Genomic DNA, 65,023 nt, shown 5'->3' with positions numbered 1-65,023 from the left:
TAGGCAAAATGTCTGGCCCTATACAACTTGACCTCATTTTCCAGGGCAGTCTTCAAATTTCACGTCCTTCACCCGGTCGACCAAAATATATTTGTTAATTCCATTTCGGTCTGAATATGCAAGAAATGTTCGTCATTGAACGTTAAGCAAACAAAAGCAGGGTTGAATCGGTATAACATTTTCTTTTCTTGGAAAAATATTTCCTGGTGATATCTATCATAAATAGTTAAGTTTCTGAGTAAGACTGACATTAATTGATTATAAAATGTATTTACCCGTACCTCTGTAAGTTCAAAGGGTATTGTTATATACATCTGTAAAACGCTTAAATTGACATTGAGAGAGACTAATGATTTGATAGGTAGGATACGAGTCGCAAAAGCTAACCTTATCTTTGATTTTGTTTTTCTTAAACATTTTACAACACTGGCCTTGACTTTACTTCTAATTCTTTTATTTTTTTCGTTCTTTTAATGTTTCCTATTATTTTACCCTTTTGTTGATCTCCAAGATACATTTTAATTAAAGGAAGAAATGAAGGGGTTATAACATTTACTTTTCATGAAAGTTATTGACTATTTTCGACAAGGTTTACCTAAAATATATGCTTTAATCTTTATTTTTGACGAAAATTTACTGATATATCCTTGTGATTTTGAATTTTCGATATTAAGATTCAATTTGATATGTTGTAGCTGCATGCAAAATTTCATTAAAATCTATTACGTATACCTTACCTTAACTATTCAAAACGATCCATGTATATTTTTCTATTTTTTTTTCTCAATATTTACCAACTCCAGTTTCTATTTCATTTGATTTATACGTTACACAAAATAACAAAAAAACATAATCTCTTTTAATGCTGTTAACCACGAACCTAAGAATAAATCCCATTTTGTACCTTTGAAGTTGCAAAAAATTATGGTTTCAAGTATTTTTCCCTCTGCTTGATATTTCATGTAATTCATCCCATACAATTTCGATACCATTCTTTTCATCAAAATTCTTGAGAAAAGAACCCAGTGGTGGTCGACGTATGATAAAAGCTATGTAAATCTGACATTAATTAAATGATGTTATTGACTTTTATTTTTTGGAATTTTAAAGTATAAATCGACTCAAATTGATCAACGGGGACATGTATTGAATATTAAATCGTTATATGTTTTCAAACTTCAAATGTACATAAGTAATTTTATATGTTGATTTTCTTTTTCTCACGTGACTTGCGAGTCTGGATGGGGGGTCCTTCAATTCTGTATTCTTTATATTTTAAGCATTTTTTTCTCTATTCTACATCGTCCTGAATATGTTTGCCACTGGACGTTAAGCAACCAACAATCAATCAATCTCTATTCTTTATACATTTTGCTCATTATTTTCTATTCTTTACTTTTTTTTTGCCTATTTTTCTCTATCAATTATTTTTTTTTTGCCCTTTATTCTGAACATTTTGTCCATTATTCTCTATTCTGTAAACCCCGGGACATCCAGACCCTCTTACTTGATAACCCGGGTTTAGGAACTATACATTGTTTAGTCTAGATAAATAAAATAGTTAATAATACCGACCAAAGTTCAATGCAACTAAACAATTTGTGCATTTAACTGCGGACGTAATTTTGAGGGACATCATTTATTTGACCCTTGACCTTTCAGATTTACGTTTATTGTGAAATGGACCCCAGCGTTGTTAAAATCTCAACAACTGGAGGGATCAAAACATTCACCCTGTCATAACTATCATTGTGAAATTCACTACATGAGAGTATATTTGATATAGGATCGTTAAATGATTACCTGGATAAAGATAAAGATATTTGACATTGTAGATAAAAAGTAGTATACCAACAAAAAGGTACGGACATTTTTAAATTCAACTCTTCAAATTTCTTAAGTTAACTTTAGAACGATTTAATTCAAGTTTATATTGTAATTGATACTGTTTATTTTTGTACTCGTAGAGTTTTGTGTTAAAAGAAATTCAATTTTTACGTCTCTTTTTTTTTTTAAGTCTACCTGTGAAATCGTAGGAATATTATGTCTGTTTGTTTAAAAAATCTTGGTCAAGTATTCTAAAGCTTCGTCTAATATACAATTGTACTTCGGTATACGATAATAAATATATAAACAATGTATTATATCTAATTTAACAAACAATAACTATTTCAAATGCATTCATGCAGATTAAACAAAGATTTGTGTCACTGCATTGTAAGGACAACACTAACTTATGGTCTGTGCTAAAACTAAGCCTATTATACTAAAGATAAATCTCAAAGATGAATTAAAAGATATTGCTGCTCCTTGTTTTATATCTATCTTAGAATGTTCTTCTTTTCCATGTTTACTGGATTTTTAATGAAAATTTTATACAGTAGTATGGCGAATTAAGTGATTATCAGACTTCAGATATACTGCGATAAAAAAGACCATGTTCTAAAAGTGAGCGTTTATGTCTTTATCCACCTGTTTGAACGTATTTCTACTGAACGCAATTGTTCGGTAGATAATGCACGTGCTCGGTTTCATCTAGAAATTTGTTCGTAAAAAAGATTGATGATAGACAATGTACCTCATGCACTTTTACTCTTAGAACGAACGACCAATAGCAAGGACGTATAACTAACATATATACGTCCTTGCCACTAGAGCATTTGCATTATTCACGTATTTGCTGGCGTATCCGTATCGACGTATCGTATAACACGTATATGAGGAAAGGACAAATTAAGTCAAGTTGGTCCCGATGAATTAGATATTTTATAATGCATAACATACAATAACAAGAATTAATCGTATATTTAAAAAAGTCACATACATATAATACTAATAAACCCAATGTTAGATTAAAAATCAAGCTGGTTCTTCGGGCTGCAAGAGCTGCACACAAACAAACAACCCTACTTAAAGTAATTCTATGATGTCTTTGCAAAGTTCCAACATTTGGTGCATATTTTACCTCTGTTTAGTTTTAATTGAGGTCGGGCCTAAATCATATTTTATACAAATCTGCCCGATAGGTATACGTCGATCCGTGCACGTATCCAGATACGTGAATAATGCAAATGATCTAGTGGTAATTTCGATCAGGTTTAACATTTCAAACACGGTTACAAGGAAGACAAAAAAGAAGAAGCTGTGTGAACTCTAAAACGAAGTGATACAACGGACATTGAAGTATCTTCCGTTTGGATGCGATTCAATCATCGGCAAGATAAACACGAAGATGAAAACTGGAAATTACATACAGATTTATTCAAGGTGCGGCGACAGTTTTTTAAGCATCGTCTTCTGTGCATGAATCATCAGAGTGCTTATTTAGGGAGCAACCATTTAACTCAAAGGGGGGGGGGGGATGTGTCTGAGTCAGAAAGTTTTTTTCGCGCAAAACGCGAACACTTTTTCACTTTTTTTTTAGTTTTTCGACGCTATCAATCAAATTATTTTTTTTAGCCTGACCACAATATTTTGTTCATCAAATTGGGGATCAGAATATATTTTTTAGGAAAAAACCATAACCCACCCCCCCCCCCCCACCCACCCCCCCCCCCCCCACCCCCACCCCCACCCCACCCCCCTCTTGAAGTTAAATGGTTGTCCATTAGTTTTGTAATGGAAAGGACCAGGTTATCTAGAAAAACCTTTATATTCTTTATAAGGCAATATTAAGATTTGTCTAGTGAATTAAGACAACGAGCAGTCAAACATATCAACTATGGTTATAGGGAGAGCTGCTTGATTTACACCTCTTTGAAGAGATTATACTTGGTATAGTATCAACTGATATACGCAAACACTAATGACTAGAGCAGACGATTTTCTTCTAAATTAGGAATTTCTCGTTAGAAAGAGATGTTAACCATAGCAAAACAGAAATTATTGCTTCTGTCATATTTTGGTCATCCGATTCAATTGCTAATTTTTGTAGGAACATCTGACACTTAATATTCAACTATTTCGATCCTTATACATCCGTGGCTTCAAATATTTGGCTTTCAGCGTTCCTGATGAAGGTAAATCCAGAAAAGTGCTTCGCACGCATGAAATTTATAACGTGTTGTTTTCACTTAAAGGAGGAAGAAAGATATGACATATTTTTTCACCTACAATTTAAATCAGAAAGTGTTGTTCATCTTTCTATTACCATCCTTCAGATGTCCAGAAGACATAAGACCGTTAGATTCAATATTTATATTTATGAATTTGTTTTACATATTTGCTTAAGGACCTAAATTTTTTTCTTCATTTCGAGTCTTATCAGTCATAATTGATTATGACCCACAGCTAAGGAAGTAATTTGTGTTTGTGTCCATTTTGATAGGATACAAGGAATTTCTTTATAGTTCGTAAAAATTGCTATATTGTATTTAAAATGAAAAATTAATAACTTTTGGTAAGCTTTAAAGAAGAAGAGAACATTTATTATTTAAGGTTTGACATAATAACAAAATTAACCAAAAAGAGTATAGCTTAGAGCCACAGAAGCTAGTTGTTTCTGAACACCGGGTATCGACAGGTTTTGTCTTCTGCATTTCTATTTTCTGTCGATTTACCGTGTAACCCAGTCACGTCGTATATATTTTTAAAATGACATATTTTTTCTATGTTGCTTTTTTTTCTTTATTCAGTATAGTAATTGCCAACAATTTTACAGTTCAAAGTTTAATGTACGTCCAATTTCTCAAATCAATTTTATTACAATCATGAAGTAATTTGTGCCCATGTGAATGTGACCCTTAACATTAGGGTTGACATTTATCACCAATATTTGGTACACTTAAAACTATCTACAACGTTGTAAACTCCCGAGAAGATCGGGTTACTTTAAATTTACATAGGATATACATTTTATTTTCATTTAAGTGGTTGACTTCATATATTATTGTAAAATTTGAAATAAGTGCTTTATTATAGTTTGTATTACCTAATATACTAACGACATTTCAGGTAAGTCTCTATACATATTTGTATATGCATGTACATATGTAGAAGGTATGACAGATTATTTGTTTGTTTGGTAGTTTAGTTTTATCTAGATATGACCAGAAGGACATTTTTTACATTGATTAAATTAACACTGGAGTCTTTAAATACATAAGTATGTATGGAATTAATGAACAAAATCAGCACATTAAAAACGATGTTTTATAAACATCAGAATTAATCACGAAAAACGTCTACGTCTATAAAGCTTCAAGTTGTTCTATAAAACTTTTTAGTGCATTTTTTGTCTAAAATAAATGAAATCCAGATTTAATTTTTAATTGTTAATTAAGCTTACACCAAATTCTCCTAGATTTCTTCCATTCGGCAGCATATCCTATGCTAAGGAGGGGTGTCCGTAAGATTTATAAATACGCAGCAATATCTGGTCAGAGGGAGTGTGAAAACCGTGCCTCGTGTCTGGGGAGTGCCACGTTCTCTGCACATTAAATAACCGTTCCAACCAACAATTCGAGGGGCTTTCAGGTGGCTGTTGCAGACAAAAATCTTTGCCCTTATCCAACGTACTCTCATTTTCAGTAGCATTCCAAATTAATACCGGTCGACACATTACGCAGACCTTATCTACGATGTCAGATTTATTCGTATTTTGTTCTAGTCGTGACTATGCCTCAAATACGTGCAATTAGATTTTAGCAATCAACAAACAAAGGCAGTCTGACCTTTTTTTTTAATGATAAAGTCATTGCTCATCCTTTCAAATGTTGAAATTTAAAAAAAACATTCTTTTACATAACTTATTTATAAATTGCATGTCATTACCTTTTTTATTTTCAATGTTTTTATGAAAAAAGTTAAAACATTAAAATTTGGCCTTCTCGCACACTATATGGTTCCTAAAATCTAATAATGATCACAGAAAGAAAAACAAAACCGATGCGACTTGTCAACAAACGCACGTTTCCCGAGGTCAGGAGAAAATATTGCCCTTTTGTTTTTAACCACAATTTTATTTAATTCAATCGGCACAATGACGATATCGCGTATATCACAGAAACAACAAAGATTTTGTAGTTCAGAAGAAAGTTTTTGTTTAATGTCTCTCAGATTTATATTAAGTCAGTGTAGTTGTTGACGTACTATCATATTTGGTTTAAACCACTTCAAATTGTATTGAATAGCTAGTAAAACAACGAGTACTGTCTGTTAGTTTACAGCCTTAAAATCTTAATTTTTTACGCCGGACAAAAAAATGCTTTTTTAATCTTATCTATTAATTGGGGGGGGGGGTTGAGATTCGCTTAAAGATACTGTTAATCATGCATTTTTTTCTGGGTCGACTAGTAATTTGAAATTTGTAAGAAAAGAAATTCATGTGAAAATGTAAATTTGACTATTCGTTTCTCAAGTATAGACTAGCCACATTATGGGATAATACAAATGATGAATATATTTCCAGTATTACAATTTTAATATATATTACAAATATTTTATACATTTTAAAGACATCAAACAATACTGAATAGAATAATGTGAAACTATATGTCTTTCGAAGTTGCAACAGTTGTAGTCCTAGGTATAAAATTGAGAATGGAAATGGGGAATGTGTCATAGAGACAACAACCGGACGAAAGAGCAGAAAACGGCCCAAGGCCACCACTGGGTCTTCAACACAGCGAGAAAATCCCGCACCCGGAGGCGCGAAAATGTGTACTAGTTCAGTGAAAATGGACGTCACACTAAACTCCGAAACATATAAATGAACTAAAAATACATTCAAGACTAACAAAGGCCAGAGGCTCCTGACTTGGGACAGGCGCAAAAATAGGGCGGGATTAAACATGTTGTGTGAGATCTAAACCCTCCCCTATACCTCTAGCTAGTGTAGAATGAACAAACACACAGCAATGCGCACAGTAAAACTCAGTTTAAAAGAAGTCTGAGAGGACACTTGAATTGTGATGTTCATTTCATCTAAATTCAAGTGTCTTCGGAGCCAATGGTGGCCGAATGGTCTAAGTAATTCTTCTACATTGATCACTAGCCTGTCAGCCCTGATGTTGCGAGTTTGAACCCCTATCGTTTCAAGGCGTGTTAAACTCCGATCTTAATTGTCTATATGGCTAGTTTTCCTGCCCATGGTCGGTGGTTCTCTCCGGGTACTTCGGCTTCCTCCACCAATTAAACTGGCCACGATGTTGTAGCAAAGTGTGCTGAAAGAGACGTTAGACACCACCAATCAATCAAAATAACTCAACTGAATTGTACACCACTCATAATTTTAAAGTAGTTAATTTCATCGTCGAAATTGAGTCTTTAAATTTAGGGTATTTCTCGAGACCGTGAAATATTTTAGATATCTATTTTATGAATTCAATGAGATTTTGGGTGAAAGACGATAAGACAACAACCAAACAACATCAGCAAACAAAAAGAAAGACACTTCAAGTTAAATATTCGGACTTCAACGATGTGCAAGCCTCCACCCAAATGATAAGCCCAATGTAGACAAGTATAACACCGCGTTTAAAAGTCCCATTGAAAATGTATTAAGGATGTACTTAGGTGAAATTAAAAAAATCTAGAATTTAAAATTGATACTTTAAGTCAGAAGAGCATTTAGGAACAAAATAAGCTAAAAATATTGATAGGCTGACTCGGCCTTTTACCTTATATTTGCATTGGTGTTATTTGCGACTGTCATAAAGTGGGAGGTTTAGCTAGCTATAAAACCAGGTTTAATCCACCATTTTCTACATGAGGAAATGTCTGTACCAAGTCAGGAATATGACAGTTGTTTTCCATTCGTTTGATGTGTTTGAGCTTTTGATTTTGTCTTCGATAAGGGACTTTTTAACCGTTTTGAATTTTCCTTGGAGTTGGGTATTTGTGTTATTTTACTTTTTAAACGATTGAAGATCAGTGCTGTTATTATACTTTTCGCTACTTTTTCTCAAAGTAAGTTAAAACTTGTTTTAATAATTAAATATAGCTGAACGTAGTTTTCATTTGTCTCAATTTCACGTAAAATATCTGTTTTTGACGTTTCAAACGCACGTAATCTTTAGTTTCCTTGAAAACCAATGGTAAATTTTGAATCGAAAAATGAAATTAAAATTTTATTTTTATACACGGTTTGAGTATATCCAACATTGAACACCATATAATCTGGCACCAAAACCACAATTCCTAAATGGACAAGAAACTATGTCAACCATCGAAACAATTGCTGACTGCGGTCTGTAACATTGGCGTGTGAGGTAAGGGGGTTTTAAAGCTAACCTGTGTCCACGCTCCTATTACTTCGATTATTATATAATCGACATAAGCATACTCGCACTTGGTCAACAACTTGACAGTGATGGCATTTAACGTGTGACCCTTTTTGAATCTGTCAGACACATACTTTGTGCATGTTTACCGATAAATTGAATTACAAGTGGGAGTATGCTTAAGACGTCAATGCGTGCATTCTTGTTGGAAGTATCAGAGATACACAGAAAACTAATTCCTAACAAGAAACAGGACATGAAAAAAACGTCTATGTTGACGGACTGTATATCTTAAAACTGTAAACATATTTGTCAATGACTGACAAAGGATCCCATGAACGTCAAGGCATGATTAATATGAATGAGGGGGATAATCTGGTACAACAATACGGGTTTTGATCTTTGTTACAAAGGTGTGAAATTGTAATTATTTCATTTCATTTTAAATCTTGATAAATGATATGAAAATCCTTGCTAAGCAGATATATGTCTCTATTTCGTCTTCCAGATATTTCAAGTCGTAAAATGTCTTTAACATATTTAACCTGAACCAAAGTATTTTAGATTTTAGACGTTTCAACAATTATAAGTAAAGAAAAATGTAACAGAGCTTCGATCTATTTTTTGGTAGGGATTAGCCGCTATGACACCAGGTAGAGAAGTCTTTTTTTATATCCTGTCAAAATAAAATTTTAGATTTTTCATTACGTATTTAATTTATTATGTGAATTTTTAATTTATTATGTCAATATTTAATTTATTATGTAAATTTTTATTTCGTATATACATATTTAAATTCGCTATTGATAAACCTATTACATCTGAATTAACAGCAAATGTGAACATCATAAGACTTAGAGCTATAAATTAGACCCTGGAATTTCCAGAAATGTTGACATTCTTCAATGCTATCAAACTTACATCAATTTTATAAGTAAATGAAATGTTACATTGTTGGCATTTCGTGCAAAAAGTCTGTGATATCAAAATTTACACATTGGACATGGAATGGTCTATTTATAAAGTCTTTTTTCAATCTGATCAAATATGATGGTGATGATGGAGGGCTGCTTAACGTCCAGCGGCAAATTAATATGAACATTCAGGACGAAAACATGTTAATGTAATATTAATATTAACCCTGCTTTGTACTAGACCGACACGCTGAGCCGGATTTTAACGTGGTAGTTCACAAGGTAACAATCCACAGGAAGACATGTCACCTTACTAGGACACATAATTCTGACTCCGAGTAAAACCAATCTTTGCTCTTTGTTTTTGTTGATAATTTATTTGCTCATATCTAAATATAATGACAAGATCTAAAAAGCCTGTTTGAAATTATAAGGGAAACCCATTAAATGTCGCTTTAAATTATAATGGACTTATATTCATTAGTAAAAAGAATAAAAAGTAAGGAAAGAAAAAGCTGTCAGTTTTATTTTTGGTGTACAACATTTTAAACAACAAAAGTTTTTTTTGGTCTGACTTGAATATTATCATTCCTTCTTTGTTTATTTAATATATTGAGACGGAAGATGTTTGTCAGCAGTAAATATTTCTGTGGTATCAACGATTGTCGTATGTTAAGACAGAAGATGTTTGTCAGCAGTAAATATTTCTGTGGTATCAACGATTGTTGTATGTGGACATGTACTTTGTGATATTGGAAGGTGTTCCTGGTCAATTATCCACCCACACTTATTCTACTAGATATAAAAATAAGAGATATTGAAGAATATTTATCAATGAGACAACAATCCACCAAATAGCACAAGAAATAAAAGGAAGAGGATGTAAACAACTAAAAGTCGGTCACCGTCAACAATGAGCAAATCTCATACCGCATAGTAAGCTATGAAAGGGCCGCATGACAAAATGTGAAACCATTCAAAATAGAATATTTATATTACAGCAAAATTTCTTGGTGTTAGCAAATGTTTTCGGTATCTCTTTTTTATACTCATCTGCTAGAAAGTCCTAGGCAGATTTTATTTTTAGTTGGCGTCTGTGCATATCGATCCTGTTCTATATGGCGTTCTTATAATTAGGTCATGCATAACGAAATTGGAATTTGGAACATTTGATTTGTCTAAGTGAATGTTTTTGTGTTCGGTCACGTGGTCCTTTGGCGAACTCGGATTCTGGGATTGTACTGTTTTCACTTTCTCAGTGTTTGTGTCAAGATTGGTAAAGATGGTCGATGCCTAACAAAAAGCTGATTCTATTACAGAAACAAAAAAAGAATCATGACTGAAAATGGTACACTAAATGGATTATCAAATGGGATAAACAACGTTAGTGAGCCATCGCAAGAGTCTCCATTATCTGAACAGGAACTGGCAGCCATAACCGAGACGTGGGACTTGCTTTGGAGCGACAAGAAGAAAAATGGAATAGACCTTTTCATTAAGTAAGAAAGTTGTGCCGTTCTTTCAAATGAAGTATAGTTCTTGACACGAATTTCTTTGCTCAAAAGATACGAGCAAATTTATGCACATTTAAATGTGCCACCACCCTTTGATTAAAAGGTGATGTTGGGTAAAAGTCCATGAATAAATAAAGGCAACAGTAGTATACCGCTGTTCGAAATTCATAAATCGATTGAGAAAAAAACAAATCCGGGTTCCAAACTAAAACTGAGGGAAACACATCAAATATAAGAGGAGAGAACTACGACTCAACAGAAACACAACATTAAAATGTAACACACACAGAAACGAACTTTAATATAACAATGGCCATTTTCCTGACTTGGTACAGGACATTTTAAGAAAAAAATGGTGGGGTTGAACCTGGTTTTGTGGCTAGCCAAACCTCCCGCTTTTATGGCAATGTTAAATATAACATTAAAATGACAACATTACATGACAGGACTACAACACAAATAAATGGGAGAACATATAGGACAGAGAAACATACGAATAATAGCTAACAAAAGGTACCAGGTTTAAAATTTAATACGCATGAGACAGCAACCAATTGAAAAAAATATAAACTAAACTAAATCGTCTCTAAACCATGCATATATAATGTAAGGTAAAACCTCTCGGAATTTTGGATCGCCAATGCTCTTCAACTTCGTAGTTTATTTTGTCTATTAACTTCTTTATCGAACGTGACTGATGAGACTTTTGTATACGAAACGCAAGTCTGGCGTACAAAATTATAAGTCTGGTATCTTTAATATTTTTTTACATGTAAAATCATCGTGAAAACAAAACATGAAAGCGTGAGATCGAGGAAATTTCGGGAAATTCTGCTACAGCCTCAGCGTAAGACAACGTGGGGTTAAAAACATTAATGAATTCACTTTTTCATAACTTAATTTGAAAGTAATAAAATTTTCATAGTTTCATTAATTAAGTATAATAAGCCCAGGCTTGACTTCTACCGAAATAGTACTAGGCTAGTTGCATGTCAAACAAAGATTAACAACATGATCTCTGAAAACAAGATGCAAGTCCTAATGCATAACTTGACATTATGTGACCATTTTTGTCGGCAAACTTAGGAAGCAGCATGTGATCAATATGTGCTGGTCATATTAACGTAATTATGACCAACATTTCCAATACCTCAAACTACTCAGTCCCAAGCATATATTTTAGGGGCAGTAAACAATTATAAAATGCCCTTTATGAAACATGGCAAAACCAGGCATATACCAATTATTATTTATATTTTAGATTATTTACACATTTTCCCGAATCACAGGACTTCTTTAGAGACTTCAAAGGATTACCTATTGAACAAGTGAAAGAACATAAAAAATTACGTGCTCATGCACTATCAGTTATGTATGCTTTGAAATCTTTCATCGACAATCTAGATGACGAAGAAACATTAGATGCATTAGTCAGAAAAAATGCTAAAAATCATGCAGAAAGAGGCGTAGGCGAGAGAGAAATTGAGGTACAAATTTAGGTGTTAACGCGATATCTTGAAATTATATGTTTACTTTTTATAATACAAGAGAAAAATTTCAAGAAGAACATATGAAGCATGCTGTTTCATATTTTGATCTTGGTAATTCATCGCATATTTAAAATTCGGTATAGTCGACATTTAAAACATTATATAGATAACCCATAGCTGAAAGGGTGATAGAGCAGATTGTTACCCCTAGAAAACATTGTCAACTGAGGCCAAGGTTGACAATGTCTTTTCGAGGGGTAACAATCTGCTCTATCCCCCTCTCAGATATGTGTTATTTAATTTATTATAATGAATGTTCTGTTATTACTGTTTGTTAAATTTCCAATTCAGAGTAATAAACTACGACGTCTTGTGCAAAACAATCATCCGTATTCACCTAAGCGCACACTTGATCAAGCGTCTCCGTGAAGGGTAAAAGAGTATTTGACATTGGATAGAGTAAATTATCTCCCTCATATTAACCAATAAAAATCTGGCATTTTGTCATGAAGTATAATAAAACAATTTAATTCTATAACTATTTAAAAGTTCAAAAAGTGTTATTTCCCAATATTGTGTTTGAAATGCTGTTCTCAAACGTATATCCCCACTAATCTATATGAAGTGTATAGTCTACAGGATATAAATAGCCTGTGCATGGCAAATGCTTGAAGAGACATCAATTGTCTAGATGCACATCTAGTGTAATAAAAAATGGTACCGTAATGTTATTGATAGTTTTGGGCTATTTAGAATTTGATATACGGTGTATATCGATACAAACGTCATTATAGGAGATTTAAAGCAGGCTGATAATCCTTCGAGTACTGAATTGTGTGTACATATATGATATTTGACGGACATCCTTCATGACATTCATTATCTTAACTCCTATACATTCCAGGAATATGATTTGTTAAAGCGAACGCGTGGAGACCGTGTATATTTCATATGGGGTTAGTAGACGTGGTCTATTTCAATACACGGTTAGTAGTGGTGTTACGTCCCTTTGTACAAACAACACGGTGTTGAGGAAAAATCTGAAAGGTTTCAACAGATGAAGAAATTGATGATGAACGATTCTATTTCCAAAGTTTTTTTCGAAGTAGAATGAGCAATTCGAACTGGATAAATATCAATAAATAAGAATTTCGAAAAGAGTAATTGATTGATTGATTGATTGATTGATTTATTTATTGTTTTGCTGAACATCCAGTTTCAGGACGACACAAGCGAAAATAATCTCGAGCTAGCTGAGAAAAATTGAAAATAGTCCAGAGCAACTAAATAAATTTTAGAATCTCCGAAACTGATAATTAAAACTGGAGATAAAATACAGTAAACTGAAAATTATAAAACCATTCGTGAATAGAAACCAATTTAATGAAGAAGATGGACATAAAACTAATGGATAATTAAAGAGATAATTGTCTACTGACACGAGGAATATTACTGTCGGTTAGTAATAGAATTGCCTAATATTTATTAGATTTCATATCTACATTCTTGAAGATAAATGAAAAGACATTCAGATACAAGCAATGATTAGTAAAATCAAAATAACTCACTTTTTACGATAGAAAACAGAATAAGAAAAGTGAAGTTATAACCACCACCCTTATTGCTGTCCTTTTAACAACAGCAAAAATTAAAATCACTTTCTCTCAACATTATAGCAGAAATTATTATCGCCGTCACACCTTCTGGCGCCTACACTCTTTTTCATCCATCTCCTCAGATTCCAAAGAAACGCTAGATTGAAAAAAAATATGATCATCTTACTAGACGTGCTAGTACGATAGAAGCACCGAAAGCGACTATCAAATATAAATCATTAAAACAGAGCACAAATCAAGACAGGGAAACGCACAACACAAAAACGACATTTAAAATAAAAAAACAACGGAAAAATCCATTCAGATCCTTCCAGAGTATTCCTTGTATATAGCAATTCAATCCAAGATATTCCATAGCAGGAAATTCTTCAAGGTCACTCTTGCTCAAGAAGATTCTAGAAGATTATCACCCTTAACAATTTGTTTCGGTCCCGCGTTCGCTGTACCCGCTTATAGTCATGTGACTTGTAGTCACTTGTGATCTATAAAGTCATTAAATATGACATCCCGGATCCACTCATTAGCAAGATGTCACACGTAAATCAACTCTTCCTGCCCCGGCAGTTGGACATTTTACCTAGGATTACGAAGGATGTATAAATACCCAACCAAGTCTGGGATGGAGAGGTTAATTTGATGAATGCCACACTCCCTGAATATCGATAAATTAATTCGTTTATGTTTTATATTTCAGATGTTGCTTCCAGCCTTTCTTGAACTATTGAATGAACAATTACAAGAAAAAACGACCGATTTACATAAAACTGCTTGGACAAAATTATTTGGTGTTATTGCATTAGTTGCAAGAGAAGAACAACGCAATTTAAAGTAAGAACACAACCTGGAATTGTTTGTTTTAGAAACATAAACAAGGAAGCGAATTGCAAGTAACTGGTCACGTGATTAATAATAGATCAGCGTATAACCTTTAAACTAGATCTTTTAAATTCCAGTTTGTAGTTAAAACACTGTGTTCGTGCAAGATGCCACCAATGAACACATACATTGACTGAATGAAATGTCTCTCCATCCCTTTGCATATTTCTATGCATGCTCAATGGCAGCACCAGATTTAGGAAACTATTATGCCGTTGCTATCTTGTGACGTCTCTTCGGTCACCATTATACTCTTTTTGTTATTAGTGGAGGAAAATCCTATGTATTACAACAACTTGTCCACCGTTAAATATTTCAGTATCTAATATCATGTGAACGAATAATCTTCACAACTCTTATCAGTCAGAGAGAGATATATAATATGACCGCTACTGCAGACCATTTTACCTTCAAAGATCTTCCTACAAAATCGTATTTATGTAAAGTATATAGTCTATTTAAACAGGATATTGTTATTTTATAATAAGTTGGAACATAATGAAGTACAATTGATGTTTGAAAACCCGCAATAAATCAAAATACGTATATAGATGAAATAAGGAACTTGAAATACCAGCCTCTTTTGTTTAATTAGCCCCTTAATATTGCAGTGTCACGCAAATAACCCACTACATAATAAGGTGCATTAATTATCAGCAAGGTAAATATTCCAGAACCCAATTACCTCAGGTTAAACTGTTAAAGATTGATATTAATTTATGTTAAAAGTTGAGTGAATTACAATCGATGCGTCAATAAACGCTAAGCACACCGGAAAAGCAACGACTGAATTATTTCTTATTCATGATTGTACACTTCACGTATACCCAGCTCTGCTTATGAGAGGGGAACTAAAAAGACAATGATAACTTAATATCTATACAATTCATGGATATTACCTATTTCAATCTTTCCTCAGGTACGCTAAAAGTCAAACGCCTGGGAACCCAATGCATGATGTTTATGTTAATCAAAGCCACAAATACTAAAACAGTTGATGGTCAACTAATGTATTCAAAACTTATATTTAATACTTGTGAACTGAAAATTTACAGCTTAAATAAATTATCTATACTATTAGTATGTCAGTTCCGAATCACTGGATACTGACTGACCCAATAGTAGACACGATCTTAGACTGACAGCCAATCAGTAGCGATATCGACTCAATTGTTCTAAAAATAAGCGTATGATACCTAATTTAGCGCTTGAGGGCATATTTTTCGTATATTCTTCAAAGGATACGATCGAGAACAAACGCATAGATTATTGTGAAGTTTCAACACAAAAGGGGTTTAATAAAAACCCATTGACCAAACACTGTTTTGATTATGTGATATGTTTTCGAATGGATATGTAGCAATTGTTTTATTAATGAATTATACATGTATAATAAATATTCATCAATTACTGACTATTTGGAAGATCTAGCTAATTAAGGAATGACTGTAATATTTTAATATATTAAATATAATTTAATTTTGGATCTAACACGTCTTCCTATTGGCTGAAAGTGTTTTGTCTATCAGCTCATAGATATAATTTTTTCCTTGTGACCGTGATGTCATCATCGTTTGTTCATGATTTACTCATTCAATATGTCTATTTGAAATAACTTCAAAAATGTGCTGCACACTCTTAAATAACCCGCTACGCGTGTTATTCAGCGTGCACCACATTTTTGATGTTCATTCTTCATAGACAGAAAAATATTACAGTCATTCCTTATAATTTAATTCTAAATTCGATTTTTATGGAGTAAATCATGAAAAAACGTTGATGGCCTCACGGTCACATGGCAAAATTATGTATATGAGCTGATAGACAAAAAACTTTCAGCCAATCAGAAGACATGTTAGATCAAAAATTGAATTATATATACATATGTAAATAGTTGTTAGACATGTACTGTTATGTTGATATTTGTTATTTAAATTGTTTACCTACATATACTTGTATTGAAAACATTATTCAAAAATTTTAAACATGTATTTTTAACAAATATGTCATTAAAGTATAAAATATTTTAGTTAAGTTTCTAAATATGCATGTATGTTTGCATAACTCTGACCAATTTTTTCGACACCCCCATGTTATTTTTTATAGAAACATATATATAACAGACTCATCATAGATACCAGGATTGAAATTGTAATCGAGATCACCCCAGTCTTTGGTGGAGTTCGTGTTGTTCAGTCTTTAGTTTTCAATGTTGTGTTTTGTGTACTGTTTGTCTGTTGGATTTTTTTCATTTTTAGCCATGGTGTTGTCAGTTTATTTTCGACTTATGAGTTTGAATGCCCCTTTGGTATCTTTTGCCTCTCTCTTTTACGCCAGACGTGTGCTTCATCTATATAAGACTCATCAGTATAAGGGACGAAATAATAAATATGTAGTTATAAGTTCCAAATAACAGTAAAGAGCTGGGCTAAAATCCCCGAAGTTATTTCCAATCTCTACCATGTTTTTTTTTACAAAACTAAACGCACATAATCATGTTTGTGGTTTAAGGTTTAGAGGCTCTGACAATAACTAGTCATGTTTCTAGATATTTAATAATTTTTGTAATTTCCTCGATATCACAAAGTGCATTTATTAGAAAAGTTGTCAAATGTTTAGCATTTATCTAAGATAAATAGCAGGGAAGACAATGCAAATGCTAAAGAAGATACCAAGTTCATAAAACACAACATAGAAAACGATTAAGCAACACGAACCGCACCAAAAAATGGTGAGCTCAGGTGCTCTGACTCTATTGCTTTTTATGTCAAAAATAATTCAACTTAGCTGTGCATGTTTTGCACACAAAATACCGAAGATTTATTTTTAAGCTCAGAATTTTTAGAAATATTTAAGTATGAGAAAACAAATAAAGGTAACAAAAAAGTGAGGGAATCGCGTGAACTCCAAAAAGAGCGAGACCCGATTCTTTAACAGAAAAAGTCTCCTGCTATAAGATAAAAACTTTATATTATATTCTGCTAGATTTAATCAACTATTCGATATTGATCCTTCGATCAAAACAACATAGGGGAAGGTGGTCATATATCTTTGTTGATTTACAGCCCATTAATTTTCACTACACAGGTTTTCTTGATATGGCGTTACTTTTACAAAGATTGCTCACGCAGTGGATTACCACAGTCAAGTTGCTTATTAAACTTGACATCTATTGTGTTCACTTATCGCTACAACTTTGGAGCGGAGCTTTTAGATAAAAAGGCAGACCAGTTTATTTTCACGGGGGGGGGGTCTCAACATTGGATTTTGGGTACAGTTGTGCAGCTGGGAATTAAAAAACACCCCCCATTCATATATTGAATAATTGTGAAATTCCTACCTATACATATATTTCACAGCGAAATCATAACCCATTCATATATTTATCAGTTCAAATAGTACCTATATGCATATACAATCTTCTTATATATTAAAACACTGGTCAATTACTACCTATTGATATATTTCCTCGGTAAAATTGCACCCCATTGATATATTTGACGTATCAAAAAAGGGACCTGTTCCAGCGGCACATATGTATATACCTTCATATAGGAAGAGACACCCCCCCCCCCCCCCCCCCCCCCACCCCCGTGTTTATTTTCTATTGCACTTTCTAAAACAGAACCCTTTGTCCAAGCGTATGACAGTAAATATCTCAGTTGAAACGTTGTTCCAGTGCTTATTCTCACCATGAACCGCATTTGAAATCATATGCATAACAATTATACTTCGTTTAGGACGAAAAAACTGTTCGACTGAAATGAAAACTACAAGTCACAAAATTCTTTGTTTTCATGATTCGAAATTGAAATTTCACATCTGATTTTGATTGTTTAAACCTGATTTGAAAACAAATAATAATTATATCATATACTGACTATAAAGTATAAGTTTTACTAATTATTGAAGACCATACGGAGACCTATAGTTGCCTACATCCACCTCAACACCTTATTTTATATTGATGTCTGTTAAAATATTTTACGTCAAGGTTTAAAAAAAAAAGCCAACAAGCAGGTGAAAACTAACTTTCATGTCCCAAGTTAGGAATCTGCATTTCAGTTGTTGTCGTTGGTTGCTGTCTATAAAGATACTTGTTTTTTCTTCATTGTTTTGTAGATAACTCAGACCGTTTTGTTTTCTCATTTGAACTGATTTACATTTTGTGATATTTTATAGACTACTAAACGGTATGGGTTTTGGTCGTAGTTGAGGGACCTACGGGTAAAATAAGTTGCTTACACCTACGTCATTTAGTCATTAGAAGCACTGATGACTGAGGTGATATCTCGGGGACGAACAGTACACAAAATGCATCCGCTCAGTGCAAGATATGATCAAAATGACACTTCATAAATGTGTTGCGTTTTTGTAGCGTCCATAACAACATAATAAATGTTTAAGCTATTGCTCCTTGTAAAATGATATCAAACATGAAATTATAATAGAGGATTCCCGGTTAAAACAGAGTTTATACGAATGGAATCGTATCCGATAAACTACTAACATGTATACACCGATTATGTATGACAACTCTCATCAGTCAGGGATATAACATTACCGCACTTGCAGATCATTTTACCTTCAAAGAAAAGATCTTCTCCTACAAAATCATATAAATGTAAACTATAAAGTCTGTATGAACGGAATATTGGTACTTAAAAGCATTGCAATGAACAGACTGAAACCAAATCCAAACATAATTGAAATGATTAACTTGTGTTTGTTTAATTCGCTGCATACACTATCTACATGGTATGTATATCAGAACCCAATTAACTCAGGATAAAATGTTAAAGATTGATATTAATTTTCAATCGATGCGTCAATAAACGCCGAACCCTTCTGCAAACCGACCATTGAACTATTTCTACTTCATGATTATACACTACACGCACACCCAGCTATTTTCCTATATGGCTGAATGTATACTTATAATCTATAAAATTAATGTATTACACCAATTTAAGTTCGCATGTCTTTCTGAAAAAAAATTCATCAAAGCTATAACCAACACACTGAATAAGGTTTACTCTATCTGATGGAGTTAAAGGATTAAGCCTATAAACTGATCATTAACAGTCATTTAAATCATGACAGTTTCGAAGCACTGGCTACTGCGCTAATAGTAGACTGGACCCAGGACGCCAGTCTATTAGCATCAATACCGACTCAATAATTCTAAAATGTACTGATTTCAACGCATAATTAGGAAGTTTCTAGAATATTCTTTTTATCGTACGAAAGTAAAAAGTGATTTTTCAGATAAAGATGTAACCATAGCTTTATTTATAAATTGTGAAATTATAAAACAAATATCGCCAATTACTGGTTATTTTGAAGATCTGTTTAGATATAAAAACTTTGTAGGTTATCAAAGTTGTTACATATGTTATTTTAAATAAATAAAGCGACAATAGTGTACATGTATTATAAATAGATATGTTATTCAAATATAATATTTTTTTGTTCATTTATTTAATATGCATGCATGTATATTTTGACTTATCGATATTTATGCACTGCAATCTTAGTTTTACATGAATATAAACATATTTTCAATGTGGCAGTCGTATAAGGCTACATCTATAAGTTTCAAATAACAGTTGAGAGTTTCGGCTAATGAATATCCTCTTAATTACCTAAGATCACTACCATATAATTTTTTGAAAAAAGGTTCTAAAAAATATTTACAGAAACACAAATTATCATGTGTGTTCATTAAGGTTTAGAAGCTCTGACAACATTAGACCATATGTATAGGTATTAAATTAAATTAATGTTGGCAATACTGTCTTATTCAAAGATTTTTTCAAATGTTTAGTGTTTATCTGAAACTATAGCAGGGAAGACAATCCAAACGAAAATCCTAATTATTAAGGTATCTGTTATCTTTCATTGGTAATGCATGTTTTGAACGGAAAATTTAGATATTTTTCAAAAATCATAGGCAACGATAGCTAAACGATTTTCAAATCTCATAAATCTAGTAAAAAGATCAATCAAGGTAAAAACCAAAAAAGTGGGCGAATCGCAAGAACTTCAAATGGAGTGAGAACAAGACTTGCGGTAATAAAACTTTCGAGCACGGTTATAGTACTCAGACACAGAAATCAACCAATCAAATTATTGGATTCGGTGTTTCGATTACAAATTTTTGTACTCCGAGTATGGAGTAAAGTATTTTTTACCAAGGGCCTAGGTTCCTACTGCTGTATAATTAAAATCTGTATTTAATTCTGCTAGATTTCATTGAATATAAGGTATAAATCCTTCGATCAAAACAACACAGGGAAGATGACTTTTTCTGTTTGCTTCTTTACATCCAAGTTATGTTCACTTGACAGATTGTCTTGGGGTTACCATTACAAAGGCTGATCAGTCAGGGAAAGCCACATTTCAATTTCTCATGTATTTACTTAAATAGCATCATTTGTCCAAGGGTTTGAAACTCATTTATCTCAGTTGAAACGTTATGCCAGTGTGTAGTCTATCATGAACCATATTTGAAAGTGTACGTTTAACCCGCGTTCAGGATGACCGATCGACTGAAATGAAAACTACAAGTCGCAAGGTCACAATCACGAATTCTTCATATCTGATTTTAATCATTTTAACTTTATTTGAATACAAATGATGATAATATCATATACTGACTATACAGTATGCGTTTTACTCATTATTGAGGATCGTATGATGACCTATAGCTGCTTACATCCAACTCATTTTAACCATCTCGTGTAATCAATCATACCTCATCTCCTTATTCTTATATCAATGTTTGTTGAAATATCTGTAGTCAAGGATTGAAAAGAAAAAGGGAAATAGCAACTGGCTTTCCTGTTACAACTCAGTACCTGTAATTCAGTTGATGTCGTTGGTTGCTGTTTATAATATTTTCTCTTCCTTTATTGTTTTGTACCCAACTCAGAGCGTTGTTTTTTCTCGTTTGAATTGTCTAATATTTTGTCATATTTCATAGCTTGCTATAAGGTATGGGGTTTGCTCGTGTTTGACGGCCGTACGGTGACATTTATTAGCTTACGTTTATGTCATGTCATTTAATTTCTGGTCGATAGTTGTTTCGATCTGCTTACCATTCCGGAGCACCTGAGATCACCCCCAGTTTTTGGTGGGGTTCGTGTTGCTCAGTCTTTGGTTTCTATGTTGTTTTGTGTACTATTGTTTGTCTGTTGGTCTTTTTCTTTTTTTTGCCATGGCCTTGTCAGTTTTATTTTTGACTTATGAGTTTGAAAGTCCCTTTGGTATCTTTCGCCTCTCTTTTGTTCCCCTAACAATCATATCACATCTTCTTATTCTTATATTGAGACCAGATTCACCAGTACCATTAAATGTCAAAAATGTATACAGCTATAAAAGAACTCACCAAAGAGACCGGTGTTATAATATTGTACACTGGACTCTCGTTCCGTTATACATCAAACTCATCAGTGACGCTCGTATCAAAAACGAAAAGAAAACAACAGACTACAAAATTCAACAAAAAACTGCTTACCCTTCCGGAGCACCTGAGATTACCCCCAGTTTTTGGTGGGGTTCGTGTTGCTACGTTTTTTTTTAGTTATCTATGTTGTACTATTGTTTGTCTGTTTGTCGGTTGGTCTCTTTCATTTTTACCCATGGCGTTGTCAGTTTATTGTCGACTTATGAGTTTGAATGTCCCTCTGGTATCCTTCGCCGCTCTTTAAAAGACTCAGCAATACGAACCCCACCAAAAACTAGGGATGATCCTAGGTGCCCCGGAGGGTGGAGAAGATCCTTCTCCACACGTTACAATAGAAATTACATAACTCCAAACGACCATGTTGATTGACAGAATAAAATCTTAAATCAATAGTTTTGACCTTAATATTAAAAAAATAGAAACATTTCGGTTCAAACTATCAAAAACATTCTATAATACATATAAAAATGCATTGTTTTGCAGTGGCATTCGGAACAACTGATAAAAATCTGCTGTACACGATAGCAAACGCAATTGTTTTAATGACAATCGGAAACACAGATCCTATCAAATCCGCCGTATAATGATAGCCGGTAATATGATGTAATCAATCTAGATAGTATTTTATTAACCAGTTTATTGTATTATGCATGAAACTGTCCCTTTGTTAATAAAAAAACAAAACTGGTTCATTACAGACTAACAGGGCATTAATACAGGGCGATTATGAATAAACAGGGCTATTATAAATACACAGGGCCATTATGAAAAAAACAGGGCCATTATGAAAAAAACAGGACCATTATGAATATATTACGGATTCTCATTTGTTATCAATTCAAATACATTTCTGAGAAAAAGAAACCATCAAGAAATTGAAAGTTTCCAAGAATCACGACTTATCTTATTTGACCAAGTTGTCAAGTAGATAATAACATAATATATTCCATGATGTCTATCAATTTATTTGATTTTGAGTTTTTAAATCCAGAATGAAATTTTGTATTTTGTATGCAATAAATTGCTTTGCATAGGACAACAATAAAACAATATTTACATTTACATGTTATTCCATCACATCACTTTAAAAGTTTCTATTTAATCTGGCATTTGGTATAATTATATATATATACAATTTCTCCACAAAAAAAAACTTGATTTGGCTTGGTTAAATATTACACATTGATGGGTTGGTTATTAAAAGTGTTAAGAAATGGGTGTTTTCAAATTGGCCCTGTTATTTGTCCTCGGTCAGTAATAATGGCCTCGGAGGCTGTAATATTCCTCGGCGTTGCGTCTTTACATTACAGGCATCGTCGACCGTTATGACAGACCTTGGATATATAACAGGGCCATTATGAAAACACCTATAATAATATTTCGCACACACACACACGTGGACAGATATATATACATCTTCTTTAAATTAATTAACATGTTCAATTTAAAGCAATCTTTATTAACGTATATTTTCATGTAAATTTTTTTTTTAAACAAAAGAATTGATTTTATATTATTTATATTATTCATTAAAGTACGTAACATGACATATGCTTTCGACTCAAACTGCATATCACTCCCACAAATATTTTATAAAGTCTTTCATGTAGAAAGTTTAGATGATTTTTTACTGGATTTACCTTTATTAGGGACGTTCATACCTAATAAATTTGTTGCGGCCGACGCCCTTTTCTGGATTTAACTTTATTAGGGACGTTCATAACTAATAAATTTGTTGCGGCCGACGCCCTTTTCTGGATTTACCTTTATTAGGGACGTTCATACCTAATACATTTGTTGCGGCGGACGCCCTTTTCTGGATTTAACTTTATTAGGGACGTTCATACCTAGTAAATTTGTTGCGGCCGACGCCCTTTTCTGGATTTACCTTTATTAGGGACGTTCATAACTAATAAATTTGTTGCAGCCGACGCCCTTTTCTGGATTTAACTTTATTAGGGACGTTCATAACTAATAAATTTGTTGCGGCCGACGCCCTTTTCTGGATTTACCTTTATTAGGGACGTTCATACCTAATAAATTTGTTGCGGCCGACGCCCTTTTCTGGATTTAACTTTATTAGGGACGTTCATAACTAATAAATTTGTTGCGGCCGACGCCCTTTTCTGGATTTACCTTTATTAGGGACGTTCATACCTAATACATTTGTTGCGGCGGACGCCCTTTTCTGGATTTAACTTTATTAGGGACGTTCATACTTAATAAATTTGTTGCGGCCGACGCCCTTTTCTGGATTTACCTTTATTAGGGACGTTCATACCTAATACATTTGTTGCGGCGGACGCCCTTTTCTGGATTTAACTTTATTAGGGACGTTCATACTTAATAAATTTGTTGCGGCCGACGCCCTTTTCTGGATTTACCTTTATTAGGGACGTTCATACCTAATACATTTGTTGCGGCGGACGCCCTTTTCTGGATTTAACTTTATTAGGGACGTTCATACTTAATAAATTTGTTGCGGCCGACGCCCTTTTCTGGATTTACCTTTATTAGGGACGTTCATACCTAATAAATTTGTTGCGGCCGACGCCCTTTTCTGGATTTACCTTTATAAGGGACGTTCATACCTAATAAATTTGTTGCGACCGACGCCCTTTTCTAAATTTACATTTATTAGGGACGTTCATACCTAATAAATTTGTTGCGGCCGACGCCCTTTACTGGATTTACCTTTATTAGGGACGTTCATACCTAATAAATTTGTTGTGGCCGACGCCCTTTTCTGGATTTACCTTTATTAGGGACGTTCATACCTAATACATTTAAAGCCAAGGATGTAAAACAACCTATACAAATTTAAAACTAAATCTTCAAAATAGCATAAAAGGATAACCAAATAAATCTATGGTCAACTTTTTTGCCTGATGGACATTTTTCAAAATAATTTATCAATTTATCAACGGATTTGCTTGTAAAAGTCTGTTATAAATCAATGTAAGTACCGAGGCACTGATCGATTTTTTTTCTAGATAATTTATCAAATCCTCAACGGATTATTTAATTGTAAAATTATGTTATAAACCAATGTAAGTACCGAAGCACTGACTCCTGAGCTGATACCTTCAGGGACCAACCAGAACCGGTATCGACCAAATGCTAGAAAAACAAAAATAAAACTTTATAAATTTGTTTCGTCCGAAAAAGTTTTACAGCGTTCATATATACATAATAGATATTAGAACATCTGCTCCATATACTACCGAATTAATCATAAGGTTTCCCAGTGAAAACAGGTATGTTTAAGAGTTTATACGAATGTATTGGTATCCGATCAACTACTGACATGTATAAAATGAAAATATATCAAAGTACTTCAAACGCGTGCAAAACTATTTGAAATACCGGATACTATCAATGATATATTGAAATAGACCGTTAATCATTGAGAGTGAATATTTAGAACATAGAAAGTATTGCATGGTAGATTGTCTCTTATGTAAGGACGATTTTTTTTAAAATTTCAATCATACAACTGTAACCCCAACAATATATGAGTATATGTTTATTTTTTAAAATTTTTTGGAGGGAGAAAGCTAGTACTGTATTAGCGACTTCTCTGTTGTCTTTTTGTCCCTTATTCTTGTGACTGTCTTTGTCGAATTGGTTGTGAGCTTTGAAGCTTATTTATCAGAGAACTTTCTGAAATTGCCAAGAAACATCAAAATATAATTAATTACTTCATCTTCTCACGCAAATTCAATCTATATGAGGAAAGGAATGGTCTTTTTATCTCAACTTTGTTCATGACCCATGTGAGCTATTGCTATCAAATGACGTCCGTCGAAGTCGTTCATCGTCGTCGTCGTGATCATCGTCGTCCATTGCCGTTGTAAACTTTCTTTTAAATCTTCGTTTCGGAACCACTGGACCTTTTTTCACCAACTTGCACTGAATGATCTTTAAGGCAATACATGTGTATGTTTGTTCCTAACAAGTATATAACATGACCACTATGCTGAAATATATCATAAAGGTAAAATACAGGTAGAGAAACCTAAAACATTAAAATTGTTAAGAAAGTCAAGATCTGTTTCCATATTTGGTTCAAAATTATCAGATGACTCCTAATAGAAAATGCTTGCCTAAAATGACGATTTTTGCCTACCTTTCGTCTTTTTGCCTGTTATCTTAATATAGAATGTGGACACTGTTAACAGGAAAATATATCAGTATTTCAACTGACTCCATTTAAGAATTTTTGCCCTTAATTGACGAGTTTTGGATTATATTCGAGTTCTTGGCTTTTTTCTGGAAAACTATAATTGATAGATAAAAACTGCAACCACCAAAAGTGATCAGCAATGTAAGATCTACAAAGATTACGATATAACCAAATCATTGGATTTCTCCCTATAGGTTTTATTGCCCTATATCGACGTCTGTTGAAATATCTCAAGTTAAGATTTAAAAAAGGTTGATGTGAAAAAAAGCGAGATAGCAACTAAAAACTGACTTTTCGGTCCAAAGTCATGAACCTGTAATTCAATTGTTGTCGTTGGTTGCTGTTTCTTTTCTTTTTTCTGTCGTATAGTGTTTTGTACATAACTCAGGCCGTTTTGTTTCTCGTTTGATTGTTTCACGTTTTGTCATGTTTTAAATCCGACTGTGCAGTATGCGGTTTTCTCATTGTTGAAGGCCATTAGGTGGCCTGTAATTGCTAACATCGACTTCATTTTGTCTCTGGTGGATATTTGTTTCATTGACAATCATATCTTCTTATTTTTATATTGAGATCAGATTAACCAGTACTATTGATTATAAGAAATGTATTCAGTAATAAAACGATTAGGTGTGTGATTTCATATGAACCCATGAATCTCAATATTTTGTTTTAGAATCCACATCTGATCCATGACATTTTATAGTAAATTTTGTCCCCCAGATTCTTAGGCGATTATTGCTGGATTGATATCGAAAAAAAGAAAGAGTAAGATATACAAATTATATGTAAAAGAAATAGTTACACTACCTGAATTTGCAAATTTCCTTTTAAATGCTTCGGCATAGGAATCGCAGTCTTGTTTTATATTTCTTAAACGTAGGAAAACATCCACAGATAAAACAATATACAATAATTACCTAAATGAAAGTAATTACAGTCACTGAAAACTATTTTGTTTGAAAAATTAATTCCGTATCTTTACATTAAGATTTTAATAAAAAAAAAAACACCTTCGAAAGAAATTAATGAAAATAAACCAATAACATTTCAAGAGAACTATGGGCCTGGTACAAACATTTTAAATTATCTAAAAAATAAATTAAAAAATTATGACTTAAATTTAAAAAAATGTATTTTTATATTTATTTAATATCTAGAAAGACTGAAAAAAACCTACAGACATGAGCATGGTTAAAAAGAGCCGGAAGGTACCAATGGGATATTCAAACTGATGAATCGGAAACAAAATGATAACACAATGAAAAAAAAAAACGAAAATAAAACGACGTAAAGAACAACACAAGACAACAAAACACAACATAGAAAACTAAAGACTGGGTGATACGAACCCCACCAATAACCACGGATGATCCAAGGTGCTCTGGAAGTGTAAGCAGATTCTGCTCCACATGTACTAACAAGAATCAAATAAGCCCAGATTTCCATGTGCGTTGACAAAATAACATTTTTAAAATTTTTTTGTGGAAATAATTAAAAAAGAAGTATTCTAAAGTCAAAAAATTAAATTTTAATTTAATAGTTTTAGCCTTAATAGTTTAAAAATAAGAACATTTCAATCGAAACTATTAAACACATCCTGATATCGGCTATCGGTTCAGTAGGCGTAATACGTAACACATATCAAAATCCATTGTTTTGCAATGACAATCGGAACAACAGTAAAAAATATAAAAGCAATTGTTTTAATGGCAATCGGAAACACATATTTTATTAAATGTGTGGTAAAGTGATAGTCGGTAATAGGATTTGATCAATCTAGATAGTATACAAACATATTACACACATGATTGGATATACCTGCACCTTCTTTGAATTAATTAGCATGTTCTATTTTTTTTTTAAATCCTTAAAAGGCATATTCTCATCTAAAAGTTGGTGGGTTTTTTTTACAACAAAGAATTAGTTTTATATAATTTATATAAAATATTGTCATCAATATGCTTTTGATTTCACTCTCACGAATTTTTTTGAAAGTCTTTCATGTAGAAAGTATAGATGATTTTTTAAGATTATAAATGTTTCCAACGGATGAAAATCTGACGTTTGAAAAGATAACACTCAATAAAATTGTTGCGTCCGAAGCCCTTTTCTGGATTTACCTTCATCTGGCAGGAACGTTCATACCCAATAAACTGAAAGCCAATGGTGTATAACTGCCTTAACACGTGGAGAGCTAGATCATCACGATGGCATAAAATAATGACCAAATGAATCAAGGGTCAACTTTTTTGCCTGAGGGACTTTTTGTTTTTAAAAATTTTTCAATTTATCAACGGAGAATTTAGTTCCAGAAGTTTGTTATAAATCATGTCAGTCTAGAAGCACTGATGACTGAGCTGATTATATCTCTTGGGGTCTAATAGTCTACAACTGTTTTGCCTGAGGGAGGTTTATTTATAATAACCTATCAATCTATCAACAGAGAATTTAGTAGCGTCCATAACAGCACAATAAAGGTTGGTACTTATGCTCCATGTAAAATCGAATTAAACATGAAATAAAAATAAGAGGATTCCCGGTTAAAACAGATTTATTAAGAGTTTATACGAATGGATAAGTATCCTATCAACTACTGACACGAATACACCGAAAATGTATTAAAGTACTTCAAACGCAAGCAAAAGTATTTTATATACCGGATACCATTAATCATGTATTGCATGGATTTTAAAACATTGAGAGTGAACATTTAGAACATAGAACGTGATAAAAGTCATTTTTTATTTACTTTGGCTGAATATAAGATTGTCTTTTTTTTTTTTGGTACCATATTAATTCTTTTTCAATCCTGTAGCTTCAACCATATATGAGTGTTTTGGTTTTTTATGGGGATTTTATTTGTTGTTGTTTTGTTGTTGATTATTTTTGTTGTAATTTTAAAGGTGGGTTGGGCTGAATATTAAACAAGTGACTGTCTCTCTTGTATTTTCGTCTAGTTTATTCGGGACTGTCTTTGTCGAATCAAATGGGAGCTTTGAAGCTAATTTCCAAGAGACCTTTCAGCTAACTCACATCAAAATACTTTATTGATTCATTGCCTCACATACATTCAACCTATCTGTTCGAATGAATTACCTTTGGCTCTCTTTGCCGTATGGGCCATATGAGCTTTTGTCATCACTTGGGGGTCCATTGAAGTCGTACGTCATGGTTGTCGCAAACGTATTTAAATCTTCGTTTCTGAATCCACTGGGCCAATTTAATGTTTTTTTTGCTGTTTCTGCTTATTATTCAACATGGCCGCCATGCTACTAATAGCGCACACAAAGGTAAATTGCACCTATTGTCGCATATCTGGAAAACATTAATAGATTGGGAAAATCCAACAGAGCAAATTTCAAGATCTGTCTTTTCCCTTTTTTTTCTTTTCTAGTTATTAGATGACTCCTTATATGATAACAATTTTGACTCATGTTCGTGTACGTGTATTTTTTTGAAAATTATTAAATCATTTGGACAGTGAAAACAGCAACACAGATCATCAAAATAAGAGCTTCAAGCTGCTAAATGACAATTGAAGTACTCCTTATAGAAGTCATTGCCCTTAAATGAAAACGTTTGAATTATGTTTTGGTGTTTTGCTTTTTTCTGAAAATCTATAACCGTTAGATAACAACTGTTGTCAGCCAAAAAATATCATCAATAAGAGATGTACAAAACTGCAAGTATGACTGAAAATCTTGGTAATTTCTTATAGGAGTTATTGTCCTTAAATTACAATTTTTACAAATTTACGTGTTTTAGCCTTTTATATTGAAAACTTTAATAGCTATGTAGAATAGAGGCGAAAGATACAAAAGCGACGTTCAAACTCATAAGTCGAAAAAAAAACTGACAACGCTATGGAAATAAAAGAAGAAATTATAACAAACAAGATGATCAGCTATAAAAGATCTATAAAATGCTAGATGAACGAAGCCATTGCATGACTCCCTATCGTGCTGGCCACGTTGTAATTACATTTTTATATAGCTTGCTATAATATATGGGTTTTGTTCATTCATTATCAAAGCCGCTACGTAACCTGTACTTATCAATTTTTTTTTTTGCCCTTTAGTCTCTCATTAACATTCATACCGCATCTCCTTATTCGTAAATATAGTAAACATATCCTAATAATAAGTACAGGTATCCTATGTTTAAAACGAAATGCACGTAATTGTTAATTTGAAGGTTATTGTGTAGTAATACGAGTGTAAATAGTATTCTTCTCATTTTGTATAATGCAATACCTTTTAAATATAATGCAATATTGGTGACTATTTCATTTGATTTGCACATTTTTCCACTTTTGTGCACCACATTCATTTATTACACAATTCTATTGACTTTTGTGCATTTTTTTGTTGCTATCAGTTAAATTAGATTAAAGAGACAGGTTTTGAGAATTTAAATGTACATATCCCAAGTGGTACGTAGATTTCCTTTTTCTCACGTATGTTTTTAATACAGGTGCAATCACGTGTTCTGGGTAAAGACAAATGTCAAATCTAATCCAATCAAGTTCCTCGTTACACAAAAATTGTGCAATTCAATGTCATTGCAGACAAATTATTTCAAATATCATTGATTAAGTCTTGACTATTTCAAGATTTCTTAAATGTATGGGTATTTGAATAGTGAAATTGGGTTCAATCAACAAAAAATTTCGACAACTTGAAGAATCCAGACGTATATTCTGTAACGACCATCGTCGTGAATGTCATTACAGTTAAACTACTTAGCCTGATAACCCGGATAGATATATTTGATATTATATATATTATATATGCTTACAAAAAAGGTAAAGCAATATTATTTTTAAGATAAATTTATACTTGTTCCCTTTTTTCTCTATTTTTATTTTTTTTTTATTTGAAGCGTTTTTTGGGGTTTTTCTTTTTTTTTTAATTATCTATATTTATACTTATTGTCATACATCAATTCATGTTAACTGAATAGTGTTTAAATCTTGTTTAACATAATTGAGATAAGACAAAATTCAAGATGCTTGATATCATATGCAAAAATATAAAGAAGCAAGCTTATGTACTTGCAGAAAGGCTAGCAGAAATAAATTCCATAGCTCAATTATTTCAGATTTGTTTAAGACTAATACTAAAAAAAAACATCATAGTTCCTAATACATTACGTCCAAAACCGACCTGTTGTGAATTTTTTCGAAATATTTGCCACTTTATCGATAATATGGAAAGCGTGTCGAAAAGTCATAATTGACTTTTTCATCCAGGTACAAAAAAAAAACAAATAAAAGTTAAAGCATGTGTTATCTAAATAATTCTATTTCATTGATTTTATCGCAGTGAACATTTAGAAAGTAATTTAACAAAAAAATGTTCTTTCAAAACGAATAATAAAACTGAAGGGTAAAAGATTACTCTCATACAGCATGTTACAATTGAACCAGCTGATAAAGAACCAATGTTGTGTTTGTTTCACATAATTATTATATCGAAATGTCCAAATAAGATCTCAAATTTAAGTGATTTACTTTTATATACTTTTACAGAACTTCGATAGATGATAAAAACGTCCAGACAATAATAACTTCCCAATGTTCCCACTTTGTATTGGCTTTTACACTACACAATAAATCAGTTTAAATTCATAACATAGATATTCAAGTAAGTGTTGAGATTCAAATAATCTTGTTCTGCTGACTAGTGTACACAGTTGAAGAACTCATTATCACACCTTTGAAAAAGCATATGTCAAAAGCAGTATTAACTATATTAGGGTTTTTTAAGTAAATTGTATAAAAATAAAAATAAAATAAAAAAATAACAGGAATAAAGTGACATCCAATGTCATAAATATAACAAACAAGGGACCTTAATATTTATTATATAACTGGATTTAGCATTGATATTATGGTTTTGACTGGTTTCTTATTCTTAATCTGTTTGGCTCTAATAGCTTGACTACAAGGGTGACTCAGATACCTGGATGTTGCGGGGGAGAGAAGCAGACTATTTTATCGTGCTACCTCTATCTACATATACCATAATGTTGATAATCATCTGTCCTAATTCCATAACACGTATAATGTTTCCCTGAAGAAAAAGTCCCAACCAATATCAGTTTTGTTTGTAAATAAAATTATATAAACTTCTTGTTTAAGGAAAATGCTTGAAAAAACACATAATCTCGCGGCACTTACTAAATAGGAAGTCAGAAAGAATCATATTTCTGTTTTATATTCCATTAGAATTTCAACCAAGAATGAAAAACTATTTTTTATCAAACTAACATCTATACATTGACTATGATTGTCGGTAGAGATCTAAACTTTACAACGAAAGAGACGATTTTAATTTCCCCAGAACCTGCATATTGAATATATATTTCCAATTTGATACGATATTCCAGGTTTTTCGTTTCCTATCATAATTTCTAAGACAGAGGGTTGCCGTTTACGAGGAAGTTATGGAAGTAAGGGCTCTATAAGGTAAACTTGAACTCATCCTTTCTACAATCCCGTTGTGTTTTTCCTCGTTTTTAATTTTTTTTTGTGACATTACCGAATTCTTACTTGCCATATCCTAGCGCAAATAGTAGAGCAGGAAATAATTACTATCCCAGAGCACATGTATTAACTACTGTTCGTTTTTGTGGGGTTCGTGTTTCTCAGTCTTTACTTTTCTGTGTAGTGTTATGTCTTTCGTCGTATCAACTTTTGGCCAGTTTATTTTCTGTTTTTTTTTACTTATGGTTTTTGATTAATAACTTCATACCTTTTTAAATTATCGTCAAGAACTCTCCATAACTTTGGTCAGTAATGCAGCAGGTCCTCCAAAGTAAAAGTTGAAAATATTTAAGCCCATTAAATCAGAGATCAAGGAATAACACAACGAAAAATAACAAAGTAAAGAAAAACTGGCCTTATTATACTCACGTTTATTTCTATGCTCTTATAATTCGAAATTGAACTTTTATAAAGATGATTGGGAAAAACAGCTTGTTCACCAATTAACGTACTCATTAGTAAAATATGATTAAAAATGTTTTAGTTGGTGCAATAAACAAACCTTTTACAGACAAGCAAGATGTTAGAATGGGATTTAGTTGGGTTCGAGTTTGTCTTGTCGTCGTTTTTCGTTTTTGCCATATGATTTCATTAACAAAAAGTGTGCTTATAACGCAAAAAAAAGCTGCAGCATGGCTATGAGGAAAATCGACTGAAATCAACACAGGTTTCACGGTCACCACCACATAATAGTTGCCCGATACGATGCATTTGTATATCAACTAACGAAAATGTTTTTGCAGCTTCAAGATCTTACGACACCAGAGTAGGCGACTACTTGTATATTTACTCATTATGTCCTGTTCCCTATTGTGACTTTTTGGCTGGGTCTGGATTCGCTTGATGGGTGATGCATGTTCAGCAGGAGACTATTACCCTGTCGACGCATCCGGTCCCTGTGCATACACATACAGCAGATTTTAACTTGGTTTGCATTTTCAAAATGAATTTATGAGATTTTAACATGGTTAAACAACTGCTTTCTCTTGTTTCGACAACTTGTGGAAGTTCTGTTCCCGATAACATCAGCAGCATTCTAAAAATATGCTGACAGCAAATATTACTGATGTTGTCATTTTCCTATGTTTACTCATCGTAAAATGTAAAAAAATCATTCAACCATCTAAGGGTTTTTCTACCCCAGGCATACTCTTTAACTTCGTATTTGATTTGGTTTTTAAATTATGTTTGATCGCCTCTGATGAGTCATGTGAAGACAAAACAAGCGTTTTGTGTACTGGATTATAAGCATGGTAACTTTGATAGGTCTTTATTCCAAAACAAAATGTGATGTAAGGAAAACCAGGTGTCAAAATATTTTGTGGTTAAACGAGCTTAAAAGAGATCGTTTTAAAAGTCGCCTATTACTTATGACTCATTATGATTTCGAATAAATCATTTAAAGTACAAAACTTAATGCCGATAGAAATTCCGAAAGCCTGAACAGAACATAAATGCCTAACTGGTTGTAAATATAATCAAGGAAAACATAAACTTGTTTCATCATCTCTACGCAACACCGGTAAACACATTTTTTTTTAAAAGAAAGGGTTTTAAGACGCCTAACAAGTACAAGTTCAACCTAATTCTCGAAATACCATTTCCTAAAATGGAAGAAGGTCTCTTTGATAAGATACCAAAGAAACGATATGCACACGTTTAAAAGACATGAATGTCGACGGTATTGAAAGGTCCATCCAATGTATGTAATGTATATATCTAAGACGCCCAACGAGGTTTTACACTCTATACATTACCGGATACTTTAATTCAAATCCGCTTTAGTGAACAAATTATCAAGAAGGTGTTTTAATGTTGCAAGAGAATTATCAATAGGATAATACAAATTGCTTTTTGACTTTACGGCTTTTAATTAGCAATTTTGTTTTCATTAGGTGTTTTATATCCGAGATCTAAGATATTTTTCTTATCAGTATCTCAATAAACACATGTATCATATGACTATAAAATTTCTCTTTTCTCATTGGCTAAAAGCATAGATGATCATCCTTGATATAACATTATATACACCGCGGGAAACATAATGAGATGTTAATTTAAGATTTGTTACAGATAATATGAACCTAAATAGTTATTTTTATTAGTTTATTTAAGTTAACAACTGCCAAAGCAGATACTATTTAAGTATGAAAACAAGGAGCAGTTAAATATATTGACCAAGTTCTAGGAAATTTGAGAAAGGTTAAAAAAAGTCACATAATAAAACAGTTCTTGACTCTTGATATCAGTTGATGCAATGATTTATCAACCCCAGAGATATAGCATTCACGCTCGGCGTTGACCTCGGTGAATATCATATCTCTGGGGTTGATAAATAATGTATTAACCTCATCAAAAGTCAATAATTGTATAATGTCCAAATATACTGCTGCATATATTGACAATGAGTTATTCATTAAAAAAACATATTTTGGAATACGTCAATGAGACAGCACTCAAACAACATAAGATAAATATGACAGAAAATACGCTTCTAGAGTCAGTTCCGATATCAAGACATTTTCTTATACACAACAAAACGCGACATGCAAACCCTGAAGAATGTGTGACTTAATTTAAAGTAGATTATAACGCTTAGTCATACAAGTGGGAGGTTTAGCTAACTATAAAACCAGGTTTAATCCACCATTTTCTTCAGAAATTGCCTGTATCAAGTCAGGAACATTTTTTTCGATTCGTTCTGTCGGTAAATATAGTCGAGCGTTTGATTTTTGTCAGGGTATAAGGAATTTCCATCTTTGAATTTCCTTGGAGATCGGTATTTTTGTTAATACTTTTCTAGTACGATCTTAACGAATATAAGAAACTAGGACTTATTTCAACTGACGAATAGTGTATGAATAAATCCTGTAGTTTGCTGCTTCAAGTATACTCATTTAGGTTCTGACAGCACTTTATCGCATTTATTAATATGTAATCCACTGATGAAATTTCATAGATGATGTAAACTGTAATTTGAAAGATTTTGGTAACTTTTAGTTTTCATCCTAATAGAAAAAGGTTGGATATTCCAAATCAAACCCAAAACATTCTTCCGAAACTAGATAAATTTTCTGTCTTTCAAACACAAATTAATGTATCTTCCATGCAAACGTTTACAAATTTTAGAAAATACTATTATTAGGTTTCAAGCAACAGTGACAACAAATAATTTTTCGAAAGCGTACATATGTATTCCGTAGCAAATCAGCATTAATTTCCTATAAAATTAACTAAATACAAAGGAAAGTCAACATACCTCATTTATGTAATTTTTGCCAAAAGTTTTGACATTCCATGAAAGGTAAATACACTTAGAGTTACGTATAGACATAAGAACTATGAGAATGTAGCCAACACCATCTAAAATCAACTTAACATGAAGAGTGCGACCGATTATGATACTTAAAATATGATGCAATAGGTTATTTTATTTTAAAAAGTCTAAACAATGACCATTGGGATCATAGACACTTAGCAGTAATATTATACCGACGTAGATCAATGAAAAACGTTAAAAAAGTCATCTTTGTATGATTTTTTTCATTTACATTACCAAGGTAAGCTACTATTCAAAAACTATTCGCCCGTAAAAGTAAAAATCTGTCCTTGAATATTAAATGAATAATCATATTAAACCTTAAAATTTTTGTGTTATCAACATTACTTATGCCATATTTGTATTGAAGGCATTTGCACGGAATGGCTGAAGTGAATTCTAATGTACTGAAAAGAGAAGTTAATGTCGTATCTGAGACATTGGATGTCCAACCGAACAATAAGAATAAAAATGGGGCGAATTTAAGAAAAAAGGTGGAGAAAAGTGAATCTCAAATATCAGAAAAAGAAGCAAACGGTATGAATGAGACATCGGCTTCCTCATTAGAAAAAGAGACAATTCCCATAAATGAGTCATCTGCTCAGCTATCAGACGAAAAGACAAATGCAATGAGAGAAATGTCAGATTCGACAGAAGAGGCAAAGGCCATAAATGGCATATCAGATTCGACAAAAGGAGCAAAAGCCATTAATGGCATATCGGATTCGACAAAAGGAGCAAAAGCAATTAATGGTATATCGGATTCGACAGAAGAGGCAAAGGCCATAAATGGCGTATCGGATTCGACAAAAGGAGCAAAAGCCATTAATGGCATATCGGATTCGACAAAAGGAGCAAAAGCCATTAATGGTATATCGGATTCAACAGAAGAGGCAAAGGTCATAAATGACATATTGGATTCGACAGAAGTGTCAAATGCCATAAATGGCATATCGGATTCGACAGAAGAAGCAAATGCCATAAATAGCATATCGGATTCGACAAACGAGTCAAATGCCATATTTAGCATATCAGATTCGACAAACGAGGCAAATGGCATAAATGGGACATCGGAAGGGGCTATTTCTATTAACGGGACATCAACTCTTCATTTAAAAGAAGACACAGATACTAGCGTAAATGAAACATCGTCACAAATATTAGAAAAGGCAAATGTCATCACAGAGACATCGGCTCCGTTATTAGAAGAAGAGGCAAGTGCTACAACTGAGACACCGGTTCCGGTAATAGGAGAAGGATTAAATATTATATCTGAGACATCTGCATCTTTATTGGAAGAAGAGGAAAATATGACTGAGACTTCGGCTACGTTGTTAAAAGATGAGACAAATGCCGTAAATAAAGCATCGTCTCCATTATTAGAAAACGCAAATGCCACAACTGAAATATTGGTCACTGATTTAGAAAATGAGGGACATGTTTTCAATGGGAATTCGGCTGAATTATTACCTGAAGAAACAACTGCCATAAATGAAGAAGAGGCAAACGCTATAAGTGAGACATGGACCGTCTTGTGGAGTAATAAGAAGGAAAATGGGATAGCACTTTTCATAAAGTAAGATATTCTTAGAATATAAGTATTTTTTGATATTCATTAATATAGTTGTAACTATATATAAGTTTGATTTTACAATTTGCAATATGTTATCTCAATACAAATACATTTAGATTCTGTAAGATAGTTGCCTCATTTGCAATTATACAACATCTAAGTTTTGATTAGGAGAAACTATATATTTTGCAATGTTTATGGAAGCTCTTTTTTTCTTTGTAGATTATTTACTACGTATCCAGAAGCACAAAAGATGTTCAAAGAGTTCGATGGTTTAACAATTGAAGAAGTGAGATCAAATAAAAAATTGAGAGCACATGCATTGTCTCTTATGTATGCTTTGAAATCATTTCTTGACAATCTAGATGATCCAGAAACATTAGAAGGATTAGTGAGGAAAAATGCTATAAACCATGCAACACGAGGTGTAGGTCCCAAAGAAATAATGGTAATTAATTAATAGATTGAGAAAAAAAAATCTATACAAAGTAAGATTTGTGAATCTACGGTGTATAGTTTGTAGAAAAAGCAATGTTAATGATAAAATGATGTCGGTCATTATATATCAACTGAATCAATCTAACTTAACAGTAACAACTGTCAATATCTGGACTTAGATATAAGAATTTCCAGTGGAAATCTTCCTCCCTAAATTTATGACAAATAATTTTCTTTTTTTCCATTTTTAGCTTTTCTTTCTTTTATGTGGTTTTACATGTTAGTTGTCTTTTTACTGCAAAGATTACATTTCTCAGTTGTTTTGTTATGTGTTTACCGCACTACCGTCTTGGATTTTTATAGACGTATTATTATTATGATTAATATTTACAAAATATTAAATAACTGATTGGCAAACATTTCTACTAAATCATACAAAAATTATAGGGAAATGTCATACAAATATATATCTACTAGCAGAAAAAACGGCTTTTTTATTCTACCCTTGAGTTTTATAGTTTAATCTCCCATTTTAGTGGCTGTTACCATTATTTCTAGAACTATTGGACGAAATTATGGAGGGAAATGTCACAAAACTTCAGAAAAAGGCTTGGACAAAATTATATGGTGTATTGGCATCAATTTCACGGGAAGAGGTTAATAATTTAAGTGAGAAATCGGCTCAATTATTAACAGAAGAAACAACTGCCATAACTGAAGAAGAGGCAAACGTTATAAGTGAGACATGGACTGTCTTGTGGAGTAATAAGAAGGAAAATGGGATAGCACTTTTCGTAAAGTACGGTTTGCTTAGAAAATAAAGGTGTTTTTTTTCAATAGTCATTGATGTAGTTGTAACTATGTATAAGTTTGGTTATATCATTTAAAATATTTTATATAAATACATATATATTTGGATTTTGTTGAATAGTTGTCTCATTTAAAATCATACCGCATCGTCTTCTTTTATATTGATATACAAATAAGGAGATGTGATATGATTGCCAGTGAGATAACTATCCACCAGAGTTCAAAATGAAGTGGATGTAAGCAAAAATAGGTAACCGTACCACCTTCAACAATGAGAAAAATTCATACCGTATAGTCGACTGTTAAAGGCCCCGACATGAAAAATGTGAAAAAATTGAAACGAGAAAACCCAATGGCCTAATTTATAACAAAACAATTCCAAAAAACAAATAAGACAGACATGAACCAACGACAATCACTGAATTACAGGCTCTTGACGTGGGAGAGGGACATAACGAATATGGCGGAGTGAAACATGTTTCTGAATGTTAAACCCTTCCCCTAACCTGGGACAGGGGTGTAACAGCGCAACATAAGAACAAACTGTAAATATCAGTAGCAATTGGCTAATTTCAAATGATCGGTACGAGACACAAAAACGACTAAGATAAACACAATAAAATCAAAACACCGAAAGAAGAGTACTCGCAGTTAATGAAAGCTAGTTCCAAGCCAATTACAACTAATAAATTAATCATGGTCTCCGAGACTAAAGAGAACTTTATTAGGATCTTTGAATTAGAGAAATTATATCCTTTGCAATGTTTATGAAAGCTTGATTTTCTTTGCAGATTATTTACTACGTATCCAGAAGCACAAAAGATGTTCAAAGAGTTCGACGGTTTAACAATTGAAGAAGTGAGATCAAATAAAAAATTGAAAGCACATGCATTGGCTCTAATGTATGCTTTGAAATCATTTCTTGACAATCTAGATGATCCAGAATCATTAGAAGGATTAGTGAGGAAAAATGCTATAAACCATGCTAAGCGAGGTGTAGGCCCCAATGAAATAATGGTAATGAATTTACATATTAAAAAAATACAATTGATTACTATAGTTAAATAACATCGAACAATGTTTCAAGTCATCAACTTAAATAGGCGTTAATAAAAACCTACCACGTCCACAGATATATAGATGAGCTGCAACTTATCGTTTTTTATCAGGATTTTTTGAAGTTTTGGGTTTCCAATATAAAGAAGGGTGATTTTCGTAATTGTTTTAATTTTTATTCAAAAGGAGACTTGGGCGGATTTGTATAAACTACAAAAATATTTTACAATCTTAAGAATAGGTCGTCTATATCTTTGTAGATAACTGCGGTCTTCGCGATGAATTCACATTTAATGATGTTATCGAAATAGCGTCTGTTTGAATTTTCTCAGTGACTTAAATTCAAATATGGTTTCCTGCATATCAGTTTTACTTATTTTATATTTTTCTGAAACTCTCTAGAAAAGCTGCATGTGTAACGGTAAATTTGCATGTTCCAGCGGTGCATTATTTAGTAAAAATAAGTTGAGGTTAGAGCGTGAGGAATTAAGTCCCAAAAGAACAGTTCTGACCAATTTTTGATATCACTTCTATAGCCTGCTGTTCTTACCGCCTGTAATGTTGAGAATGAAGGGAATGGTAACATTATATGTAATTTTTTATTTAATCATATCTTCTATCTATTTTAATCAGAAAGTATTGTTTGAACTTATAATAAGTAGCAACCTAGCAGACAACATTCCAAGCATTGAAGATTGTTATTTATCAATGTTTGCAAGGGAAATCATGATTTGCCACAAGATTGTCCGCTGATACCAATTAAAATACTACATTTTAAGTGTTGCTTCATAAAATTGGTGTCCGTTTTTGCGATCAATTAAATCGTTCAGTAATAGGCGCGCCAATGCTAACAAATCACTTCCCTGTTATAACACATTTGATTTTCTTCTTTATTTTTTTATTGTGAATCTCAGTTATGGATTAATAATTAAGGCATTATACTAAAAATTATAAGAACATGTTATACATTTAGTATTTCATAGTTTTATTTTATATTTTAGTGGCTGTTACCATTATTTCTAGAACTTTTGGACGAAATTCTTGAAGAAAATGCCACAGAACTTCTGAAAAAGGCCTGGACAAAATTATTTGGTGTGTTGGCATCCATTTCACTTGAAGAGGTTAATAATTTAAAGGAAGAACATGCATAAAATTGGCTAACATTTTAACGTACTGAATTATGTATATTAACCTCAATAGCACAACTGATCATTTGATGAAGGGGTACACAAAGGTAGAAGAAATATCAACAAAAAAGGAAATCAGAAAACGGTTTTGCTGAATATACAATGAAGTTTATTGTTTTCCTTGTCAACATTTGGTGATTTGTTTACAAATTATAACGCACGCATTTCTGTTTACTATGATTTATAGTTATGAAGTGTTAGTCTGTTTATCTTTTAAAAGAGTCTATGTCAAAAAGACAATAAGTATGCCTTGTTTTATATATGTAATGATCAGAATGCAGATATCAAATGGTTCGATTGTGAAAAATAGTTTACCGTCGTTTTGTATGTGAGTCTTACATTAACAACTTATCATTGTTTGATTAAAAACTTATTTATTGTGGTCTATGTTGTCTGTATCTAACAAAGACAAAACGATATTCTAAACAGTGTTGGAAGAAAGGATAAGAAAGCGTAACAAAAATAACAAGAAACCGAATATAAAGTAATTGATGATAAGAGTTTTCGAAAAACAACCTATTCCTGTAAACAAAATATGTAGATTAAACTACAGTGAAAATGATATTTGTTAAAAATGAAACAAAGAATAGAACCTATCCAATGTTCAAGACAGTAGTCGGTCAGATATCTGTCAGATATCAATATTCATATAACTCAATTGTGCCAATATTTGCTTTAGGTCTTCACATTTCATGCTTTTAATGCAAACTGCAAATAGATATAAGAAGATGTGGTATGAGTGCCAATGAGACAACTATGCATCCAAGTCAAAATTTATAAAAGTAAACCAATATAGGTCAAAGTACGGTCTTCAACATGGAGCCTTGGCTCACATCGAACAGCAAGCTATAAAGGACCCCAAAAATCACTAGTGTTAAACCAATCAAACGGGAAAACCAACGGTGAAATCTATATAAAAAAACGAGAAACGAGAAACACTTATGAACCACATCAACAAACGACAACTACTGAACATCAGATTCCTGACTTAGGACAGGTGCAAAGTCCATTTTTGGTAATACACTTTTGGCGTGGTTTGGTACTTATACATCCCACCATTGTGTTATTGTGCTATGGTCAATTCTGTATTCTTGTCTTTCATTTTTGCTTATATACTTTGTCTATAGAGTGTCTATATGCCAATTTGTTTTTCTTTGTTGAAATAGATATTTATTTTAATAGTGATTAAGATTATATTACAATGTTGACTGCTGTACCCCAATTTTTTACATTTTTACCTATTATTTCTGTTTGTTTTGCTCACACATTGTTTCCAATATAATGGAATTCTATGCGACTGTCATACAAGTAGCTAGCTATAAAACCAGGTGTAATCCAGCATTTCCTACATTGGGAAATGACTGTACCAAGTTAGGAATATGACAGTACGTTATTTTCAATTCGTTTGATGTGTTTGAGCTTTTGATTTTGCCATTTTATAAAGGACTGTCCGTTTTGAATATCCCTTGGAGTTCGGTATTTTTTGTTGTTTGACTTTTTTCTACCAAAAAAAACATCGTATTCAGATCTTGTCATTTAAATTTAAATTTTAGACTTTAAGTTGCCCATAAAGATATTTTTCTAAGAGGTGTTTAATATACAGAGGTTGAATATGATGTGTAAGGCCTTGGCTATTATCTAATTTTAGGAAACAAATGTGCTTTTAAATCAAATATGTCCCTACCAATCTGTTTATGACATCAAAGTAACACCAATCGGTTTTGTCCTAAAGTGTCCAGATTATGCCATCCTACTCATTAATAGTAGAATGAATAAAGTTTTGAAAAGATTGAGTTTCAGTCTTTTAAGAATTTCATGAACTAGATAATGAATCGTATCATACCTTCCTTTTTTCATACACTCATGAGTTTTAAAATTTGCTAATAGGTTGAAGATCTTTTACGCATTTCATTGAAGTCCAATCGCTAATTTAGGAGATGATGCATGATTGACTGCCTTTCTGTCCGAAATACCCAATCACCTCAAATCACCATAATTCATATCTGATATTGAAAACCTAATACGCAATGAGGAACATTTAAAAATAATAGGTTAACAAGTCATTATATTCTAAAAGATTGCCTTCCAATTTTTATGAATCTTCTAAGTTGCTGATAACGACCAACATCAATCGAGACGAGCACGCTATTACGAGTCCAACTAGGCGGTTAATTTTAGATAAACAATACGGCTTTGCTAAACCCGTGTTAAATCAAAAAACATGTCAGATGATTGCGATATGACTTGAATTAATTCAAATTTAAAAATGATAAAATTAGTATCAAGTTTCATGAACATCCAAAGGTCACTTTCTATTTCACACAGTGAATTTTCCTTTTCAAAGTATTGATTAATCTATATTACAATATATTTTGCAAACAACTACCTTAACTTTGCAACTCTAGAATTGATTGTATCTGTCCCAGTGATATACATTCACCAACAAAGATGTATTATGGAGATGTGGGCGATATGGGATAACCTTCAATAAGATCATACACATCAATACAGTGAAACCAGGAAAGATACACGATTTGAAAAACGAATACGTATATATGTTATTTTTTAAACTCTGGACGGCTGATGACGGATATGTTCCAACAGTACCGTCCTCTTTTTCTGAATTAGACGTATCACCGTAATTGTACTGACATGAGCAACGCGACGAGTGTCGCATGTGAAGCAAGATTTGTTGACACTTCCGCACTTAAGATCACCCTCGGTTTTTTGTGGTGCTTATGTATATCAGTCTTTAGTTTTCTATGTTATGATTTGTAGACTATTCATTTTCTTAGGTCGTTCTTCGATTTGTGTCATGGCGTTGTCAGCTTGTACCAAGTCATGGAATATGACAGTTGTTTTCGATTCGTTTATTTGGTTGATATAGTCGAGCTTTTGATTTTGTCAGGTAAAATGGGCTTCCCCTTTTTTTAATTTACATTAGAGTTCGGTATTTTTGTTAATTCGTTTTGGTCTTTTACTTATGAGTTTGAATATCCCTTTGGTATCTTCCGCCTCTTTTTTTCTAAATTTCGACAGAATCGACAACAAACCCTATAAAGGACAAAGAAAGCCTCTACGATAAAAATAAAAAGAATCAATCAATAAAGATTTCCTGATATTAGCCAGGCACATTTGCATGTGTTGGATTAAAATATGTTGTTTTTGATTTGTTATATTGATAAAGTCCAATGATTTTATTTCAGCCTGTCTAATTCAAAAACGTGAACTACACAGGTTGAAATTCGTGTTTTTGAAAACTACACATTTAACCACACTTTAAAGTATGACGTTTTTGGTAGAGATCTTTTTGTTACAATGAAGGTACTTTTGTGAGGATGTGTGTGTGTTTAATTAATTTTTGAGGGATTTCTACTCAATATTGTGGCTTTTTTGTACTTTAGAATGTTGATGTTAGATCTAAATATGTAGTTGTATTTGTACACATTTATTTAAACATAAGGACACATGTCCCTGACACTGAATAAAAATTCGATATAATGAAAAAGTCAGCTGTTGCATAATATATGAAGTATAATAAATAGAGTAGAATAAATCCGAAAATTTAATTCTTATCAAGTTTTGCCTGCAAATGTTTAACTGATAACTTACAACAAATTCCATACTTAAAATACATGTATATTTTGTCTAATACATCGTATATCTAACCTGGGTTATTACTTTAAAACATTTGCAATAGATTTATGGATCCGGGTGTATAAGAATGATAGTAGTAAAGGAACTATTTAAAAGCACTGAAAGATTAGTAGTAGAAGACTTGTAATCAGATGAAATGAAATATTTATAAACTAGATTTATGACCATTAAGGAAATAAATTATAGCAAACTTCGGACAAGAAATCAGAGCTTTGCATGAGGGAGATATATTCCTTAATGTACAATGATTTGATTAAAAAGCAAATTTCATTTAAACAATAACGGTATTTTCATACCAGAACTGGGATGATGGTACCCTCGGGACCAACAGTCAAACAACGGAGGTATCGACCCAGTGGTAGTAACAGTTATAACTCCAACTGCTAGCATTAAACAAATTCGTTCTATGTAACATTCAAAAGTTATCACTAAAAACATTTATTTGTAAATTCCCGCAGAACAAAATAGAGTTGTATTAAAAGTTTCAGTAGTATAAAAAAATGAAACAATACAGGCACGAACAGGAATAATTCAATAGCTTATCAATGATAAGGAAAATACTCTAGTAACAAGATCAATTGGTTTGATTTTACAAAAAATAAATGGAGAATGTGTCTATGGGCCACAGATGCCCCGCTTGTAATAATGCATGAGTCAACTTTCACATACAGATGCAGGATTCATGTAGTTAAGACCGTTTTGTGATTATAAGCATTGTGTATAGGTTTCATAACATTTGGTTGAGGCAAACTAAAGTTAGAGAACGGAAACGACAGATTTAGCAATTGTTTCCATTCATAAAGGGGTATAACTCAAGAAGGGTAAAAGTGACGCCACCTAATTTCAAACTTGATCTGTGTTTTGTGGTAATAGGCATTGTGTATAAGTTTCATAACGTTTGGTTGAGGCAAACTAAAGTTAGAGAACGGAAACGACAGATTTAGCATTTTTTCCCATTTATAAAGGGGTATAACTCAAGAATGGTAAAAGTGACGCCACCTAATTTCAAACTTTATCTGTGTTTTGTGGTAATAAGCATTGTGTATAAGTATCATAAAATTTGGTTGCGGCAAACTAAAGTTAGAGAATGGAAACGAAAAATTCAGCAATTTTTATGTTTATAAAGGGGCATAACTCATGAACGGTAAAAGTGACACCACCCAATTTCGAACTTGATCTGCGTTTTGTGGCAATAAGCATTGTGTATAAGTTTAATGACATTTGGCTGAAGGAAACTAAAATTAGAGAACGGAAACCAGTTTTGAGGACGTACGGACGGGACGGACATATTACTAAAGTAATAATTCATAATAGAGCTTTCTTACATTTTGACGAAAGGTACGAACGAACGTAAATGGAGCATGTATTATATTCCCACGATAACACTTGGAGCCTATATTCTATCTGGTAAAACGACATTCTTAAAAAAAAGTTTCCTGAATCAAATGGATCTTTAAAAATTTAAGTATATCGCTCATAAATTAAGCATTATATATCTGAAAATAAAGTAAAATAGTTTAATGTACACTTACGTCCGATACGTTGCTTATATGTGTTCATTTGAGCGGGAATTGTTTATAGCATGCATTTATCAAATGTTTACATCATTGGCATTCTTAGTACAGTCTTGAAGTGTGTTACTCTATATCGTGTTAACGACAAAATTGACAATCATTTTAATCTTTTAATGTGTATACCATCAACAAAATTGTCAACGTGGATCATCAAGGATTGCCAGACAAAGATATTTCAATGTATACATGTTTATATGGAAAAATTTATGATAAAAATGACTTGGAGAATGAACATTTTTTCCGTTAAATAAAAGGTTAAATGTGGGCAACCAGTGGCGGATCCAGAACTTTTCATAAGGGGGGGGCCGCTGACATGCTTCAGTGATTCCCTATATAATCAATCAAATTTTTCCCACGAAAAGGGGGGGGTGGGGGGGTCGGGCCCCCTAGGGCCCCCTGGATCCGCCTATGGCAACAATAATGCGACAATTGCAATCGCATGAAACAAATGTGAAACGGAATAAAAAGTATACCCCTCCCCCCTGGAAGTTAAATGGTCTTTGCCTTAGGAATCACATATTGATTTTCATGGTGTATTTTCAACTAGTAGAATCTTCAATTAATGCAAGATGCACAACTGACTTGGTCTCATTCTTTTAAACGTCGTTAATTGCTTTAAAATCATCTAATAATGGTGCGTTAAACATTTACAGAAGATACTAACAAGCACGAAAATGTGAAATCCAGTGTCAATTTCAATGGAACAATTAACACACACACACACACACACACACAAAGAGCTTTGATTTAAATACTTATAGTTAGATATAGAATAAATGTCTACGAGACAACAGCCAACCAACAAAAAAATGATCCTCAACACCAATGCAAGTAGAGTTCAATATGTACGTTATATATTACATTGTATAGTAAGCTTTAAATGGTCAAAAACAAAACAAACAAAAAATTACAAAAAAAGAATTATGTGGAAAAATAAACCGTCTCTGTATTTGGTTAAGATGTGCATATACGGTGGTAATCCAGACTATATTTGACAAGTAGAGACACATCGAGTGCGCCCCACTCTTAAATCCGCCCTTGATGAACTAACATGGGCTGATCCAGGATTTTTGAAAGGGGTTGTAACTTCAGAAAACTGAAGAAATGATATATTTTGCAATATACGCTCTCTACGACTACCCCCCCTTTTTTTCGATTCCGCCAATGAACTTATCATAGATCTTTTTTTGTTCATTTCAGATGCAGAGGGTATTTTTTGTACCTTTTCGGAGGTTTCAAAAGTTACAGTTTAGGAAGTAATTTTTTTAGGGGATCCAATATATTTGTCTTGGTTCTTTCTTATGTTAAATAGTGCAAATATCTATGGGTGGTCGAGCACAAACTTTTATGTTTAGGGGTACTTCTTCTTCTGACGAGTCTATATCTATTTTTAGAAAACTTTATTTAGTTATCTCCTGCTCCCTAAATTCATATGTCGGACGAAAATTTAAGTTTGACATGTGACAGGCAAACATTTAAACGAAATGCAACTAAGTTCAATGACTACAGAAATATGCTATACTTTAAAAAAGAGTTCAGAGGTCAAATTAAAGGATCCCTCAAACGAGTCTTGCGTATGATTCGTCAAGCGTACGTATCTTTCGTCAAATTGAAAGAAAGCTCTTATATCAATTTGGAATTATCAAAGGCATGAGTAAGCAGAAAATCAATCATAAAATACAACAATAATAGTAAATGGCTTACATGTATTAATATAGAAAATGAGAAAATGCAAAAATGCAAAAATGGTGGGTCATTAAATCTGCGTGAATAACCAAGTTATACTAAGAAGACATAGAATTGCAGGTGATGGTCCCGTTAGACAACAGAAGGTGTCAGTATACATCAAAACTAATTATCAAAATATACGGAAAATGTATTCCTTACTGGGTCATTGCTCTACATCGAAAACTAGATTGTTGGTAATGAACAAAATATTTGCAGATAATATATCAATCAAAAGTTTTTTCTTGAGCAAGTCATCGTCGCCAACTTCCAAACTGCATACGTGTGGTGTTATTGGCGGTTCTAAACCCCGATTCATATTGAAAAATGGAATGGGTAGTGCGAACAGGTACGCATAGTATATATAACAACTTACCCTAAGGAGTCGGTTTCAAAAATTATGCTTTGCTAGCAGATCATACTTTGGAATAGAGCGTTAAATTTATTTAGAATTTTCCAACATGTTAGGCATAACTTTTCTTGGATGTATGAGGGTCTGTATTGGGGTTTTCATTTCAGTATTCCATAATGTTTTGGCCATTTTTAGCACTCAATTATTCTCTTTTGTTATACCTTTATCGTATTTTACTCATTGCTTTATTTGTTTTATCCATTGTTCTCTATTCTGTAAACCCCATCCAAATCCTCGTGCATGTTTATAAAAAAAATAATAAAAGGCCCCCAAGATGTTGAAGTATACAAAAAATATGATATCAAAGACCAGCATGTTATATCTAAAACTATTTCACTCTTTGTAAGGCTCAAAAGTGTGAGAGAGGGGAAGAGAGGAAAGAGGATATCAATTTCATGTTATTAAATGTTTAACTTTTTTCTTCAAAGAAACAATGCTAATTCGTGTTTAAAAAACTCATCAAGGGATAACGTATAAAAGAGTTTATACCGCAATTTTCTTATTGAATCCCGTTCCGATTTTTTTTTCTATCAAATTAGACACCTTGAAATAGCGAATCGATATGTCATCAGAGTCAAGCGATGATTGCTTTGTATGATCTGTCAACAATATTATTGAACATTTCGGTCTGCATTCCGTGTCATTTGTGAAAGAACGAGTTTAAATTCAAAAAATGCAGCAAGAAAGGAACACATGTCATCATTTTCTCCGTCTGACTCTAATGGTAGCTGAAAATTCAATGTTTCAGGCCCTGAGAGTTTTATACAGTGCTTGTTGTTGGTAGCTGGCTGTCATAACTCTTAAAATTATTGTTTAAGAAATCATTCCATCATGTCATGCTCTATGCTCATTTTAACATGGGCAGGCATAACATTTGACCATATTTTACACCTCGCTAACGCTTAGTGTAAAATATCGACAAATACAATAACTGACCTAATAAATGTTTGGCTGTTCGCGTTTCCTCCCCATGAAATATATACATTACATTTTCATATTTAATAAGTTTAAAAACTAATTGCAGGGTAAATATATGTTGTTTGAATAACAATATATAATAATTCTTTTGTAAGCAGCTAAAATGTATTTTTTGAATATCTGGCAGCTCCAATTCTTTTAAATGAGTGAGAACTGATTCTAAATTTACATATGGAATGCCTTTTCTTAAAATCAATGATATCTATATATTTTTTCTTTTTTAAAAAAATCTTCAAATGAAAAATAAGTGTCAAGTTTGCCTGTGTCAGTGTTCATTGTTTGATACTTTAGATGATTCCAATGTTTAAGAAAACTGTCACACAATTTAATTTTAACAAACTTACATAATGTACCAAGTTTTTGATTCAAGTTAGGTTATTGAGTCTCTTTTTGTATAAATTCTATACTGGAAAACCATGTATTGAATTTAGAAAATTACACATATAGGCATCATATAATAATCCATCTTTAAAACCTTCTAGTCTATGACAATATTTTACCATTGGTAAGATAACCGTAAAATAAATAGGAAATCTACCAAGTTCTGACATCACAGCTATATTAATTGCTTTTCTATTAACACCAAGAATGTATTTAATAAATTTATTATATGACCTTTAGTTGTTTAGACCATTGTTGAAGCCGGTCGTACGGTGTCCTATACTCAAATTTCATCCTTTGGTCCCTGGGTTATAGTTGTCTCTGACATTAATTGTAATTAGACCACAAATATTCTAATGTATTGCAATTTTATATCTATACTGCTTTGTCATCTATAAAGGTTAATAAAACAGCAGGCTTAAATAATATCTCCAATACTATGTTAAAATAAGGTCAAACCTCTTTACTACCATGTTTCCTCAAAATTTTAAATCTTTGTCTTTTTTATGGAAAATACCCTGAACCCTGGACCACAGGTTATTTATTCCCAATTCATAAAGGGAATGATGCATCTGATCCTAATAATTATCGGGGAATCACAATCACTGATTCAATGGGGGAGTTTTTTAAAAAGATACTTGACACCCGTCTTTGTAAATTCTTAGATTGATTGATTGATTGTTGGTTGCTTAACGTCCAGTGGCAAATATTTCATGCATATTCAGGACGATTAAATTCTTAGATAAATATCAAATCATTGATGATAGCCAAATTGGGTTTACCAAAAGAGCACGACCGTCTGACCATATGTTCATTGTAAAGACTATTATTGATAAGTATTGTAATACAAAAGAAGGTAGTGTGTTTGCCTACTTTGTTGATTTCCAGAAGGCTTTCGATACTGTCATTCACCCAGGGATAAAACTTAAGCTGTTGAATATAGGGGTGGGTTCAAACTTTTATAATATCGTTAAAAAGCATGTATGCTCACAGTAAATCTTGTGCTCGATTAAAGAATAGGGTGACAAATCTCTTTAGAACTAAAGTATGAGTAAAACAGGGAGACAATATGAGTTCTAATTTGTTTAAAATTTTCACAAATGACCTTCCTGGTTGTTTTAAAAGTTCGCCTGATCCAGTCGTTGTTAATTCACGACCAGTCCATTGTTTACTATACGCTGATGATATTGTCATTTTTTCAACTTCAGCAAAAGGACTTCAGAGTAAACTTGATCGATTAAGTACATATTGTCAAAATTGGTGTTTGAAAAATTAATCCCAATAAAACTAAAGTGCTTGTATTTAACAAGGCAGGTAGACATATCTAACATAATTTTTATTTTTTAATAGCATACTTATTGATTGTGGTCAACATTGTAAATATTTAGGAATAACTTTTAGTGCATCTGGATCTTTTTCCTTCGCTCAGAGAGAATTGTATAATAAGGCGTTAAAAACATACCATAAGCTACGCAAGGTCTTTCTGTCACTGAGTCCAAGTTTAAAAAACAGCCTTCATGTATTTGATCATACTATTAAACCTATTCTTTTATATAGTTCAGAAATTCGGGGATATTTTAACCCTTTCAAAAAAAAAAATCTATGACTACAAGTATAGACCAAGCTTATCCTAAATAAAGGCAACAGTAGTATACCGCTGTTCAAAAGTCATAAATCGATTGAGAGAAAACAAATCCGGGTTACAAACTAAAACCGAGGGAAACACATCAACTATAAGTGGAAAACAACGGAACAACAGAAACACTGAAATGCAACAAAACCAAACGCCAATGCAACATACATAGAAACGAACTATTTGGTTACAACTGCCATATTCCTAAGCTTCTTTCAGAAAGACTACCCATTAAATTCTGTAAACATTTACTTGGCGTTGCCAAAAGGGCAACAAATTTTGCCACACTTTCTGAACTAGGTAGATTTCCTTTGCATTTTGACATTACAAAGTCTATGATCAGATACTGGCGCAGGCTTGAAAATTTGGGTTCATCTTTTCCATTACTAAAGGAGGCATATTTAGAGTCAAAATTACTACATGAGTCAAAAATTCCATCATGGTATGGATCCTTAAACTTCTTTCTAAAGAATATTAAAGGGGTTGGCAGTTTAGCTTCTGCAAGCAATTACAGCTTTAAATTTTATACCAAAAAATTCTGTTCCAGTACTATGAGGATCAGTGAAGACTCCAAATGCACAAGTGTTCTGATGGAAAGCTCCGTAACTATAGCAATTTCAAGACAAATTTTGGTCTTGAAAGATATCTTATTTTATTGCGATCCCCTGAGCGGAGGAGACATTTTACTGTATTGCGTATTTCCTCACATAGACTTAGAATTGAACAAGGTAGATATCATGGTATATCTCGACAAAACAGAGTATGTCTCAGGTTCACCTCAAACATGTCAAATGAAATTGATGATGAAAAACATTTTTTTTTATTTTCATGCACATCATCTTTAACTAGAAGAAACTGCATGTACTCCATGATTAAATCACTCTGTCCAAACTTTAAGCACTTGATTCCTAGCCAAAAACTAATCTGGCTACTTAATGTAGAGAATGTTGATATATTAATCATGTTAATATAGCTGTTTGTGATCTGATTAGTGAAGGAAAAATATAGATCTAGCTTCTCTGCATCAGGCACGAGGATGGCATGGTGGTTACCTAGACTCACCAATAATATTAATAATGTACTTTCTTGTATTTATTTTATCTTTGACAATCAGAATTATTCAGTCCCATATATATGATATTTAAGTATTTTTCTATTAAGTACTATGAAAACTTGGGCATGTCATTTAGCATCGTCCCTTGGTGCCTCTTGCAGCCGGGTCATCTTACAATATGTATCAACCCCTCTGCACCAGGCACGAGTATGGCATACCAGGTTTGTGCATCTGCTCATAATTTCATAACCAAATTGTCTATTTACATTCATGTATACAATGTACGTCTATCTCCCACTTTGACATGCAGCACCGTCCGGCCCTTGGTGGCTTTTGTAATTAAGTTAAATATCCAATACATTGCCAATTTATTTAAGGAACTTTTTCATGTTGGGGTGTACCTGCACTCGACTCCAATCATTTAATTGACTAGGATTGTCAGTTTTCCTATCGAAGGTCGGTGGTTTTCCCCGGGCACTCCGGCTTCCTTCACCTATAAAAACTGGCCGCCACGAGTGGTGTTAAAACACCAAAAATCAAAAACAAAATCATATTTCGGGAACAAATAAAACGAATAACTTACTATGATAATCACTCATTACTTCAGATTTTAAAAACATTTTGATTATCTCCCTTCAAATCATTCAGCTTTTATCATTTGAACATGTTATTTTAAAACTATTTAAAAAAACTTTGAAAATATTAATTATTTTGACTAAAATTTAAATTGAATTTGCATAAATATAAATAATTTATTGGAAACAACTGATAATATTTGTAAGAATATTGTATTATTTACCCCATTATTTTATATTGAAATAAGAAATATAAATATTCCGGTTACCCAATTTCAGTGCGTTGAAGACCGTTTGGTCATTTATTTGGAATAAGTGCACATATTAAATGTGCATAATAATCATAGATGAAATTAAGACACGCATGCTTCTGTTAGTAAATATCTTGGTGTGTTAAAGTGCTGACAGAAGCACATGTTGTATGAAGCGTAAAAGCGCTTCATTCTGAAAATGTGTGCACGATCAATACTTTTACAGCCCAATAAAATTACACAAAGATGCATTAATTTCTTACAATTCCATTTTTATGCTAATAAGACAAAGAAAAACAAGTTTTATCAAGTTTTTCTTTTATTTACCTGTGCACTTTTTAATGGAAGCACATGTCTTCACGAATGTAACATTTCATTTTGATATGAAGGTTAATTTTTGAAAGACTCGCGATTGTTGTTAGCCAATCAAACTAACGGATTCTCATGAAACGTACATGTAATGTAATTATTGCGGAATGATGATTGGCAAGTCTATCTAAACTACCCATTTCCGTAGGTTCAAAAATCCTTAAGGATTTCATTAAGTTTATTGTTTTTATCAATAATTACATTACATGTACGTTTCATTATAATACGTTATTTTGATTGTCTAACAACAATCTCGTGTCATTCTGAAAATTAACCAAATGTAACATTCATGATGACACGAGCTTCCGCAATAATAAAAGAAATCGTGTTTTTATGACCCTTGCAAAAAATGTAGTTATAAGTATTGAATGCTTCTTTTAGTAATGGTAAATTACGTATAGAGTTGTGCAGGGACAGTCTATACTAACTTAGTATAGAAAGTCCCTGGGTTGTAAAAGCGTTGACCGTGCGCACATTTTTAGAATGAAACGCTTCCACGCTTCATACAAAATGTACTTCGGTCAACGCTTTAACACCCAAATAAATTCACAAAAAGAAGCATTCAATTCTTAAATAATCAGAGCGTCGGTTTTCTCGTTTAAAAATGTTCTACGTTTTGTGACTTCGCTTTGTCGGGGTCTTTTGCCATACAGTTTCATATGCTGTATGGGTTATACTCATTGGTGACCTATTATTGTTTACATCCACTTCATTTGGTGTCTGGTTGATAGTTGTCTCAGTAACACATCTCTTAATTTTTAAAATAGTAATCGCACGGCCTTCATCATTTAGCATCTGATCCTTGTGGCCTACCTGTTTCAGTAACGGCTCCGGTTTGTTTTTGTGTGTGTTTTTTTTTAATAGTTTTTTTTTGGGGGGGGGGGACTCGCAAACATACAACCCCTCGGAAATTATAAAATAATTTTCGTGATTATAATTGCAAACTATTGATAAAACTTGCTTAAAGTAGGTTTTTCTACCACAATTATAGATTGCCTTAATAAGCCACATTTGGCAAAAATTTTCGGATTTTTCGGTCATTAATGCTCTTGCAACTGTTTTGATTCAATCTTCGATCGCCACTGATGAGTCTAGTGTAGACAAAACACTCGTTATCAATTATTAGCCTGGTATCTTTGATCGCCACTGATGAGTCTAGTGTAGACGAAACACTCGTTATCAATTATTAACCTGGTATCTTCGATCGCCACTGATGAGTCTAGTGTAGACGAAACACTCGTTATCAATTATAAGCCTGATATCTTTGATCGCCACTGATGAGTCTAGTGTAGACGAAACACTCGTTATCAATTATTAGCCTGATATCTTTGATCGCCAATGATGAGTCTAGTGTAGACGCAACACTCGTTATCAATTATTAGCCTGGTATCTTTGATCGCCACTGATGAGTCTAATGTAGACGAAACACTCTTTATCAATTATTAGCCTGGTATCTTTGATGAGGCACTTGATACGGTAACATACGGTAACATAATTGTCATTATATTCCGTTTAATAAAGAAACATGTTTTATGACTTTTTTCAAATCATCAAGAGAATAAATTATTGGGACACCAAGAAGAAACATCTAAAGTTGTTAACCATCAGTACGAATCGGAACTCTCAGATATTGACCAGTGCAAATATATAAGATACTACACATATATAGAATTAGGGCTGTCAAAATATCTACATCAACCGTAAAAAGTATTGTCAAATAGCTGGAAAATATCAACCCAAACAAAGCTACAGCGCCCGATCAGACAATGCAGAGTCATGCAAGAAGCAAAAAGTAAAATCACAAAAATACTGAACTCCGAGGATAATTCAAAAAGGAAAGTCCCTAATCAAATGGCAAAATCAAAAGCTCAAACACATCAAACGAATGGATAACAACTGTCATATTCCTGACTTGGTACAGTCACTTTCTTATGTAGAAAATGGTGGATTGAACCTGGTTTTATAGCTAACTAAACCTCTCACTTCTATGACAGTCGCATCAAATTCCAGCAACAGAAGTTTTTGCACCATATTTAGAGATAGTATACAACAAATCCATAAATAAATAGGAACACTTCCATCAAATTGGGTCGTCGGAAATGTTATCCTGATTTTTAAAATGGGAGATAAAACAGATCCAGCAAACTATCGACCTGTTTACCTTACGTCTGTCCCATGCAAGATGATGGAGCACATTATCTTTAGTAGTGTCATGAACTGTCAAGACGGAAATAAAACTCATCATACCAGTATGGATTCAGAAACAACCATTCATGTGAACAATAATTAATAAACACCACTGAAAACCTAGCTAAAATAAGAGATCAGAAAAGCCAAGCAGATATACAATGTACTAATATTGGATTTCAGTAAGGCATTTGTCATCTAGTCTATAAACTCAGAAATAACGGAATTAACATGTACACAGTCAATTGGATGGAAATCTGGCTCCAAAACAGAAAACAGACAGTAGTAATGGATAGATTCAAATCACAACTGCAAAAGTACGACCAGGACTTCCTCAATGCACTGTATTGGGTCCTTTTCTATTTACTAGTATTGTGTACATGAACATCATAGAGGACGAATTAATAACTGGTTCCAGCAAAAGACTCTTTCCATATGACTGTTTAATATACCGTAAAATGAAATTCCGAAAAACACAGAAATACAACAAAAAGATCTAACTGGCTCAGAAAGAGGGATATATTAATTGGGAAATGTCATTCAATCCAAAGAAATGTTATGTTGTACAGATAACTAATAACATCCGTAATACAATTGAAAGATCTTACTTCTCACATGGCAAAAACTTGAAGTTAAGAGAACATACCCCATACTGAGGAGTGGAGCTTGACAACAAGCTCAATTGGAACCACCATATTACACTCAAGATAAATAAAGCGTCACAACAACTAATTTTTTTAAAGAAAAAACAGTTGTATCTGTGCCCTTAAGATATCAAACAAATTTCGTATAATGCACTGGTTATACAACATTTAGAATACAGCAGTTCAGTATGGGATCCTCACTACAAGAAGGACATCATAAATGTTGAATTGGCTTAAACTTCATACAAGAATAACAGTAAACCGCTTTATCATATTTTAGAAGATACTATATATACCATCAAGTAGCCACCAAAATTCTACGTACTATCTTGTTGACAGAAAAACGCGACATAGTCACTCAGTCAATATCATGCAACCACAGTGCAACACCTCCGAATTTGAACACATCTTCTATCCAAGGCCTACCCGAGAGATGAACAAGCTTAAGCTTCCAGGAAACATCGTAACGGACACTGACTCGGAAAACTGATCATACTTTCATCCGTGAGATCAGGGACATATGTCGAATATCATCCATGTTTTCTCCTGCACCAACCATATTTTAATTTGTACATAGAACTTTTCATTTTTCCGTTTATCACACCTTGTACAGCACCAGCACATGTTGGCACAGCATTAACGTGATGTAATGTTCATGTGCTAATTAACGAAAGAATAAGGATGATAGATTTCGTTGATTTCACCCACAAAAGAAAGGAAAAAAACGGCAGATAACGAACTAAAATAAAAAAAAAACGCTATTTCTTAGGCAAATTGAATCTTTTATGTTTATCTATTCGGTGTCATTAGAGGGCTGAGATGTTGACCAGCATAAAGCAGAGATTTGGTCAGGATCACAGGCTACAAACAACTGTATCTGCCATTGGAGTCCAATCTGACAACCAATCTGTAATAGGTCATAACACAGAACCACAATATAATCAATGTTACAGGTAATACTTTTCAATTGAATTCTATATATACGAGACAATATTTTTTAAACATCAGATTCACTCTTGTACAGATCCTAAAAAGAATGACGCCATTCTCGCCAAATTTCATTGTTGCTATTAGACTGGTTCCCTGTCCTTTATCTGTTTGGCTCTGACAGATACCTGTTACCTGTTACCTAGTCTTTATCTTCCTCCTCTAGCAGGAGCTTCGCTTCTACAGCGTACTTCTTTATTTGCACCCTAACCCTTACACACGGGGCACTCATAAAATTGGTTATAGTATATGTTCATAAACGTAATTATTAGAAACAGAAACATATATGCAGCATGCGGACTAATCCATCACCATGTAAACGAAGTTAACTATTTATTACTCAATCCACTTGTCCAGATTTCACTATTTAAGTATCTATATATTAAACAGGATAAAACACTCCTGCCTTCGTAATATCGTTTACTGTTCAAACACTATCCTTGTTTAGTTGTTATCATAAAATCTAAAAATCTTTCCACTGTTCATTAGGTATTATAAGCAATTATTTTATATATAACACTCCTGCCCTCGTATTAGCGTTTACTGTTCAAACACTATCCTTGTTATCATAAAATCTTAAAAAAAAAGCTTTCCACTGTTCATTAGGTAAGCAATTATTCTATATATATAACACGCAAACGAAGTACTTAAAATCTAAGATCAAGGGTGTCTCAGATACCCGTATGTTGCAAGGGAAAGAAGCAGCCTATGTTGCTATGTGCTTTCTTTGTATTTCAACCTAGATCTTCTGCTTAAAGTTTGAACTTATTAAGAGGTAATCGTTTTATCTACAACTGCCGGCACTTTTAACTTATTTCCCTGTGAGATTCTAAATCAATAAACACACTAGACATATACTGTTAATATAACAAATAGAACATTTACCGCTTGGTTATCGTACTTCTAATAACAGATAGTTTCAGTCCAAAAGTACAAAGCATAAATAATTTCAGTAGCATAGAAACTAAAGGCCATGTTAATACATTAGCCGCATGAAAACTTTTAGTAGGATAAAAACCAATAGCCATATATGTATACATTATCCACATGAAAACTTTTAGTAGCATGAAAACCAATAGCCATATGTATACATTATCCGCATGAGAATGTTCAGTAACATAAAATCAATGGCCATGTTAATATATTAGCCGTATTTGCAATTTCACAATTTCAACATATCCTCGACTTCTTTCATTTTCTTGCATATGCTAAGCATATATATTATTGGTTTAATACTAAAAAAAAAATTCAAGATCATAATATTTTATTTTGTTAAAAGGCATATCTGGAAATTATACATTGAAAAAGAGTTTTTTTTATAGCTTTATTTTCGTCGGTATTATCAGGATTTTTATGTCATATCTTGGTTTTCACTATCTGTAAGATTGATACAATGTAAATGTTGTATCCATCCACGACAAATCATGATTTTCGTTGTTGTCCTTTAATGTCTAAAAAGCATACCAATGCCAGTTTTTAATTTGTATTTGTTATGTTGGGGCGCCGGACCTAAAGAGTACCAACTGCCACCAAGTAAAGAAATTATGCCTCCGAAATCTCCTGATTGTGATTCCGCCCAGAACCGTTAGGCTCTGAGTACCAAACATGATAAAGGCCCTTTTTAATGTAGATGTTGCTAATTTTATATATAAAGTCACGGACGAGACAATGATGCAAAGGTTTGGAAATTAATTCTCAACTACACTTATTTTCCTAAAAAAATACAATTCTTGCCAAATGCAATTTTCTTCTGAAATAATATATCATATTCTATATGTTGAATTTGTTATGAAACTTAAAGTTTAACACACAGTACTTTAAAAATCAATTTGTGTCACCAGTTCATTTTAAAGGGACATCACTCAAAAATATTTTCCCGTTGCGAGTAAAGAAAGCACAACATATGAAAATCTCATTACATTTTCATTTGATTAAACATCAAAAATTGGGTTTTTTTATTTGCTAAATCTTCGGGGCTTGCGGAAAGCTTCCCTCCCTTTCCCGAGTTCTCCTTTCAGGGCGCACAAAAAACCTAGCTACCCCACCAATAAGGTAACTTGTTTGCCTTCAATAAATCTGCATTCCCAATTATTGGAAGGTATAACGAATTGAGCAAAATGAAAAAAGAATCCCTTCCTATTTGTACTTACATTTGTACACAATGTGTCCAAGTTTCTAGAGTTTACCCTAACGTAAACACTTTTTTAAAATTTAAAAGGATTTGTATACAAATTAATGCCGTCTGATGAACTCCAAGACTCCTCCATGTAGATCAAGTGAAATTTATCCTTCAATCAAGACAATCAACTATTGTACAAATAACAGGTACACAAATAAAGTTTTGCTTTATTTGTACTTGTACTTGTTCAAATAAAGTTTCCTGTCACTCCGCTTCAAATCGTATCCTATCTGTTGTTCGATATATAGAAGAGAGGCAAAGCAAAAGATAGCAAAGGGAAGTCAAAAATAAACATCATAGCTAAAAAGAAAAAGACAAACAGACAAACAACAGTACACAAAACACACAATAGAAAACTAAAGACTGAGCAACACGAACCCCACCAAAACTGGAGGTGATCTCAGGTGCTCCGGAAGTGTAAATAGATCCTGCTCTACATGTGGCAATCGTCGTGTTGCTCATGTGAGTACAAACCTGGTGATAAGTCTAATTCGGTAGGTCACATTCGGGGAAAAGGGGATGGGATTGTAGGTACAACAACTGAAAAATGTCCGTTATTATCCGTGAAACGGATATTCCAAAACGGTCAACCAACTCGTGATGGCGTCCGTAAAATTTACGAAGGGATGATTTCAACTTCAACACTTGGAACTCTTGGTTTGATAGCTTCCTTGTGTGCTGCAACCCTCTATCAAGGAAATCATGATACGAAATACAAGCCCTGGGATATCGTATCAGCTGGGCTATTTATACTTCGTATGCACGGGCTGTTGGAATGTTGCTACATAGAAATGGAAAGTTTACAATTGGGAAACTAAAATCATCTATTTTGTCGTTAAGTTTTGTTTTCAACCGACCCTTATTGTCAATTTCTAGATGTAAGACAAGATATGAGGCAGACTTAACTGTATATGTTGTATCCTTTATCTAAAGTTCGATGGAGTAGATGCGTTCAACATAGTCACCAAATTTTGAACTATTTAGTGATAGAACATGATCTATATAGCGGAAAGTAAAGTTAAAGGACACTTCTAACTTCTTTTCTTTTTCCTAAGAAGTTCCTGTATGAAGTCAGCCTCATATGAATAAAGGAACAAGTCGACAAGAAGAGGAGCACATTTGGTTCCCATGGGAATGCCGATTGTCTGTTGAAAAACACGTCCTCAAAACGTAACAAATATGTTGTCAATCAAAAATTCAAGCATCTTGATAATTAGATATAAGAAGATATGGTATGAGTGCAAATGAGACAACTCTCCATCCAAGTCACAATTTGTAAAAGTAAACCATTTGAAAAATGTCAGTTTCAGAGATTTCAGAGAATTTTTTGTATGAATCAAAGTATTTTTTTTTTACAAAATACGATGTATCTCTCCCTAAGACAAGATACTTGTTTCTACGTTGGCCATTCTTTGTTATGAAACAAAGCAGGACCAACTCTTTTAATTTGTCTTTTAGTTTGGAAGAAGGAAAATGTGTGTAAATAAAGGCAACAGTAGTATACCGCTGTTCGAAACTCATAAATCGATAGAGATAAAAACAAATCCGGGTTACAAACTAAAACTGAGGGAAACGCATCAAATATAAGAGAAGAACAACGACACAACAAAAACACAACATTAAAATGTAACACACACAGAAACGAACTGTAATGTAACAATGGCCATTTTCCTGACTTGGTACAGACATTTTACGAAAAAAAAAGTGTAGAAAAGTCAAATGTTTTAATACTATTGCAAGATGAAAGAGTCTTAGATTGTATGTACTCTAAAAGGTCTTTAGAATTTTTTAGTATCCACATCTGATTCATGCCACCTCCAGAATAGGTACCTGGTAGTTTCACAATAACTTTGAAGCCCGGCTTTGATTGCTGCTAAAATTGATGTTAATAATTTAAAAGAGGTTTCGTGGAGCACTTGGAAGACTCAGCAATATAACGCTGTTTGTAAGGACACTTAATTAATTTAGGTATCCAAAACAGTGATGGATGATCCATTTCTTCATCTTTGGTTGAAATTTCAAATGAACATAGAACAGACCTATGATTATTCAGGATTTTCTTCTTGGTAAGTGTCGTGGGGTTATATGTTGAGTTTCCAAGTGAATTATCAATACCTAATTCATTTATCAAGCAGTTAATGCAATGTCGAAAACGATAATGTTTGGGACTTTATCTGCGGAGACATTAACATATTTGTCATGGAGGTAGGACATGTGTTTTGCAACATTTGGGTCTTTAGAGATTGATGTAGCTTGGGTATTCATAGACCCATTAAGTTTTCTATTTCTGATTTGTATCAACGACCACACAGCCTTAATCCATTCGGAAAGAGTATCTACGTCTTCTTTCGCGCGTTTACCCCATTGCCTGGCATCAAATCGAATGAATCTATCAGTATTTTGAAGTCGTGTTTCCAATTAATGGATTTAGGTTCATGATATTTCGGGTCTTTGGATAACACATTTCGCAGAGAGGTGTTATTTACAATGTTCAAGTCATCAGTAATAACGTGGTCAGGCGGATTATATATGAATGGGGAACCAGCACAGGTGCAATCAGGAGGTTTAGACTTGAAGTCGTCAATATTGAGATCCTGCAACACGTGTTTGTAATTGAAGATTTAGTTGCAATTGGTTTGGTATATGTATAAAAAATGATAAGTACAGACTGATCTTTAAAATAGAGAGGTATTTAGAGTGAACTGATTTATGATGAAGGATATTGCCCAAGTTGATGGCATCGAGATCTTTGTTCGCAAAGGAAACTTTTAGAGAGGATCTTTTCTCCTTTTCGTCTTTTCCAATGCGAACTGGTTTGAAAAGTCTGTGATTTGCAATATCCGAGATGATAGCTATAAATTTGTATTGGTTTGAATGGGGGTTTGTAACAGTGGTTTCCAAACATAAGTTGTACAGAGAATGAAGTTTTGAAAGAGTTAATGAATAAAGCTTCGTGCGAATATGATGAATACCTAACGGCTTTTGTATAAATGGCAGTAGGTCTTTAATAGAGACATCATAAAGAGAGTAGGTGATGTATAATGATGACCATGACTGGGTCTACTTCGAGGAGTAGAGTTGAAAATGATCATCACATTAACCGAGCTACAGGAAGGACTAGATATAATACCTATACCATCAAGTTTATCATTGCAACCATATGGTGTCGCAGTTCGCAATTGTCGAATCCAGTAGTCTTCCTTTTGTCTACGTAGAGGTGTTGCAAGATGAGGATTGTTAGTCCTGTGGTATATATTGTCGATGATGCGAACTTGCATATAAAGGATTGAATGATCAGGGTGTTTACAATGCTGGTAAACAATGTCCCTCTAATCGATTTAAGGGATTTGAACATAACAGATTTTGGGTTTGAAATTATTGAACATTTCAGTTGTCATTTAGTGACACTTTTAAGAGACGAAAGAGTTCAAATTGAAAAATGCTGCAGAAAGATCAACTCTGCAATTTCTTAACAATTTTCTCCGTTTCACGCTTAAAATACGATATGACGAATGACTCTAATTTTTATGACGCATTTGACGCTAAGGGAGTGTTTAACGTTGTACAATAATTGTCATTCATATCCTCTTTATAAAAATAAGAGGATGTAGTATGAGTGTCAATGGTCAACTCTCCACCTAAGACCAAAATGACTGCGTAGAAATTAATAACTAAAGGTCACCGTGCGGCCTTATGTTGATACATGTTGAGAACAAAAATGGACCAAAGGTAGGGATATATCTATGATTTTGGTTAAGCGAGAGTCGGCATACTATATGTTATATGACACGAAAGTATTTTTATTTCAATCTATGTTCATTTATCAAAATAAAGATAAATTTGGCGAATGCATTTTGTTGTATTTTTAAATGATAATATTTTATTATGATTGACATTACTTCATCTAAGGTGGATGAGATTTGAAAATATTTTTCACGCACACCGTAATAATGAAATATGCATGGGACACTAAAATCCATATAAAATACCGTGTCGTACCAATTGTTTCAAAATACAATACCTTGAATGTAATACTCTCGTTTCCATCTTTATACTTAATGACTTAGTACATGGAAAAGTACACATATTTTTTGCTGTAATTGTAAAAATAATATTTCTAACGGTTTATGGGGCCTCGGTGGCCGAGTGGTCTAAGTAGTTACTACTGTAATCATTAGCCAGTCAACACTGAGGTTGTGAGTTCGAACCCCATTCGTGCGGGTGCACTCGACTCCAATCTTAATTGACTAGGATTGTCAGATTTCCTATGGAAGGTCGGTGGTTTTCTCCGGGCACTCCGGCTACTTCCACCAATAAAAACTGGCCGCCACGAAATAGCCAAAAAGCGGTGCTTAAAAGTGGCGTTAAAAACACAAACAATCAAATCAAATCTAACGGTTTATTACGGTAATGTACTTTTTAGAGCTGATAAACGAAGATACAATCATATGAAATTATGGGTCGTGTAATAGGCCTAAGTCTTTCAGTTTTACATGGTAGTTGGATCTATTAATATTGCCTTTATCGAGTCTACTATTTCATTTTCAAAACTTCAAAACTCTTAATAATACATATGTAGTAACTGGTCACTACATGCATGATTATCAGTTACTAACACGCATTGTCCGGCATCATGTCGATACTTATATTTCGGCATTCACCAAGGTCATTATGATCAGAGACATATATATATATGTCTCTGATATATTGCTTTTCCCAGACTGTTTATGACTTTAATTTAAATCCGTTGGTTATGCGCTGATTGATTTTTAGTCTTGGCAAACATGTTTTATATTTATCAGTTAAAATTGATTTTATATGCAGTTGGCATATATATACTTGGTGGTAAAATACAAGGTTTATTTAACTATTCAAGCACATAATTATTTAAATCTTCTATCTCAATCAAATCATTTACTGAATTCCCGCTTTCTATGAAAATAAGGAGATATCAGAGGCGGATTAAGGGGGAGGGAACAGGAGGCCCGTCCCCCCTTTTGTGGGAATTTTGGTTGAGTATTTAGGGAATTACTGGAGCGGGTCCCTTCTTATATATATGGCAGTCAGTGCGCCCCCTTATGAAAAGTTCTGGATCCGCCACTGAATATATATATGGTATGACTGATTATGAGACAGCTACTACTTTATGATCTACTATAGACATGCATAACGTTAGATACAAAGGACGAAGACGTAAATAA

General features: G+C 33.0%; 1 protein-coding gene and 1 non-coding gene across 2 annotated transcripts; one reads left to right on the top strand and one right to left on the bottom strand.

Annotated features, from left to right (window-relative positions):
• The first annotated feature begins 30,695 nt into the window (after positions 1–30,695).
• On the top strand, positions 30,696–41,598 carry LOC127720016 (uncharacterized). The gene is made up of 6 exons (XM_052226424.1): positions 30,696–30,718; positions 36,523–37,728; positions 37,948–38,173; positions 38,700–38,962; positions 39,765–39,990; positions 41,031–41,598. The coding sequence occupies exons 2-6, from the start codon at positions 36,536–36,538 to the stop codon at positions 41,178–41,180; spliced, it is 2,058 nt and encodes a 685-aa protein (XP_052082384.1). The 5' UTR covers positions 30,696–30,718; positions 36,523–36,535; the 3' UTR covers positions 41,181–41,598.
• A 17,541-nt stretch (positions 41,599–59,139) lies between these two features.
• LOC127721029 (U11 spliceosomal RNA) lies at positions 59,140–59,266 on the bottom strand. The gene has a single exon (XR_007991044.1). It is a non-coding gene; the product is annotated as a U11 spliceosomal RNA (small nuclear RNA).
• Positions 59,267–65,023: the final 5,757 nt, after the last annotated feature.

This window comes from Mytilus californianus, unplaced genomic scaffold (assembly GCF_021869535.1).
Source record: "Mytilus californianus isolate M0D057914Y unplaced genomic scaffold, xbMytCali1.0.p SCAF_11, whole genome shotgun sequence".
Classification (NCBI taxonomy): domain Eukaryota; kingdom Metazoa; phylum Mollusca; class Bivalvia; order Mytilida; family Mytilidae; genus Mytilus; species Mytilus californianus.
The sequence above is the reverse complement of the archived record's forward strand: the minus strand, read 5'-3'. Positions and strand labels throughout refer to the sequence as shown.

Bases quoted from the DNA above. Each gene is read 5' to 3' on its own strand.
- LOC127720016 (XM_052226424.1), top strand. From the start codon at position 36,536: ATGGCTGAAGTGAATTCTAATGTACTGAAAAGAGAAGTTAATGTCGTA. The intron at 37,729-37,947 runs GTAAGATATTCT...TTTTCTTTGTAG, and splicing joins GGGATAGCACTTTTCATAAA to ATTATTTACTACGTATCCAG. The intron at 39,991-41,030 runs GTAATGAATTTA...TTTATATTTTAG, and splicing joins TAGGCCCCAATGAAATAATG to TGGCTGTTACCATTATTTCT.